Source organism: Neomonachus schauinslandi, chromosome 9 (genome assembly GCF_002201575.2).
Source record: "Neomonachus schauinslandi chromosome 9, ASM220157v2, whole genome shotgun sequence".
Taxonomy (NCBI): Eukaryota; Metazoa; Chordata; class Mammalia; order Carnivora; family Phocidae; genus Neomonachus; species Neomonachus schauinslandi.
In genome coordinates, this window is record NC_058411.1 from 140,170,868 (window position 1) to 140,242,956 (window position 72,089).

The 72,089-nt window shown below is 47.7% G+C and overlaps 1 protein-coding gene across 1 annotated transcript; it reads left to right on the forward strand.

The window, feature by feature from the left end:
* The first annotated feature begins 1,021 nt into the window (after positions 1 to 1,021).
* Positions 1,022 to 1,273, forward strand: LOC110572327 (40S ribosomal protein S27-like). Its single transcript, XM_021680591.1, has one exon. It carries the CDS (start codon positions 1,022 to 1,024, stop codon positions 1,271 to 1,273), a length of 252 nt encoding a protein of 83 aa, XP_021536266.1.
* Positions 1,274 to 72,089: the final 70,816 nt, after the last annotated feature.

Sequence of the window (72,089 nt, forward strand, 5' to 3'; positions counted from 1 at the left end):
TTTGGGCTTTCTTTTTTCATACTCCATCCCATCCCTTTGGGTTCACTTTTCTTCTTGCTGAATTAAGTCCTTTGGTAGTCTTTTCAGTGAGGATCTGTGAAGGGCAAGTGCCCTTTGACTTTGCAAATCTGAAAAAGCTTTTCTTTTGCTCTTACTTGTGAATGATACTTTAGAATTCTGAACAGATTCTTTTTTTCTTTTAGCACATCGACCACATTATTCCATTGTAAGTCTTCTGGCTTCTGATACTGCTCGTGAGTGGTCCACTCTTGGTCTAATACCCCGTTGCAGAATCTGTCTTGCCTCTAATGTCACTTTGATGTTTTTTTTTCCTTTTTATCCTTGATTTTTTGCAGCTTCATATGATGTATCTAGGAATGATTTACTTGCATGCTCTGTATTCGGTGTGTTTATTCTTTCACTGTGAGGAAAAAATCTCAGCCAACATTTTTCAACTGTTGTTCTCATCTTCACCATCCTCTTACTTCAGACTATTATTAGATCTATGCTAGAACTTGCTGGAACCTCTCTATCCATCCCCTGTGTTGTGAACTCTCTTTGTAATCTATCTTTATTGTGCTGGGTAAATTCCTGGTACTATCTCTCAATCTGCTACTTTTCTTTTTGTGTCCAATACAGAGGAATACTTTTTTTGCCTTAGTGAATATATTTTTCAGTTCTAAGATTTATTATACATTCTTTTTCATATTCTCCTGTTCTTGCTTTGTTTCTGCCCATTTTGTTTCATAGCTTTTTTATCCTTTTATGGATGTTATTCATTCACTTATCCCTCTGAAGACCCTAAAATTGTCATCTTATAGTCATTTTCAGGCAGCTGTATTCTTGTCATGTCAGCTGGAATGAATTCACCTACTCACTGTTGATTTAAAACTTAATGCAAGAGTCGTAATCAGATCTAGGATCACTATATACAATTGAGATTGAAGTGGGACTCCCTGACCCATTAAGGAAGCCTGGAAGAAAAATATGGCCTTTCTGGTAACGACCTCCCCACAAGACCATGCCCCTTGTGAAGGACCTCCTCCACCCATCCCTGGAAGAAAAGAGGAAGCCCAAGAAGAAGGGCCTGGTACAGAGCCCCAATTCCTACCTCATGGATGTGAAGTGCCCAGGATGCTATAAAATCATCACCATCTGTAGCCATGCACAAACAGCGGTTGTGTGGGTTGGCTGCCCCCCTGTCCTTTGCCAGCCTACAGGAGGGAAAGCAAGGCTTACAGAAGGGTGCTTCTTCGTAAGGAAGCAGCACTAAAAGCACCCCGAATCAAGGCGAGTGGGAAATCATTCCAATAATCACATTTTGGCTAAAAATATGCTAAGACTATCACCTGGACCTCTGGCTCTTAAGAAGCCACCTACCTAGGGATGTGGGAGAAGCTCCACCTGGTATCCTGGGCTGGAGAGAAGCCACCAGTGTTTGAATCTGGGCTGTTTTGTAACGATCCTGGCTTTGGTCTCCTGTCTCTCATGGGGTACTTTTGAACCCATCAACTTTGCTCACCACTTGTCAGCTAGTATTTCTGAATAATTTAGAGTCCTTGGAATTATTTGTTTTCTTTTTGAGCTTGGCTATGCATTTGTCGTGTTTCGTTTTTACATTTTATCTATCATTGTCACCTGTCGAGGTAAAGAGGAACTCAAAGTATGACCTTAACCCTATTTTGACTGGAGTCCTGCTTCTAAATGTATAATTTATATTGGAAGTTCAGTATCAATTCATGTCTTTGGTGTCTCTACATCTCAGTAAGGTGTTCTGAGTTCCCAGAGCAATTTTAAAGTTCACCTACAACAAGCAAGTGTCAGATATGGTTCTTTAATTTTGAATTTCTATGTTATCACCTATATTGAAAATTAGCATAATCATATTACACATAAGCATCCCAACCGCAGCTTTTATCTACACCTAAATGCCTTATGGATCTTTGAATTGTAGATGTATCTCAAGGGATGTGACTATTATGTTAACCAACTACCAGTGTTATTTCCAGCTCACAGTTCTTGTTTATACAGATTTGGTTGGTTTTCTCAGGCAGGGGTATTTATTAATGACTCTGTTCCCGGTCCAGTGCAGTCCTGGGGCCTGCGGGCAATCAAGGGCGCCAGACATAGGTCAACAGAGGACCTCGCTGCATCCATGGAGGCCCCGGACCTCAGTGCACACTTACATCATTCCACATCTGTGTAACAGCCAGAACAAAGGGAAAATATGGTGGAGGTGGTGGTGATGTCTCTGCCGATGGCTAGGGAAAAGATTTGAGGTGATGGTTACCCCCATATCCTCTCCTTACCATCCCAGTCACCAAGGTATGATTGCAACCTCTCCCCTTTGCTTCTGTGGCCCCAGGGTATGCGTGCATTTGTGTGTGTGTGTGTTTGTGTGTGTGTACATACACGTGTGTGTGTGTGTGTGTCCCTCCTTATACTTTGTGGCTGCAAGGTATAAACCTTTCAGACAACTGTCCAGCTCTTAAGGAAGGACTCCTGTCCAGGGTTTAATATGCGGTGCGAGGGGGCGCCTGGGTGGCTCAGTTGGTTAAGCGTCTGCCTTTGGCTCAGGTCATGATCCCAGGGTCCTGGGATCGAGCCCCGCATCGGGCTCCCTGCTCAGCGGGGAGTCTGCTTCTCCCTCTGACCCTCCCCCCTCTCATGTGCTTGCTCTCTCTCATTCTCTCTCTCTCAAAATAAATAAATAAAATCTTTAAAAAAAAAATATGCGGTGCGAGGAGCATAAAATGGAAGACGCCGAGAGGCAAAAGGCTCATGGCTCCTAAATTGGGCCTCCAGTGGCCAGGGAAGCTGAGTAGCAGAAGACTACATTCTGATTCGGTGAGCGCCTCTAGGATCACGCAGGTAGGAGGACTGGTTCCAGTCAGCCAGCCCATGCATATTGCCACACAGAGAGTGCCACAGGGTGGAAAATGCCTGCAAAAATGTGGCCCGGAGAAGTAGCACTTTGTCACTCCTCTTTTGCTCATTTTGGTGGTTTGAGATGAGAAAAGTCATCCATACCCCCCCTGCATGCTTGCGCTGTTACACAAGAGAGAGGAGGGAGTTTTCATGTTCCTAAATTTTGTTTCCCACCTTGCCAACCTTGTTATATAGGCGTTCTGATAAGGGGCTCTCAACTCAATACATACCCTTATTACAAGAATGCACTCTCCTATTTTTATTCTGTTCTGTTTTATTCTATCAGAGTCCATTTTATTTAAAAATAAAAAGTCTGCCAATTTTCATGAATGGGTGAATGGGTAAACAAAATATGATCTATCTATCTATCTATATCTATCTATCTATCGTGGATATTTACGGAATGGAATATTATTTCACCTTACAAAGGATGGAAATCCTGTCACATGCTATCATACGGATGAACCTTGAGGACATTACACTAAGTGAAGTAGCCAAACACTGGCTAGACTAAAAGACAAGTACTGTATGATTCCACTTGTTATATGAGGTACCTAAGGGTAGTTAAATTCACAGAGACAGAAAGCAGAAGGGTGGTGGCCAGGGGCTGGGGGAGAGGGAAAAGGGGAGCTGTAGATGGATACGGAATTTCAGTTTTGCAAGATAAATGAGTTCCTGAGATGGATGGTGGTGCTTCGTGCACAAAATGGTGATTTTACTTAACATGACTGAGCTGTATATTTAAATAGTGAAGATGGTAAATTTTATGTTAGGTGGTGTTTGTCGTTGTTGTTTTAACCACACACAAAACACAATGAGGTCATTGGGACAAAGCAAGGGGGCTTTGGGGAACCCTGCCTAAGGTGGGGTCAGTCAGGGAGGTCTCCCCAGAAGAAGTGGCATGTAAGCCAAGACCTGAGGGATGAATGAAGGTCACCATGGAAGGGTGTGGAGGCTCCGGGGTTGAAGAAGGCTCTCGACTGTGAACAGGTTAAGCAGGCCTTATCAAATCATGTGTGGGTTCCTATCATCAACCGGCTTCCTGCTCTCAGTCTCTTTCCACCTACACACTGATGCCAGATTAATTTTCTAGAACACCGCCTGGATCATGCCAGTCTCCCACCTTCCTGGCTAATCCTTCCAGAACATTTTTCTTTTTGCCTGCTGAATAACCCCTCTGCCTGGCACTCAAGACCCTCTTCTCCCAGACCCCTCACCGCCCCCCCCATATGCGAACCCTTGCACCAGACATCCCTCTGCCACAGTCCCTGAACACACCTCTGCTCTTCTGTCAGGTATGCTCTCCTTTCCAGCCCCCATGTCCCCGTTGCTTTTGTGCCTTTGGACACCCTCTCCACTCCCTTTCCGGATTCTGTAGCATGGAGTTTAGCGTTTGCTTTCCTATCTTTTAACTTGCCCCCCTCCTTCCCTGCCTCCACACACACACACATTCCCCGGGGAACGGAGCCTTCCTCGTGGTCGAGACCCTAGTGCTCAGCGCCACGTCCGGGAAAGCCTAACAACACTTCTCAGTACCTAACAGTCACGGTGATCCCGAGTCCTGAAGGTCAGCAGCAATCACCAGCCCAGGGTGCTGGCCGACCCGAGGCTGCGTGCACCAGGAAACAGCCTGTTTACCCTCGGCCCGAGCCGGGAGTCCGGCTCCGGCACCCTTCCATCTCCTCCTGACATTCTTGAGCTGAGCATCTCCTGACCAGGCCCTTCCAGATGCTTCGCAGGATTATCTGCCTGACAGCACAGCCCTCCCAGGCCAGTGACTGTGTCCAGGGAGAAGCCAGGGCAGTGACAAGCACAAAGGCACATTCTCCCAGAGGCCAGAGGACACGCTCTGGGGCTGGGGCAGGGGGTGATGGCCGGGGGGGAGGGGGGTGGAGGACTCAGGTGGCCGCCCCGCCTCGGGCCTGCTCTCCTAGAAGCCGAGCCAGAAGCCCGGGCTTGCACGGGGATCTCTGCAACCGGCAAAGGCCGAGGGGCTGTGGGTCGGAGAGGAGTGGTGGGGGCGGAGTGAGGAGGCGCGGGGGTTGGGAAATCCACCTGGATGCCATCAGTCTTGCCAGAGTAAACAGAGCTGACAGGAGTGCTTGCCGACAGCCTGGTACAGGTTAGGGGGGGTCAGCGGAGCGGCCTGGTGACCCGCCTGCCTGAAGGTAGAGACGCTCTGGAATCTGTCACAAAGGACAGAGCTGAAAGCTCATTCCTCGTGGAATGAACCCGTTTCCTGGCATTCCACACAACGGGGAGTGCGGACGCTTTTAAAAATGTCTTAAATGTAAATCTGAGCTGGGTTCAAATACACACATTTAAAGCAAAACAAACAAAAAAGATCCACCCTCACCAACCTCAAAGTAGGATCCGTAGTCTACATGTCACTAGGCATAAAAAAAAATACCTTTTTCAAAGCTCTTTCTCCATTTTCTTGAAGCTTGAGGGTTTAGAAAGTATAGCTGGACTTAGCAGGAGAACCTACCACTTAATTATCTAGAACTCTCCAAAACAACAGCAGAGCCTGCCTTGAGCGAAGGTCTTTTATTAATATCCTATAATATGGGGCATGGAAATCTCTGTCTGTCTCTTCCTAAGAGCAAAACCCTGCACTCACTCACTTCTGCTTAGTGTGATATGAAAGTAACAGTGGTGGCATATTTAGCATCCTTCGCAGGACTCTCCCATAAGCTAGACCAAGTGGGACAGAAATTGTGGAAAAAAAGAGTCTGAGTAACTCACAAGGCATTTTGAATCATCGGAAGCACCAGCAAGATGATTGTTAGTCTCTCCCTTCAGCAGGCACCGAGGGTCTGTTAAGTGCCTGGAACGTGCCGGAGTACCAGGTGGGGGGGGGCCACCCACACACTGAAAGCCATGGCCACGGTGACTTTAGCTCAAAAAGACACTCAAGTGGTTTCTTCAGGAGAAAACCAGTCACCACCTAAACCTGCCTGAGCCCTGCAAGATGTCCGGCTGATCTGTTTTGTGACCTTGGGCAAGTCACTTCACCAGCCTGGGTCTTGTTTCTTCACCTATAAAACAAAGATAGTAAAACCAGGGTAACTTCGGGGTATTCCTGGCACTAATGAAGGCTTGTAAAGCGCTTTGAGATCCTTAGAATGAAAGTCTCTCCAGAACAGTAAAGCCTGGTTATTACGCTTCGAACATGACATTCCCATGAAAACCCTGGCCAGGCTCTTACCCCACCTCTCCATGAAGATTTAATAGCAGAGAGTTGTAATAAGTTCGTAAAGGACAGAGACCTCCATTACTGATACAAAATACGCTATGGCGGACTAGTATATTAAGGGCTATTATCATGAATAATTAAGGCCAGGTTCTACTTACAGATTAATGAACCAAGTATATGTTGTGATGTAGTGGATTTTCATTGTGGCTTCCTCAACCAGCTCATGTCATGAAACTTATTTATCTTCCGCGGGTCCTCCAGCTTGCGTGGATTAGCAGGTTTACCCCACAAAGTAGATTGGCAAAGTATACTTCTGAAGGATGCTTTCATGCCTACTTTAAGAAATAAACCCAATTAGAGGTCTCTCAGTACAGATGAAGAAGGTTCATTAATGATAATGAAGGGCTGACCTACCCTAGGCCCCTAAGTTTGTAATTAAGCTTGCATATATTGAAGAATATCAAAGTCATGTACATTGCTCCGGGCTAACACACATGCACGTGGAAAGGAGAAGTGCAGGATCATGCACAGACATTTCGGCTGATCTCGGACAAGGCGATGCTACTTCTGAGGATGCATTCACTTAAGAAGGTGGAGCCATAATCAGATCAAATAAAAGCCTTTAGATAACTCACAGGGCTTGAATATAAAAATCCGTAATTTCTGAATTCAACAGCATTGAAAAAAATCTTTTTTTCCAGGGGAAGCGACAGAGTGTGGATTTTAAGAGACATGGACAAGAGGAATGACAGACATTCATGTGAGTGTATTGATCAGTGGAATGACTTAGGCTCTGTCCCAAGACGAGTTTAAGCAAATATCCCGAGTATTAGTGTTTACATTATGTGCTCCTTTTTCTGGGATTTCCATCTTTTTCCTGTGATTTTTTAAAAATTATGCTGCCATTGGAATTAGCCAACGTAAGGTAATTAGCAACGCCAGTGGGGCTAATTATGTGTGTGTGTGTGTACATATATATATATATATATATATATGTATACAGTGAGAGAGGAAAAGAGATTACTTTCTGCTGGAGATAAGGGTCCCTTTTAGATTTCTGGAATGCTATTTGAAAAGGAGGGGTGCTGGGTAACAGAAGAGAGATGCTGTGGCCGTGAGCTCCATCTTTGCAGCTGGGAAACTCATCTGCAACTCACCTCGATGGGCCACATACTGAAAAAAATTATCGAGGCCATTCAGAACCATTAGGTTTATAGGTAAGCAGGATAAAGTGACGTTCAAGGGAATCTGGGATTCTTTTCCTGACTCAAAGCCAAGTTTTCCAAACATGCTGGGCCGTGGGGCACCTCGATGCCTTTGCTTAGCAGGTTACCTCCACCCACTCTCCCCCTCCTCTGCCTGGGAAACTCCTACTCATCTTTCAAGATGCCGGTCTAAATATCTCTTGCTCTGTGAGCCTTCCTTGGTGTCTGCAGGTCGAAGTACATGCTGCCCTCTTGATGGTCTCACACACTCAGCTTACACCCTCTTCGATTGTGCAACATACCCCGTTGTGAGTGCGGCAGCATCCACTTCCCCCTCGAGGCATGAGCCTTGGAGCGTGGCGGCCGCACCTTGTTCACCTTTGTTGTGGATCTAGCAACAGCAGTGATCGGACAAAGTGCCTGGTGCCTAATATATGTCCGTTAATTCTAAGGGCGAACGTTTACCAACCAGTGTGGCACAGTCACTGACCCATCAGCGTACATTCTGGCTGTAAGCAATCGTTAGGGCTGTTCTGGAACAGAGCCCTCTGCAGACTGCATTAACAGACACTGAGTGTTTATTAAAATAAATTCAACTGCAGCCAGAGTTACCAAGTAGGGTTTTTATGGCCCCAGGGCTAGGTATCCCCATTTTCCCACCTGTAAAATGGGAGAGTAATACCTTCATGATGTTGTTATAGATCTAAGATGAGGAGTCAAATGAGAAAGTGCTTCATGCCTAATATAGGCTGATTGATTCTGAATGTGCCTGTGGTTAAAGTCACCAACTATTAAAAGCTCTAGAAAAGTGGCCCTAAAGTCATCATTTCAAAAGGGATCATTATCTTCCAAGGCATTAGGGATCCTCTGGGGAGTTTGGCCTGGACCCCTTTCAGAGAAGGTCAGATTCAAGGGTCTGGGTGAGGTGGTGCTTCTACGACCAGGTGGCGCAGCCTTAGGTCGAGAGAACTGGTCGATCCGGAGACAAGCAGTGCCTGATGGAAAGCAGCCTGGATCAGGGCTCTGTCAAGGGCGGTGGCTCCTCCAATTTTACTGCACATTAGAATAACCTGGGGAGAATTTAAGACTGCTGTCCAGGCTGTACTCCAGGTAGATTAAATCAGATTCTCTAGGGGTGAGACCCAGACACGGGTATTTTCTAAAGCTCCCTCGGAATATTCCAGCAGGCAGCCAGGGTTGAGAGTCCTGAGCACAGTGGTCACAGACCTGGATGCCCACAGAGGAGGCCCCCGCAGGTCACATGACCAGCCTGTTGTAAGACATTCGGGAGGAGTGAGGACTGCGGTTGCCTGGAAAGCACGTGTCCTATTAGCAGATTTTCAACTTTAAAAAAAGAACATGCCACTCGAGCCAAATGAAACACAGCTGTGAGCTGGATCTGGCCCATGGGGTATGGGTTTGCGAATGCTCCCGGAGAGGCCACGGAAGGTTCTGAGCATTGGTGAAAGCTGGGCCTCAGGAAGGGCCGCAAAAGCCATCAGCTGGGTGCTTCCCAAGGGCCCCCGCTCCATCTCCTTCTCCGCCCCACCCAGGGCTCTCTCCCCAGATGCGACTGTTAATTGGCTTTTATTTATTTTACATGCTTTGACATTTCAGGTGCCTCGAAAAATGTATTTTAACATGCCGTCCCAGCACAGTCCCGTGGAGGTTGAATTTCATCTTGGCAGGAAGTTCTTCGCACGGATTCCTGCTGACACCGCTCCGGTGGGAGCCACCACGCGGGTTCCTCTGCGCGGAGGGAAGGAAGCAGACCGGGCGGCCGGGCGCCCCTTCCGCAGACCTGTGCGGTGTTCTGCGGGACCCCTCCCCTTTGCAGACCGTCCTGGCGGCCGGGGGTGCTGCCGTCCTGGAAGAGGGATGGCTCGTGCTTTGCTGCAGAAGCGGGTTGGCAGTTTTATTTTGAAGCCCTAGGTCCAAGCTCCACTGTGTTCCTTTCCGTTCTCGGGGTTCAGAAGTCATTGACTAAACTGGGTGTGGCCCGGACAAGGCTGAACGCGTCCCGTCGCATTTCCCTCCCGGCTCCTCCCCACCCGTGGTTGGGAAGTCGCCCCTGTCCTTCACCGAGGCCCCAGCGAAGCCCTGATCAGCACCGGCCTCGGTGGGGCGGCCGGGACACAGACTGCAGGAACCGCGTCCGCTTCCCTCTGGCACGTCTGCATTTCCTTCCAGAAACGTCTGCACTTGGCCCTGAGTCGCTATTGCTCTATGAGCTTTGCCACTGAATGTCTTCCATAAATGAAATCCCTCAGATCAATGACAGTAAAGAGACGGAGCGCCTTACCGTAATGATCATTGCATAAGAATAAATAAACCAGCTTCCGTGGAATGAATGAATGGATAATGCCTCACCCTGGACCCTAGTAATCACCGACTGAGAGCGGACACGTTTCATGCGGGGAAAGATGGAGACAGCGTGGGATTCTGTTTTGGGGGTCACTGAACATTTTCTGAGCATCTGCTCGGTGTCAGTCCCCCCGGTTAGAACGTGGGGAACAAAGATGAACAAGTCAGTGCCTGCCCTCAGGGAGCTCCCTACAGAGTGGGGTGATCTGGGGGCTCCAGTGTGCCCAGTGCCCTAACAAAGGGGTGTACAAAAGAGTGCTGTGGAGCTGGAGAAGGAAGTGACTAACTTTGCCTTGGGGCACAGGGAATGTCTTGCAGAAGCTGGGATATCAGGGCTGGGTCTCCAAGGCACTCCCTGTCCCCAGCAGAAGGCTGACTCCAAGTTGGGGACAATGTCTGTCCTCAGGGCAGAGTCGGGAGTTGGGCCTCATGCCTGGTTTCCCAGCTCCTGTTTCCCAGACAGCCTTCACTGGGGAGGAGAGGTAGACATAGCATTTAAAGGCAAGTCCAACCCCTCCCTCCCTCCCATCACCCAGCTCCCTCACCCATCCTCCTCCCCCACCCCCTGGGGTACCAAGAACCCAGTGAGGGTTAATGACTCACAAATAAAATAGCAGACCCTAAGAAAAGCTACGAATGAAAGCTGTAGTATGCCAAGGTGTGTGTGTGGAGTGGGTGGGGGGGGTGGTGTCCGTGGGAGAGGTCCAGTCCACCAGATCGCGGTCTTTTATCACTGACATTGTTTAGAATGTTTGGTGCATGGAGATGATAAAAAACAGACTTTGTGGGGCGCCTGGGTGGCTCAGTTGTTAAGCGTCTGCCTTCGGCTCAGGTCATGATCCCGGCGTCCTGGGATCGAGCCCCGCATCAGGCTCCTGGCTCGGCGGGGAGTCTGCTTCTCCCTCTGACCCTATCCCCTCTCATGCTGTTTCTCTCTCTCTCTCTCTCTAATAAATAAAATCTTAAAAAAACACACAAAAAACCAGACTTTGTGTCAATTCAAAGGCAAACAAATAAGCAGATAGACCTAGTTTAGTTATTGTTTTAAAATTCTCTACAGACAACATGCTCCCTTTTTCCATGCATCCCAGGTGGACTCCTCCCCTGCTCCCTGCCCCATTTGTAACTAAATAACTTCCTGAAAATTCAAGAGCACTGTTCATGCCTCGGGGTTTCGAACAGGATCTGGATCTCCGTGTGCCCGGCGTGCTGCCGCCAGCATAAGGAACTGGGACATGACTTGCAAACCCTAACCCCCCTGAGGATATGGTGCTATGAGGATCCATCATGCCAACAACGCAGTGGTTGCCCACCCCTATCTTGCTCTCCAGATGTGAACTCAAGAGGCAATGGGGTTGGGAAACAGGGAAGCAGATCTAGGGGGTCCAAGGAACCCTGTGTCTTCAGGATCAGGAGTGGCAAGAAATCTCTAGGGCTACTCAGACCCTCTTGGGAAGAGTGATCATAGCCTGATGAGAAGGTAAAGAAACTTTCCCAAATGACAATAGCAAGATGTTTGTTCGGACCCAGAAGTATAAAGTTATTGTTAAAGAGACTCTAAAAAGTCTTATAGGACTTTATAGCCAGAGGGGCACCTGGGTCGCTCAGTGGGTTAAGTGTCTGCCTTTGGCTCAGATCATGATCTCAGGGTCCTGGGATGGAGCCCCACATCGGGCTCCCTGCTCAGTGGGGACTCTGCTTCTCCCTCTCCCTCTGCTCCTTGCTTGCATGCTCTCTCTCTCTCTCTCACTCAAATAAATACAATCTTAAAAAAAAGACTTCATAGCCAGAATGTTTAGATTTGAATATTGTGAGCTTGGGAAGTGGCTTAATCTCTCTGTGCCTCAGTTTCTCATTCTAAAGTGGGGATAATAATAGTACCTAGCATATTGGGTTGCCGTTAGGATTAAGTAAGTTAATACAGGGAACACACTTGGCGTGGAGCCTGCAGATAGCTATTCTTGCTAGTGAAGACGGCCCCCACTAAGGTGTTCAAGTCTGATGTCCTTACCTGCTCAGTGATGTGGGGTCTCTGAATTCTCTCCCAGATAAAATATTTAGGGAAATAAAAATTTCTCTAAGAACGTATGATGTTCTTCAAGAAGTACCTTCTCCTTGAAGTTACCGAGTTTCCTCAAGAGCAGAGTGCCTGTGGTTAGCAGAATCGTGTACTTTTACGGTATGAATGCAGCAGAGGGAATATTATTGCAAGAATATGGCAGAAAGAGTGGAGCCCCTAGGCATCTCTGCCTCATTCTGCAGTTTACGCTTTGCTCCTGGTTTCCATTTCCTGTACATCAGAGTGTCATCGCAGAAAATGGAGTGTCCCCTTGAATTTTACATTACATTCCTTTAGAAAGGTGCAAATTGTTTCCTTATTACAAAAGCACTGCATAGTACTTTCAGGAAAAAACAGCTTAAAAGAAAAAAACAACCCATCTTACTCTCATCACCCAGAGACATTCTGTAACCCCAGGTGTATGGCTTTCTGGATCTTTTATATCACAGACACAGCTTAAAAAAACACTTGGCTTACTAGATATATAATTTTGTAACCTGTGTTTTCCATTTGACTGTATATCATGAGCATCTTTCCATGGCAGTAAATATTAATTCTACAACATCATTTTTAATGGCTGAGGACCATTTCATCTGATAGTCGGACCATCTTTCAATACAACTCTCACTGTTTCACACACAGCTCCTTTCTGATGTCGGAAATCTTAAACGGGGTGTTGATCAACCACCTGAAGGAGAGTTGCTTGGATGCACTCTTAACTATTTCTTTCTTTCTTTTTTCTTTAGAGGGGCGTAGGGGCAGAGGGAGAGAGAGAATCTCAAGCAGGCTTCACGCTCAGTGCGGAGCCAACACAAGGCTCGATCTCACAATCCTGAGATCATGACCTGAGCCAAAATCAAGAGTCAGACGCTTAACTGAGACACCCAGGTGCCCCTTAACTATTTCTTTAGTATAAAATCATGTAAGTGATGTTGCAGGATCAAAAGATACATAAGGGGCGCCTGGGTGGCTCAGATGGTTAAGCATCTGCCTTTGGCTCAGGTCATGATCCCAGGGTCCTGGGATCGAGTCCCGCATCGGGCTCCCTGCTCCTTGGGAGCCTGCTTCTCCCTCTGCCCCTCTCTCTCTCTGTCTCTTATGAATAAATAAAATCTTAAAAAAAAAAAAAGATACATAAGGATACATACACTTTAAAGGTTTGAGATGCACATTGCCAGATTGCCCCTCTCCGCTCCAGGAAATCTGGACTCTCACCTACCAAAGATTGTTTTTTAAAATTCTTTGCCAATTTTTTAGGCAAAAGAAGTACCTTAGTGATCTTAGTGTAACTTCTATTTTTGATAGGTAATTAGATTGACTATTTTAAGTACATTTTCCAGCCATGTGTATTTCAGCTTTTAAGAACTACAAGTTCTTTAGTCCACTTTTCTGTAGATGTTTGTCTTTTTCTTTTGTAATAATTTGTGAAGTCTGAAAGAGTAAGGTTGTTGATGCTATCATAGTTGTTGCAAATAGTGTTTTGAAGTTTACTATTTATCTTCAAGTTTGTTTTTTTTTTTAGACACATGGAGTCAAATCTATGATCTTTTCATTTTTAGTGTCTATCTTTACCCCAAGAATATGTAGAGAGCCACTTATATTTTCTTTTGGTAAGCTTTCTGGTTACATTTAAAAATTGATATCTAGTTTGTATACCATATAATTTACCATTTTAAAATGTAGAATTCAGTGTTTTTCAGCAAATTCATAAGGTCGTGCAACCATCATCACCATCTAATTCCTAAACATTTTCATCACCCCCCATAGAAACCCCACACCATTACCATCCCTCTGCATTCCTCCTTATCCCAACCTTTGAAAATCACTCATCTGCTTTCTGTCTCTACGGATTTGCCTATTCTGGATCTTTCATATAAACGAAACCATACACTATGTGGCCTTTCACTTAGCATCATGTTCCCAACGTCATCCATGTTGCAGGATGGATCAATATGTTGTTCCTTTTTTATAGTTTCCATTGTATGGACATACATTTTCTTTATCCATTCATCAATCATAGTAATTTTATAATACACTTTCTAGTACGTCATTGGGTCTTAAAGTGGAGTCCTAAGACCTTCAACATCACCTGGGAACTTGTTCAAAATGCCAATTTTCAGGTCTCACCCAGACCCACTGAATTATAACCTCTTGGGGGGGGTGGAGCTTAGCAAACTGTGTTTTAACAGGTTTTCCAGGTCATTCTGATGCATACTTGTTTGAGAACTGCTAGTAACACTGTAACACTTTCTTGACTTTTCTAGGTGTATGAATTCCTAGTGTTTTGAAACATATATATCCAGGTTCTAATTTCATAAACTGTTAGTCTTCCAAAATCTTCTTTCATCCACACTTCTTCCATTGTTAGTGTTGATAGCTGATATTTAAATATTCCTCTCCTCTGTTTCTCTTGTTTATAGATTCAGTCTGGGGGTTTTAGATGCAGATTCTTGTTCTTGTTCTTCAAAATGTAGATTCTCTTCAAGAAAAAGATGTTCACATTTGTATTTAATTGTACTTTATTGAGAAGTTCATCTCTTTTAGCTGGTGTTGGGGCTCATCGTAATTTCCCTGTGCTTGGGCTAGTTTCTTTTATACTCCGAATTGCTGTAGAACACAAAAACTATAATTCCCAGCATGCCCTGCTACCGAGGTTCTTTTGTCTCTACTGCATCGCTTGTGGGGACCACATCTCAGGATATCCAGTATCTGTGACCATTTGCCTGACCTCCTTCTGCCAGGGTGGCCCTTCTCCGTGTAGAGATGGTCATACTGGCTGGGGTGGGTGGGGCAGGCATAGTGCCCAAAAGATAGAGGGCTAGCTGCCTGGGTTTCTGGTGATGATAAGGAAGCTACAGATCTCTCCCCTTCTTTTCTTCTGCTGGTCTCTGTTTTGAGACGTGAAACCAGATCATTCCCTGAGCTAAAAAATGACAGTAAGTTTATGAAATTTTTTCCCTGTCCACCTTATTGTTTAATATCGGTTTCTCTGAGATTTTGTCTTTTTCTTGGGGCAAGGGGTGTCTTAGTTTTCAGCAATGTGAATTAAAAAATATATATTCCCCTAAGTTTTCATGGGCATGTTAGTGGCAGGTTGAGAGATTGTTGGGTGTGGTGGCCACACACCAGTTTGAAATAGAGGACCACATTCACTTCAGAGCCTGTGTTTCAGGAGAGAGGCTGTGTACCCCAGGTTCACTTTGGTTTAAAAAAATCACATTTGAGGCAGGGCGCCTGGCTGGCTCGATCAGTAGGTAGAGCATGTGACTCTTGATTTCAGGGTCGTGAGTTCAAGCCCCACGTTGGGCATGGAGCCTACTTAAAAAAAAAAAAAAGACAGAAAAATCACATTTAGTCTGAAATGTAACGAGATAGTACAACATGAAAAGAGGTCTTTGGACTCCCAGAATTCCATTGGCAAGGAGCAAACAAAATCATGCAGCTGCAAACACAGGTCACCTTTTGTGGAAAAGGAAGACATACTCAGAGGTAGAACCAAGAGCCATGAGAATCACTCCCGAGCAGATACAGGACTGAATCCTAGCCAGGGAACTTCCAACATTTGCCCAGCTGCATTTCAGGACCACTACCGGCCAGTGGCTTTGGGTGCCTCCTCTTTTACCCCCTTTCGAACAGGTACATCTATATGGTGGTTGCCCCGTGCCTGTCCCATCACTGTATGTTGGGTGTGTGTGTTGTGGGGGGGGGGGATGCTGCAGATAACTGGTATCTTTAGCTTAGAGTGAGAGGAAGTGTATTCAAGGACTATACCCGAGGAGCTTCATCTGCCCTTCATCTGAACTTGATTCAGATAACGAAATTCTGGGATTTGAGCTGATGCTCACACGGGCAAGAATTTTGGTGGCCTTGGAAGGGGATGGCTGTCTTTTACATATGGGAAGAATGTAAACAATTTGTGTTTTGGACATGGACTTTGATGGTTTTAAAAATATATCCACAAATTCTTTGATATTTCTCCTTCAAGAAGAGGTGGACGTTAATTCCCCTCCCCTTGAGTGTGGGCTGGACTTCATGACTCGTTTCTGATGAATAGAATATGGTAGGAAAGATGAAGTGGGACTTCTGAGACTAAGTGATAAAAAACACCAAGGCTGTTCCTTGCACTCCTTCTCACTTGCTCTGGGGGTCCCAGCTGCCATACTGTGAGGACACTCAAGCAATCCTGCAGAGGGAGCCACATGGTGAGGAGCTGAGGCCTCCCTCCCACAGGCATGCCACTAAGTCATACTGGAAGTGGAGCCTACAGACCCAGGTAAGCCTTCAGGTGACTGCAGCCCCTGCTGACATCTTGCCTGCAACCTCATGAGAGAATCCGAGTCGGACTGCTTGGCTAAGTTGCTTCTGGATTCCTGACCTGCAGAAGCTCCAAGATGATAAACGGTTGCTCTTTTAAAACCACTATGTTTTAAGGGTAATTTGTTACACAGCAGTAGATAACTAACTGTTATCTACTGTACACTGTCATGGTGGCAGAGCTTGATGCCTGATACCTTTTGTTTCTTTATTTATATTTTTAGAGAGTGAGAGTTCATGAGCAGCAGAGGGAGGGGGAGAGAGGGAATCTCAAGCAGGCTCCACGCCCAGCGTGGACCCTGACACAAGGCTCAATCTCACGACGCTGAGATCATGACCTGAGTTGTATCAAGAGTTGTATGCTCAACTAACTGAGCCACCCGGGTGCCCCAATTCCTGATACCTTTGCATCCTTGACATGGAAAGAAGGATCCAGGCTGAAGTCTCTCCAGAGACAGTGCAGGTCGCAGAGATATGCCCAGAGAGAGGTATCTGTGTCACAGGTAAAACATGCCGTAAATCTTTACAGACTGAAAACTTACACAGTTAGCACCCAAATCAAGAAGTGGCTTACTATCGGCACCCCAGAACCTCCCCTCATGCTCCCCTCCAGTCCTTACGCTTCCAAGGGAAGTCACGATCTCGACCTCTAATAGCAAACACTAGTGTTGCCTCTCATTGTACTTTACCTAAATGAGATTATACTCTTTTGCGCCTGGCTTCTTTTACTCAACATTGTGTTAATGAGAGATATCCAAATTGTTGCCTACAGTGGTAGATTGCTCATTATAATTGCCCTGTAGTATTCTGTTGTGTGAAATCCTACAATTTATTATCCATTCTGCTAGTGATGGGCATCTAGATGGTTTCCAGCTTTGGGCTATTATAAATAGTCCAACTAGGAACCCGCAAAGGTAAGTTTTATGATATATATGCGTAAAGATTGACAAGTGAATGTGCAGATTACTTTCCATAGCTTAATTTTTGGACATGCAAAAGAGGAAATAGAAGGTGGTAATAATCGAAATCCGTGTTCCCAAAAGTCAATCTGAATCACTTCTGAATCACAAAAGGGTTCCCATTGGAACCTTTCATTCCTGCATATTCACTGACTGCCTACCATGTGCAAAGCTCTTGATGATGTTATATATCAATTATACCTTAATTAAAAAAAAAAAATCTCTCGGGGGAGAGCCTGGTCCTATTCTCCAGGAGTTTTTCCAAAGAGCACAGAGTAAGAGGGTTGGGCGAGGATCCACATGGCTGGAATGCAGGGCAGAACTCTGTAGAAGCCACAGAGACTTTAATGAAGGGAGTCAGGGACATTAAGGGGGGCTTCTTGGAATGTGGGTCTTGGATAATAGACATAATTAGATACTCAAAGTTGTGGATGGGGTGGATAAAAGGACATCTCAGGGGGGAGGAAATGGGAGGAGGAGAGTAACAGAAGTTGACATTATTTATAGATAACCCACCTCATTAAAAATGATTTGAAGAATCTCAGGGGTGGGAAACACATCTTCATTCCAGCATCCCCATTGTTAAAATGCATGCATGGCAATTTTTTTTTTTTCTCCTGTAAGGAAACCTCACTTCAGATGCAGCTTTCTTTTGAACCCAAGCTTATTTTATCAAAGATGAGTATGTTGGAAATAGAGACGTGGTTTAAGTTCAAAGATGCCAAGTTCATCCATTCATGCATGGACCATCTCTTGCACATACAAGTCACTGTCCCACACCCCCGGGGACGTGGGTGGGCGAGGGACAGCCCCAGACAGAGCATTTTAATAATACAGCCGTCCCCACTGTGTGGCTGTGAAATAGTTAAGCAGCAAATTCCTGGAAAGGCCTTGCCACAGGAAGCTCGCTGAAACTGATGATGTCTGCACAGTGGGGCCGACATTTAAAAAGTTGTTCTCAGCCTGGAAATTGTTCCCTTTACTGAAAAACCCCTCTTGGCCATGGCGGCGGTCAGGGAGGTGGGCTGCTGAAGGGAAAGAGTTTCTGGGCGAGGTGTGCATGGCACAACACAGGGGGCATGGGCGGAACTGTGTGTGCACGGTCTGTGCAGTAGCCAGTGGGACAGGGCTACCCAGTGCTACATGAATTGTGTTGATGACGATGTGCTTCCAGTGTAGACTCTGAGCACCTGCGGGTACAGAGATACAGCCATCATTATTGCTGACAACAACACAAACGGGGGGGGGGGGACCTCCCCATACAATCTGTGTCGAATATGGCACGACACAGGATCCAGAAAAGGACACCTGGGTGAAGTAAATCCAAGGCGAGGACAAAAGAAGACGAGGTTCAAACAGCACGTGCGAGACTTTTCTCTCCCCCGTAGAGCTGAGGGCCTCAGCGTGCAGAAGGGGACACGGACATCAAAACGCCCCATGTTGTCGAGCATTCGCATTATAGGAACACACACACGCGCGCGTGCGCACAGCTGGCTGATTCTTCCGGAAGCTGCGATGAATTCAATTCTCAGTAATAGGAGGTGCCTGGATGAGACCAGCCCCATCGAGAAAAAGACCAAACACAGTAATTCTTCCTACTACCTTGACAGTCTTGAAAAAGAGCCTTCTCAGAACATTTCTGGACAAGGGGGAGAGCAGCCCAGTGACCTGAGCCCATTGTGCTGACCGGATGCCTGCAAGGGCTGATCGGTCTGACAGGGCGGGCCCCACGATGAGGCAACAAAGAAGCCCCCCCCCGGGTGTTCTCTCCTGGAATGTGCTCTAGTTCTGCCAAAACACCAGCTCCCCAAACACCATGAGTCTCTGTGACGTCCCTGTGCTCACAGTCGGACTCCACAGACAGTGAACTTGGCCACGAAGAAGGAAAGTCCACCCTCCTCACCTGGAAAAGCATCTTACCTCCCTCCTAGCGGGGGTTTTCAACGTTATCTACTGAGTCCCACCGTGTCCACGTCCTCCTGTGAGTGCAGGTGCGGTGACCTGTCGGACGTGCCCTTTGCCCCGAGCGCTCACGGAAGGAACCTCTTCTCTAGGATAGCTGAGGGGCCTCCTGTCGTCAGCACGGCCAGACACACCCAGGGCCCTCGGGGGGAGCATGAGGAAGTTCAGCTCCTTGTGCTACAGTCAGAGAAGCTAGGAAAGCACTCATTCAAAAGCCCACATTCCCAGCAGGCCTCCCCCACCTCTGCTCTAAGCAAAACAGCTCTGCCTCTAGTCCTTTTTTTTTTAAATCAATGGCCGGCTTCGTGCAGATGGGGAACGGAGGGCGGAGATGCTGTGGCCCGTCCAGGCCCCACTGACGGTCGGTGTCGTACCCAGGCAAAAATGGCTCTTGTTCTGGACTCTTCCATTAGCTTTCTTGTGCCTAGCGCCCCCTTCTCCTGCCCCCCCAAACGTGACGGAAGATCCTTCCACGTGACGGCTATTCCTGAGAGAGGGCAGCTGACCGGGCAAAGTCTACCGAGGACAGTTGCAGAACGGAGATATGGGGCACTGGAATACTCAGAAGGGTTTAATCCTCTCTCCTGCGGCCCTTTCTCGTGGTATTTCCTGAGGACAGTGTGGGGCCTGCAGTGACTAGCGCTGGGTCTGACTAAGCGTTTTCTCCCCAGAGGAGCAAGCTCCAACGAGGGCCTCATTCCTGGACGGGAGGGAGGCAGACCCGGGAGGGGCGCTGCAAGGAGGAGAGCCGGGGCTCTGGGCCCGAGGCCTGGGTGTCCTTCAGAGCGGGGAGAGCCTGAAGGCATGTGGCCTTCCGTTCACAGGTGCCCGAGTTCAGCCACCGGGCCCCAGTGGGGCTTCAGACGCGAGAACAAGCCGAGAGAATTCTCCCCCATCGCCAGAGACAAAGTTTCCCTCCGGGACCATTTCCTCCTCGATTGTGAAACAGCAGCTCTGGGTGCCGGGGCGTGTAGGTGTCACAAAATCCCTTAATCTGAACCTTGACTCGGGTCCCGTGTGCAAATTTGTGGCAGTTTACAAAATTGCTGCTGTTTGTATATGGTGTGTGTTTGTGAAGCAGCAAGACCCCAAAATAAAAATGCCTTTCCGACTGTTCGACCGTGATCGAGAGACCGGGACGGTGGGGACGTGCACGGTGGGCTGTTGACAGGGAGGGGGAGACAGGGAGCCTTCTGGAGAGCTGGGAGAGTCCTAACCCCTTGGTCTGGGTGGTGGCACTGTGGGGTTTGTCCATGTGTAAAAACTAAACAGTCAGCAAGGCGCACACTCAAGATTCGTGCATTTTACTCGATGCAAGTTATGCCTTTTGACACGAAAGAAAAATGAAAATTTTAAATGCCCTTTTCATTGCTTTGAAAAACCAGTAGTTTGGGAAGGGGGACTTTTATTTCCAGAAGCTCCAACTTACATAAGTAACTTCCATATTTCAAGCCATCTCTGGGCCCTGCTCCTACAGTACCTTCTGTGCCCCAGAGCTCTTACCTCATAGAACATGACCGGCTTTCAAGGGTCAGAGATGATTTTTCTCCATCTGTCATTCTTGTCCGTGGCAAATGTGGACATGTCATTCGGAATGTAGCACGGAGGCCCTGATGAAATTGGAAAAGCATGTGGAGATAAAAATCATTCTGGGATGAATCCAGACACTTCCTGCCACTCTCCAGATGTCACGGGGCTGGCAGCTACCCTCCCGGGGGGAAGTGATTCAGCCGGCCTCAGCCAGATGTGTAGGAAGCCTCCTCGGACCCGCATGCGAACACTGTCCTGATTGTGCACAGCATATGCTTTCAGTCAAGAGTGAAAAATGCAGGCAGGGGCACATGCCAGGAGGCTCTCAAGCATGGCCCACCCGTCAGCTCACAGCGCGAGGCACTGAGCCGTCCAGTCAGCAGATGTGTGTCACCGAGACACAGGCCGAGGCTGGTTAGGCAGCCACAGAGCTCAGTGACCTCATGCACACACTCAGCCCTTCCTGAGAACCGCATGGCGCAGGTCATGCCGTGGGATGTGTGTCAGCTCTGTGCCGAGGCTGCCTGCGACATCTGAACTTGAACGGCTCCGAGGGACGGGAACTCCCCGTCCCCGCCCGTGCGCCCCGTGGGTGCGCGAGTGCGCACGTCGAGCTCCGCGTCATTTGAGTCATTTTGAATGCAGCTGCATGCAAGCCGTTTGGGGAACCACATCTCGTCCCCGGGTTCTCTCTCTCCTGGTCTGGCTTCCCAGGGGCCCAGGCAGCCTGCAGCAGCGCCCCTCCCCCCGCCCCGAGGGCTCCCACCTGCTCCCCTCCCCCCCATTTATAGAACACCCCGAGTGTGGATTTTCTCCAAATGTTCTAAACTCACTGAGAAAGCCTTTGCAGGAATCCTGCCTGCTCTAATGGAAGCCGAGGAATGGGCATGCGTACTTGCTCACAGCCACGTGTGATGTCACTTGGAAAGAGATGGACGTAAGGCAAGGACAGAGACACGGTAGAGGAAGCCCGAAGGCCTCGCAAGAAAGCGTCTGCGTGCCCACGATCCCTCATTTGGCCAACAGCAGCTAATGCTGTTCTGAAGCAGAAGTCCTGGTATGTAGTTCTCGTGGGCGACGGAGAAACATTTCTCAACAGTTGTTCCCACCGAGTGCTTAGAAACCAGGCCTTGGAGAACTCTGCCCCCCTCCCCCCACCCCAGTGCTTTTCCCTGCAGACCTCCCAGCCTCCGAGGAATTCACAGATGGCACAAAAGGACTCTGTCTCCCCGGGGCGCCCATAGAACTCCTAGGCTGTCATTTTTGGCAAAGGCATGCACCTGTTCTCTTTCCACGCAGACACCAGGAAAGCCAAAATGACTTCAATCATCACTCAGACTCATCAAAAAACGATTGCCTTCCTGTCCACACAGAGATCTCCCTTTATAATCATGGCTCTGGTTGCTTCAAACCTGATCCTCAGAATGGCAAGCCCAGAGGGACCGCCTCGTCTGTAACATCCCCCTTCCCTTAGGTGTGAGCAGTACACACTTGGACTGTGCAAATCGACCTCTCTGCCAGTCCCTATGTCAGTACCAAGCACTAAAAGCCGTTGCTAAAAAGTTGGCTGAACATCACATCTGGGGAGCGGATCCTCTCCCCTCGCAGAGAGAATTCTCAGGGGGAGCAACAGTCGTGATAATACATACCTGTGGCTCATCACCAGTCATCCACTTGGCTGTAGAATTTGTTTTTGTGCTTACGCTGGAATATGGGTCTGCCGAAGGCTGTGGGAATTCACAGCACTTTAGATAAAAACTCAGCGTTCTTCCCCTTAAAGACCTGACTCAGGCGGAAGTAGACGTGGGTTAGTCTCCTGTTCTGCCTCCCTGCTCAGACCCAGACATCAAGAAGGCCCCCGAGTCTTTCCTAGGGCAGGAGGTGACGACCCTTCCCTGTCATGTCACCTGTCCCACGTTGCTGCCTCCTCCTGACATCTGGTCTCCCAAACAGCTTTTTACTTACCAGCATGGACTTTCGGGGGCCCCCGAAAGGGCAAAAAGAGGTGCCTGCCATTTTACCTACGGCTACCCTGAGTATCTCTGCTTATGGGGTGGACACGGTTCAGATGGTTCATTGTCTTTAGGGAAAAGGACTAGAGAGGTGAACATAAAGCCGGAAATTATGGGGGAAGAGTCAGTACGTGAGAAAGAATACCGTCCCTAGAATGTGGGCATCCCAAGGGCAGGGGGTTTGTCTCTTTCTCCAGCACCTAAAACGGCACTGGTACATCACACGTCGTCGTCAACAAACATTTGTCAAATGAATGAGGTGAATCAAGGACTCTAGAAATTCTGCAATGTAGTTTATGTAGTTTTCTTAAAAACAACAAACAAATGAGCACATGCGCATGCACACAGACCCGGAAAAACCCTCAAAGCATTAACTTTTGATTTTCTGAGGAAATGGTAAAGAAGGTCTACTCGGGTTTATGTGTTCATTCAGTACACATTTCTCACACCCCAGTCCTGTGCCAAGCCCTGGGCCCAGGACGTGTGGGGCTGGAGCTAACAGAAGACCACGAGCCCCCTGCCCACCAGCCTGCAGACGGGGCCTGGGGATCATCCGCACCCTGTGCTGAGTGCTCCCCAGTGCTGGAGACGGGCTCAGGAGCCAGGGAGGGAGTGACTAACTTCTGACTTTGCCTGGGGGCCTTGGGGAAGGCTGGGACTTGAAGCCTCAACAGGAGTTCACATGCCTGGCAAGGGGCAGAGAGAGGGAAGGAGTCCAAATTCTCATCTTGGACCGTGGTTCCATCAGATTACACATTTACCAGAGTTGCTGACAAGGAGCCAAACGGACAAGCAAAAGTTGGCTCTTCTTGCCTGTTCTCTCTTCTCCCGAGAGAGATGCTAATGAACAGCAGTGGCCAAAAGGCAGGTGAGGGTCAGGAGGACACGGGAGAAAGGGCCGCCTGGAGAGCCAGCCCCTCCGGATCTGATGTCAGCGACGCAGAATGAGGTCTGAGAGCCACACGGCTTTCCCCATCAGGCTGCGCTCTCCGAGGTCCCAGCGGCGACGTCCACGTGCTTATCACCCTGCAGAGAGCCAGCCGCTGGGGGCTGCTGAACCACGGCGACGGCAGCTCGATAGACAGGCAGTCATGAGACAAAGCGTGCTCTTAACAGAGTGGGTGCTCCTGAAAACCTCCTGCCCGTTAATTGCCAGGGAGTGGAATATGCCAAGGTATCTTAATTCAAATCTTACCTCACCGTCCTAGGGACCTTTTGTTGCTGTAAGTAAGGATGGTCCTCGGTTCCAAGAAGAAAATTAAAGGCTGCTCCTGAGATGAGCACAGTCATTTGGATGAAAGAAAACACATGGTTGCGTTGAGAGATCAGATCTCGACAAGACGGGGCACCACCTCGCCCAGAGAGGATTGGGCCATGGGATACAAAACTGGAACTCATGCGAGAATCCTTTGCCCCTATTATAGCTCCTCTAGCTGGGGATCTTGACACCCATTTCAGGCGCTAATTAGGTCTTACAGCCACTGTTATGCATGCATAGGGTACATGCCCATTTTCCTGATGGGAAAACTGACAAAGAGCACATGGACAGGAGAGATGTTCTTGGAGGGCAATGATACTGTATCTGCTTAACCGTGTTTGCCCTTGTCCCGGGAGAGCTGTGCCTTGCTGCTTTTGCCCGGGGGCGCCGTTTGCTGCTGAGCCCAGAGGCTCTGCCCTCCAGGGTGTGGGTCCACCATCTGTCCCCGAATTTGGACTAAAAGTGGCAAAGGAGTAGGTTGGAAGCTCACTGCTCATCGGAGTGCTGCTTTTGAAGAATAATGCCTTGGGTTTGGGGCCTGACCCCTGGAGCCAGCCTCCGCGGGTTTGAACTCAGGCTCTAGTAATTTCCAGCTGTGTGACTTTGCTAAGTTTCTCCGGCAGGAAATTATGCCCCCGTTTCCTCAGCCGTGACGCAGCCTTGACGGCCACAATAATCCTTTTCTCATAGGATCCATGAGGCTTCCTGGAGTATCTGTGAAGCTTTTGAAACAATACCTGACCCACAGTAAAAGGTAAGCATTCGGTTGGCCCATACGGTGGCCAGCATTTGACTGCATTGCATCTACAAAAACGGTGACTTCATATGGCGGCTTGTTCTCATGTGTTTAATGATAAAGAAAGGGTTTTATTTAAAGATCATGTACAAAATTATTATATTTATCATATTTTCATATCTTCCTGTTATTCTATTAGTTATTGCCACTTAAGTTTATTACTTTATTACTGTATTTATAATACTGGTTTGTAATATGCTTGTTTTTTGTTCACTCGCTTATTCAAATACACATTAAAAGCAATGTGTAACTCCTCCCCCCTTTATTTAAAATTAATAATCATGTATCATAGGACAGTGTGAGGTATCATGTACCCGAATTAGTAAAGCGAAGGGTGCAGCTAAGAAAGGAGGGGGATCAAGGGGCCTGCCTTCTAGGTCGGAGAACCGTGGCCTAGGGCTGCTGGGGAAAGCACTTTGGCAGAAAGTGTGGGTGTTGGCCCCTCCTCCCCCAGCCCCAACCCCCCAACACTGGCTATAAGGCCTGGAGGAGCACAGACCTGGCCTGTCGGGAGAGTAGGAGGTGGGGGTGCTTCCCTCTTTGAAACCAAGGAAAGGGGCCTCAGGGGGAAACCCCTGTCGAATTGGTGGGTGGGGGTTCTCACGCACACCTGGCTCACGCAGGGACCCATAAGCCCCTTGACCAGCTTGTCACAGCAGTGGCCACAGTGTGGTAGAACAGCCCCGGGGTGAGCTGCTTGGTGGGAGCCGTGGGTAGAGAGGGGGCAGGACCCACCTCCCCATCCCTTGGCCCCTGGCCTGGAGTTTCTGTCCCAGCTGCAGCATAAGATTGATTCTGCATGTGCCCGCGGGTCTAAGAGTTGGCCTGCTGAAGGTAGGTGCATTTGAGAGCCAGGGACCACACTGAGTGGGGCGTCAGATATGCACCAGAATGCTGTGAGCTGGGCAGGAAGATACAGGCCCAGAGTCGAAAGGGACCATCGATGGGGATGGGAGATGCCCAGGAGGGAGCCCTCCTCTGGGGCCTCCTGAAGGTAGCCCTGCGGGCATCAAGGCCACGCAGGGCATGTGATTGCTGGGTCGGAGTGATGTCTCCCTTGCCGGGAGACGGCTGTCTTCCACGTCTTCCTCTAGGCCCCAGCGCTGGCCTCGTGGAAAGATGGAAGGAGAAGGAAGGAGGATGACAGAGACCACCAGAACTGCAAGCAGACAAAACCACAGGTCTAGCCTTGCCCCCGGGGAGAGCAGGAGAGGAACTCTGAACTGGGTATAATAATAGCAAAACTTATATAATGCTTACTTTGCGTGCTTGGCTCTCTCCTAGCGCTTTAATTGTAGCAACACTCCTGTGAGTAGGCACCATCATTATCCCCATTTAACAGATGACAAAACTAGGGGCACAGAGAGGTTAAGTAACTTGCCCCTGGCTCTCAGCTAGTGAGTGCAGAGCTGGAATTCCAACCCAGGCAGTTGGCTCCAGCATCTGTCATTTTTCAGTGAACAAAACGGAGTCTTAAAAAATTGAAATAAGATTGTTTGAAGCAACAACAATAACAACAACAACAACAAAGGATGAACCAAAGAAATAGCTGAGAAGTTATAGAACCAGAGGGACATCCCCTCAAGGGCGCTACTGTCCAGCAGGAAAACGGGGTTTGACAGAACATGCCTAATGGCAAGTTTTCGGTAAATAAAACAATTCCTTGTTTACCCACCCCAGGGAGTTGAGATCCCCTGATAAACGGCCTTCCCACAGTCTTCTTTGTTCCTTCCTGCAAGCCTGTGAGGTAGGCACCGTCAGTAGTCTCGTTTTACAGATAAGGAAACCAGGGTTCAGAGAGGTTCAGCGAGTTCCCAGGGTCACCCAGCTACAAGGCGGGTGTTTGAAACTAGTCCTCATTGGCTTTAGAACCTGGGCTTTGAATGCCTTTGGTGTTGCAGCGGACACTGACCTGAAGCCAACTCGGGTTTTACCACGTTTGGGGTCTAGTGATGGGAGGGAGAAAGCAGAACTTTCTACTAGAATGGGAGGGAGCAAGGTGGGAAGACCCAGGAGGTGGTGGGAATGCCACACGGGACGTTTCAGTTGGGCGGAGGGAAAAGAAACTCAAAGCGACACCTCCTCAAAGGACTTAGAAATGCCAGGACTAAGGACATTGCAGGACAACGACAGGGATGGCCGACATTTCGGGCCCTTTCACTATACCAGACACAAAGAGAGCTCCGTATTGCTTCACGGTAAACGGAGGAGAGAGGGGGCATTATCACCTCTGTTCTGTGCATGAAAACCCCAGGCTCTGTCACAGGGCTTGTAAAGAGGCAAGCTCAGATGTGAACCAGGCCTGTCTGCTTCCAAGTCTAAACCCTTCCGTCCAGCACGTGGTGGTCTTCAAAGCAGCACCACGATTCCCCTCGTTTGATTCTCCGCGGGGACTGGAGGCGGGGGAGACACGGTTATTCCCACTGTACAGAGCTAGCAGAAGCTCTGCCCAGACCTCTCTCTGCAGCTCGGACCCGCATGTGCAATGGCCCGAGGGACCGTCCTGCCCCTGACATCCCCCAGCGGCCTTCAGCCCACCACATCCAAGACCAAACGCATCATCTTGTCCTCCTCCCCAACTATTCTCATTTTCCCACTCACTCATTGATCGAGTCAATAAATACTTCCCAGGCTCAGGAGTGAACAGGGAACATCTCAGTAGCTACAGCAATGCTTCCCACCGAGTTGTCTCAGCCAAAAACCTGGAGACTTTCTTGCACACACCCCCCAACCGTCCATGGCCAATGATTCATGAATTCTTCTATTGCTCCTACTAGACATTTCTGAGATCCATGCCCACCTCCCCAGGCTGTTATCCCCTCTCTCCCGGGCGCTTCCCACTCCAGTTTTGCTGCCCTTGTTTGGCTTCTGGAACTTTGTCACAGCACTCTTGCCCCCAGGGTCTCACACATCCTGCACACCCCTCCACCGACCGCCCCCCCGCCTCCCCGGGCAGAACACTCCTCTGACTTCTTCACCTGGCTGATACCTGTGCGCTCATCTGATTTCGGTTTAAATACCTCCTTCTCAGGGAGTCTCCCTGGACCCCGTGGATTAGGTGTTTTGTTCCCCATCCCCATACCCTGTATATCTCCTAGCCTAGCAGCCATCACGCGCTAATGTGTTAGCTTATTTAGCACATCTTCTCTGTGAAGACCATGCTGTCCCGCCCACCAGGGGATCCTTAATGATAGAATGAACATATGAACAAATGGATTGACGAGTGGATGGATGGAGGCCCAGGGTTATTAAAGACGATGGCAAAGTCAGGAAAGAGGCAGTATCTCTGGGGTGGGGGGGGGCTCCAGCAGGGAATCTGGGGGGAGAGAGCAATGCCCGCTGAGGATGGGGAAGGAGGCAGGAGCTGGAATAGGATGGTCCTTGTGTGTCTGTCAGCGTTTGGACCTTATCTTGTAGGCAGTAGATCCTGTGCTTACTGGAATAGATGCTCCCTCTGGATACAGACCTGCCTTCCCTGGATGCAATACTTTTGCCAACACTACCATCCACGGACTCACAGGATGCCTTGTCCACCGTCATGGCATTTCACACTGCATTGTTTCTGATCGAGGAACTCACTTCATAGCAAATGAAGTGTGGCGATGGCCCATGCTCATGGGACTCACTGGTCCTACCGTGTTCCCCACCGTGCCAATGCAGTTGGCTTGGTAGACAGTGGAATGGCCTTTCAAAGACTCAGGTACAGTATCAGTGCAGCGAAGTCCTGGACAAGGGTCTCCAGAAGGCTATATATGCTCTGAATCAGTGTCCAGTGTAGGGTGCTGTTTCTCCCACAGCCAGGATTAATGGGTCCAGGAATCGAGGGATGGAAATGGGGGTGGCTCCATTCACTATTACCCCTAGCAGCTCACTAGCAAAATTTTTGCTTCCTGTCCCTGCGACCTTATGCTCTTTTGGCCTAGAGGTCTTGGTTGCAAAGGAAGAGATGCTTCCACCAAGAAGACACAACAAAGTTTCCATTGGAGTGGATATTAAAATTGCCACCTGGCCACTTTGGGCTCCTCATGCCTTTAAATCAACAGGTGAGGAAGGCAATTCCTTTGCTGGCTCGGGTGATTGATTCTGATCGCCAATGGGAAATCACCACTCCACAATGAAAGTAAGGAAGAGTGCGTCTAGAACACGGGAGATCTCCTAGCGCATCTCCTACTATTACCATGCCCTGTAATTAAGGTCAGTGGAAAACTACAACAAGACAACCCACGCAGGACTACTAATGGCCCAGCCCCTTCACGAATGAAGGTCTGGGTCTTCCCACCAGATAAAGAACCATGACAAACTGAGGTGCTGGCGGAGAGCAAAGGCATACGAAACGGGTAGAGGAGGAAGGTAGTTATAACTACAAGCTATGACCATGTAACCAGTTAGAGGAATGAGTATTTTTTTCTTATTTTGTTATGACTATGATTGTGGATGTGTATCATGTAATATAAGGTAGATGTAGTGACTTTTTGGGATAGTATTTAAGTATTAAATTTTGTTTCCCAGCCTTATTGAGACAAAGTTGACATATAACATGGTGTAAGTATTTCTAACTTTACATCACAGTATTTAAGATATGAGATATCAAGGACCAGAGTAAACATCATTTGAGGAGTTTGCACCCTCTTCTGGGGAAAGGTTTAGTGTGTTTTTGGTTGTGTGAAGGGTAGTTGTATCATGTGTCATCTCTTTATTCAGAGATGAAGTATGTTTTAATGAGATGTGTATGGGTGCCAGGTTGACAAGGGGTGGACTGGTGATGGTTAATTTCATGTGTCAATTAGATGGGCCATGGTGCCCTGGTATGTGGTCACATATTATTCTGGATGGTTCTGTGAGAATGTTTTTGGATGAGATTAACAGTTAAATAAATCAGTGGGCTTTGAGTAAAATGTTATTTCCCTCCATAATATGGGTGGACCTCATCTAATCAGTTGAAGGCCTCCATAGAACAGAGACCAGCCTCCCCTGAGCAAGAAGGAATTCTGCCAGCAGATGGACTTTTGAACTTGAACTACAGCTTTGGGTCTTCCTTGAGTTGGATTTTGAACTTGGCAGCCTCCATAATTGTGTGAGCCAATTCCCTAAAATCTCTCTCTCTCTCTCCACACACACACACACACACACACACACACACACACACACACACACCCCTTCTGTTTCTTTGGAGAACCCTGACTTATACAGCTACCCCTCAGACTATGGGGCAAACAGATCCTCTCCTCACCTACTGGACTCAGCATTCTCAAGTAGGTAAGTGGGGGCTGGTGGGGGCCTTTAGAGCGACCTGATGACATTCCTGTACAGCATGGTATATAAACACATTTAAACACAAGGAGGCAGGGCCTTGTTTCCACATCCCCCAATCTGTCCACCTAAGTCCCAACAAGGTACCTTTGGGTGCCCCTTCTCCCTGGGACCAGCCCTAGTGACTGAGTCCTTGCTGCTTCCTCCACGAACAGAGGATGTGCCCTGATGTTTAGCCCAGGTAGGCCCCTCCCTCAGAGATCACCTGGGCCTCCACTGTCAGTTCTCAGAGGTGGAAACTGAGGCCCAGAAGAAGAAGAGACTTACCCAAGGTCACAAGTCAATTACATGTAGAGTTCAGTGAATTACACACTAGAACTAAAACCTTGTGGCTGGGTTCTCGCTCTAGGGCACTCGACATGGATCCACCATACTGCTCACCTATTTTATCTCAGTTTCTATAGTTGTTTCCTGCAGAACAGGGCCCCTACAGAGAAAAGCACAGAGCTAGATGGGAGCCAGTCCAGCCCTTTGTGCTCAAAGGGGGTGAGATTTTAAAATATTCAAGGGATGGTTACTGATCTAAAACGCTTCACTGTCTCAGCAAGGTAAACACTTAGATTAACAGTGTGATAATGGGTTGTAATTCATAATGTCACAAAGTGGTTAATGAGAATTTGGAAACATAATCCATGACAAGTGCTCTTTAAATGGTTGTAAATCTAGGGGCACCTGGGTGGCTCAGTTGTTAAGCATCTGCCTTCAGCTCAGGTCATGATCCCAGGGTCCTGGGATCGAGCCCCACATCGGGCTCCCCGGTCCGCGGGAAGCCTGCATCTCCCCCTCCCACTCTCCCTGCTTGTGTTCCCTCTCTCGCTGTGTCTCTGTCTGTCAAATAAACAAAATCTTAAAAAAAAAAAAAAGGTTTAAATCTAAACTGGGTTTCCTTTTGTGTTCTAATTGCAGAGGTGTTCACAATTAGTCACATAGCACAGTAGAGATTTAATGCCATTTGGGCTATCACCAGAAATATATACAAAAAATTAAAAGGCCGTAGTGACAGTTTAATTGATGACTGTGGAAGTTTGGGGTTCTACCATCTCTTAAATATCTTTAGGCATAGCCACCTTAAAGGTGAGGTCCAGGTTAGAGAATCTTGAGCTTCTCAGGCTCCTGTATTGAAAAATTCTGGGGACTTCCTATTTTTCTTAAAATCTAACTGCTGAAATTCTAAGTTTACCAGACATTATATGCTGTGAGAATTGTATTGAGTATTTTATCAAGTCAAGGTCAATTAGATATAATTAAAACTTATATATGTCCTCTTAGAAGAGGACAAAAGCTGTTAAAATCTGCACGTAGTTCTACCATTTTTATTGCTATTAAAAATGTTTTAAAATTTGGCATTTTTATCATGTATCTTTATTTTTTTTATTGTTATGTTAGTCACCATACAGTAGTACATCATTAGTTTTTGATGTAGTGTTCCATGATTCATTGTTTCATATATCTTTAGATTGACATGTATCCTTGTTGAGAATTTTCATGCCCGTGGGAACTGTAGTGATGTATCCTTTATCATTCCTGATATTGGTTATTTGTGCCTTTTCTCTTTTCTTCCTGATTAATATTGCCAAGGTTTTATCAGTTTTATTGTTCTTTGTACAGACTCAATTTTGAGCTCTGCTGACCCTCTCAACTGTCCTTCAGCTCTTTATTTCACTAGTTTCTGCTCTTATCTGAATTCTTTCCTTAATTTGGTTCTTTCTCCAACTTCCCAAGATAAACACTCAAAAAAAAATGACCTCCTGCTCGCCTAATAATGCATTTAAAGCCATAAATTCCCTTCCAAACTAGCATTAGCTGCATCCCGTGCACTGTGATGTCAGATATCACTTAGCATATACTTCAAAATATTTTACAATTTCTGTTGTGATTTCTTCTTTTGCCTACAGGTTATTTAGAAGTATATTACTTAATTCCAAATGTTTGGGGGATTTTTTTAAAGTTATATATGTATTACTGCTCTGTCAGTAATTTACTGTGATCTCAGAACATATCCTGTATAATTTAAAAACTTTGAAATTTGTTGAGAGTTAACTTTTGACCCAACAGAATATGGTCAGTTTTGGTAAATGTTCCCATGTATGCTTAAAAAGAGCATGCCCTCTGCATGTATTAGGTAAACTATGTGTGTACGTTGTGTTGTGTGTAATGAGATCAACTTTGTCCAAATCTCTCTACATTATTACTTATCTTCTGTCCACTTATCATCAGTTACTACTACCAGAAGCATGTTAATATCTCTTACCACGAGGCAAAACTGGGCAGGCTTTAGCGTTGTTGAGTGCTGGTCTATCCCCAGCTCCAAATGAAAGCCAGGATGCTGACCACAGCCTGTCCTGCTTGGTGGTCCCTGAATATTCATTCCTGCCCATCCCTGTGAGGCTGCTGAAGGCTCTGTTCAGCTTCCCAGTCGCCCCTCTGCAGCTTTCTGCTCTGCTCACAGCTCCTTGGTGGCTGTCTTCCAGGTGACAGATGCCTTACTGGGAAAAGTGTGCCTCCCAGGCTCATCTCTCCCACCCTTCTCTTCTCGCCAGGATCTTGGCCCCTCAGTTCAGCTGTCTGCATAGCTCTTGGGTGCCTGCAAGAGGTTGTATCTTCTTAGTATTTATCCAGTTGATGTTGATAGGAAGATCAGCTGGCAATGAGCTAGTCTGCCATTGCTGGAAGTACAAATTTTTTTTCAGAGAATTTTTATCTCTTTGAAAAAATAGGAGGATATGAAATTCAAAAGACTAGGGGGAAGCTGACCCAGACGTGGAAAAAAGTACCGTCTTTACATCGTTCAACCAAGAGCCTAAATCACAGGTGTGGTTAACTGATAATGTGTTGGGTTCCTCCTCCCCAATTTTAGTCATTATATAACCAATAGTAATAAGGAAAAGCAATTAATTACGCACAATCTCATTCTTCCAACATACTCCTGTTTTAATTCTTATTTTTGAGGGTGTACCCTTACAATATGTCCTTTGTGCATAAATTCTACCTACAGTGTCATTATATATATATATATACATTTACTCAACACCACTTCATAACGATATTCAATCACCTTACGCAATCCTAACTGTAATAGCGATCTACCTAAGCTGAGTTGCTTTCCATACTTGTTCCAAAACGTTGTTTCCTATAAAAATTGCCAGTGTACCTACTTATTTGACAGAGGTCTGTATTTTCAAAATTGAGTCTATCATAAGTATTTTCAAATGGCTTTCTTTTAAAATCCATGCTCTTTTATTTCCCAAGGTTTTTTTTTTTTTCCCTCACATAGTTAAATCCGTCAAAATGCTTCCCTTGTGACCTCTTTGATTATAGAGAAACCAAACCCTAGCTGGCCCCTTGCATTTGCTGAGGATATATTTTAGAGTGCCCCCCCCCATATCAAGAAACACTATGAGTATAGCACCAGCCCACACCTAGTTTAATAAGGAAGAGGCAGGTGCACGGACGATACAAGAATGGAGACATGCTCTTGCCATGGAGAAGCTTGCCCTCTGGGCGGGGGGTGATAAGTGTTCTTTGCACACAGCTACTCATGTTAATGCAATTGTGATGAGGGGTGTAACAGAGGCATCAAGAAAGTGTCTGGGAAGCAGTAGGAAAAATTAGGGGAAAACAAGGTAAGTGTTCTGCTTCCTAATAGGGTCCTTCACACTTGGGGGAATCAGGGCAGACTTTGCTTAGAAGCTGAGTGAAGTAGGAAGGAGCAGTAGAGAAAGAATAGAAGGAATTCTAGGCCGAGGGAAGAGTATATGCCAAGACCTAGAAGCCTGGGAATGCATCAGGGAGCTGACATCGAGGTCTGGGGATGGTGAGTGAGGGGTGCTTTGAGTGTAGGGGCAATGCAGGAAAGGGGCGGCCAAGGGGGCCACAGAGGTAGGCTGAAGCCTCTCTTGCTTCTTCACCCAGTCAGAATTCCTCTCCTCCAGGTGCTGACATCAGCAAGGATTGACCGCACTAAGGTTTGACTCTAAGGGCTTTTGAATTGTCATCCAGGTTAATCTACCTGGTGTACGACAGATGGAACATGTTTTCTAGAACAGGGAACTTCCCGTACCCATCCAGACCACCATCTCCTGCTCTCTGGGGGAAAACCATCCCCATCCTTTCTTTTGCTGTTTGGACTCGGCAAAAATAACACATATTGCTTAAGTTGGCACCGAGAGCCATGAGCATTTTCATCAGCCAGTAAATGAGAATTTCTGAATAACTCTTTATTAAGAGAACCGGAATTCGATATTAGCTCAGGTCGGTGTTTTCGAGTTGCACGTGGCTGTTTCAAGAATTCAGATATCTGACTAGCTACACCGTGATGCTGGACGGCACGGTCGGAGAGAAGTCATGTGATTACTATTGTGAACTCTAAGAGTTACGAGAGTGGAATGCGCTTTGTTTATTTGTTCTTTATGGAGAAAAATGGAAAAGAATTAAACACCACATTTTTCATCACCCTAGTGATGAACTTTCGTCAAACACCACATCACCCTAGTGATGAACTTTCATCATTCTTCATTCTTGCTTCTTTCCTGTGGGCATTTCACCATGCCTGTCTCCACCCTCCCTTCCTGCGTCCTCGCAGATGTCACTGGTTGATCTGGAGAGCTTTCCAGTTGAGCCACAATATGGCCTCAGGCTCTTCACAACCTTGTCCCCAAACATCACAGTGGATGGATGGGAGGTGTTTGTGAGGCGAGACCTATGTACTACCCTAACATCATCTCTGGATTCTCTTTATCCTCTCTGACATGGGAAACATTATGCTTAGAACACGGGTCTCCAGCTCTGTGGCATGCCTACGTTACTCCCCGGGTCTGGCCCCATGTATGATGTCATTATCCTTTTCATTCTCTGATGACAGAAGAGTCTCCTAACATCCGCATAACAGAAACATCGATGGCAAAATAGCCAGGTTGGGGATTTCTCTACCAGCAAGGAATCAACTGCAGAGCAATCTTTTCCAAATCTGAGAATAATTCTAAAAAAGAACATGAAGAAACCAGCCCCCTTTCCCAAAATATTCCTAGCTGTGAGATTCTCTGAAAAGATTTAAAAAAAAATGTAAATGAGGGTAAAGAGATGGTCCTGAAACGGCCCCAGCTTCTGTTTGAACTCACACCAGACTATTTACATTACAAAAATAGCGCATATGTGTTTATTGTAAAAACAGCCACAAAATATAAAGTAAAAGGCAAAAGTCCCCACTCTCCTTTCCAATTCCCTAAGGGTGATTACTGTTAAAAGATCTTCAAGACAGTCTTCTTTTTTTTTTTTTTTTTTGTATTTAACAGTCATTTATTTTTCCAAGCAAACACCATTAAAAATTTCTATATGCATCATTAAATTATTTTTAAAATTTTTTTTATTCTTATGTTAATCCCCATACATTACATCATTAGTTTTAGATGAAGTGTTCCATGATTCATTGTTTGTGCATAACACCCAGTGCTCCATACAGAACGTGCCCTCCTCAGTACCCACCACCAGGCTAACCCATCCTCCCACCCCCCTCCCCTCTAGAACCCTCAGTTTGTTTTTCAGAGTCCATCGTCTCTCATGGTTCATCTCCCCCTCCAATTTCCCCCCCTTCATTCTTCCCCTCCTGCTACCTTCTTCTTCTTCTTCTTTATCTTTTTTTTAAAGATTTTATTTATTTATTTGACAGAGAGATAGAGAGCACAAGTAGGCAGAGAGGCAGGCAGAGGGAGAGGGAGAAGCAGACTCTCCACCAAGCAGGGAGCCCAACGTGGGGCTCGATCCCAGGACCCTGGGATCATGACCTGAGCCGAAGGCAGCCGCTTAACTGACTGAGCCACCCAGGTGCCCCCCTTTTTTTCCTTAACATATATTGCATTATTTGTTTCAGAGGTACAGATCTGAGATTCAACAGTCTTGCACAATTCACAGTGCTTACCAGAGCACATACCCTCCCCAGTGTCTATCACCCAGTCACCCCATCCCTCCCACCCCCCACTCCAGCAACCCTCAGTTTGTTTTTCAGAGTCCATCATCAAGACAGTCTTCTATGCAGATGCAAATATATATGTGTACTGAGAAGAGTTTTTGAACAAGAATGAGATCATACCACACGTATTATTCTGAAATTCGCTTTATTTCCTCCGTATGATCGGTACGTATGTATGTGTATGGGAACTTATCTCCCATGGTTAGTACTCACACGTCTTCCCTGTTCTCTTGGTAGCTGAGCACTTTTTCCTACATGCATGTGCCACAATTATTGAACTCTCCTATAATTACTAAATTTTTACACTGTTGCAAATAGTGCTATAAAAACCAGCCCTACGTACTTGAGCGTAAATAACTGTCTACTTATGTGATTGTTTTTATAAGACACATCAACCAGAAATGACATTTCTGGATCTGAGGATATATATGTTAGAAGATTTTATGAGAACGTGCCCTCCACTTTGACTAACACTAGATATTGTCAGTGTTTTTGATTTTTGCCCAAATCGTAATCTTTAAAGAAAAATCTTTACATTTCCCTGACCCCTAGCCGGGTTAAACATTTCTCTACACATTTAGTAGCCATCTGTACGTCTTCTATTTCTGCTTGTTTATATGCTTTGCCCATTTTTTAAAAAAGATTTTATTTATTTATTTGACAGAACGAGAAGAGCACAAGCAGGGGGAGCGGCAGAGGGAGAGGGAGAAGCAGGCTCCCCGCTGAGCAGGGAGCCCGACGTGGGACTCGATCCAGGACCCTGGGATCATGACCTGAGCCGAAGGCAGACGCTTCACTGACTGAGCCACCCAGGCACCCCTGCTTTGCCCATTTTTCTACGAGGTTGTCTTTTTATTGATTTGAATGTACTTCAGTGGGTTTACTCCTGTGGCATTCCGTACCCCTGGGACTTTTCCATCCACCTTGAGGAATATTCTGATTCTAGTGGGCTGTGGCGAAGTCCAGGCTTCCCAGCTGAGTCTGACGTGCAGTCAGGGCTGAGTGTCACTGCCCCAGGGTGTGGCCACGGCCCTGGGTGGTTTAGGCATGGAGGCCAAGGTCCCAGGAAACAAGAGGTCAAGAAGCCGAGAGGCCAGGATGCTGGAAGAATTGTGTGGTCGTTGGTAGTCTGCTCTGTGGTGGGCGACTTACACAGCGCTGGAGGCCAAAGTCTGACATTCACACTTCCGGAGGCTGAAGGTCTGGGAAGGCTCGGCGTCTCTTTCTGGCCTGCACATGGCTGCCTTCTGGTTGAGCCCACACGTGGTGGGGAGAGAGCTCTGGTGTCACCTCCCAAAGACCCCCCCCATTCCATCACACCGGAGGTTAGGGCTTCAGTGCACGACTTTGGGGGACACTCACATTCAGTCCCTCACAGGTCACGCGGTGTCCTTTAATGCATTACTCTTGTTATTTTGAGTTTACTATCTCTTGATTTTGAGACTCGTTTTCTATGTGAATCCTCTGGTCTTTGCACCCACTTGTTCCTTACGTCCACTGCGTTCACTTCTGTTCCCACAGTCACGCCGAAGACGAAGTTCAGAGGGTAGCCAGTTCGTAGGGTCTTTTTTTTTTTTTTTTAAATTTTTTTTTTTTTAAAGATTTTATTTATTTATTTGAGAGAGAGAGAATGAGAGAGAGCACATGAGAGGGGGGAGGGTCAGAGGGAGAAGCAGACTCCCTGCCGAGCAGGGAGCCTGATGCGGGACTCGATCCAGGGACTCCAGGATCATGACCTGAGCAGAAGGCAGTCGCTTAACCAACTGAGCCACCCAGGCGCCCTCGTAGGGTCTTATTGTTCTTCAGTGTTTACCCCTAAGTTAGGGTAAAGAAAACCAATGCTGGTCGTTGGAGATTAGTGGGTAAGAAATACTTTTGTACTGTTTATTCTCAGCCACCCTCCTTAGACCTGGACGGTATCCAGTTTTGAGGAGAGTTGGGGTGGGGGTCGAGTCAGGTGGGGGCAATCAGGTTTGGACTAGAGGTAGGTTCACATGCCTGGAGCCACGTGGAATCCTCAAACCCAACATGTGGTTTCAGAGTTTGATCAAAATGCCCTAGGCGGAAGGCATGAAGGCCAAGAGAAGTGAAATAAAAGGGAATGTCAGCAGGGGAGGTGTGATGCCCGCCCCACAGGAAGTCAGGAGGGTGGTCCCATACTGGCCCCGCCGCTTACTTCTCCCATTGCTGGCAGAAGGGGCTGGTGGGCTCTGCAAGGCCTCTTCCAGCCCCGCGTGCCTTTGGCCCAGAAAACCACATCCACCCCCAACTCAGCATTTGGAATCTAGTTGAGCAGCGGTGAAGGCTACAGTGAGATTTTGACAGTACCTTCTCCCCAGTTTATGGTTCTTTCTTTGAATTAAATCCTTCCATTGGGAGTAAAGAATTGGGACACCTGGATCTAAAGACACCTGAAGACATCTGTGCATCTGTCCGTGGTCCCAACCCTGCAGTGTTTGCCAAGCGTTGGCCACCTTGTATGAGGCCACTTTATCCCACCACGGTGTTCCAAGTGCAGAGCGGTGAATACTGAGACATTTATAATATGTACATGTGTGTCTATTTTTAGAAAATTTACAGGAAAGGAGGGTGTCATGGTACCAAAATTGATTCCTGATTTCCTTGCCCGCCTGCCTTCCATGCATGAACACATGGGTGCCCTCCGTGTTTGGGCAGCGTGACCAACCCTCTCAGGTTGCCCAGGACATTCCTGGAGTTAGCAATGCAAGTCCCACATCTCACGAACCCGCTTGTTCTCAAGCAAATGGGGACAGCTGGTCAGGCACTCTACAAGGCACTGAGTATATGGTGGTAAATGAATAAAAAAATTCTTTTTTTAAAGGTAGAGGTCAGTGATTCATCAGTCTTATATAATACCCAGTGCTCATTACATCACATGCCCTCCCCAATGTCCACCACCCAGTGACCCCATCCCTCCACCTGCCTCCCCTCCAGCAACCCTCAGTTTGTTTCCTATGATTAAGATTCTCTCATGGTTTGTCTCTCTCTCTGATATCATCTTGTTTTATTTTTTCCTCTCTTCCCCTATGATCCTGTTTTGTTTCTTAAATTCCACATGAGTGAGATCATATGATAACTATCTTTCTCTAACTTATTTTGCTTAGCATAATACCCTCTAGTTCCATCCATGTCATTGCAAATGGCAAGATTTCATTTTTTTGATGGCTGAGTAGTATCCCATTTTATATATATGCCACTTTTTCTTTATCCATTCATCTGTTGATGGATATCTGGGCTCTTTCCATAGTTTGGTTATTGTGGACATTGCGGCTATAAACATCGGGGTGCACGTGCCCCTTCGGATCCCCACATTTGTATCTTTGGGGTAAATACCCAGCAGTGCAATTGCTGGGTCGTAGGGTAGCTCTATTTTCAACTTCTTGAGCAACCTTCATACTGTTTTTCAGAGTGGCTGCACCAGCTTGCATTCCCACCAACAGTGTAGGAGGGTTTCCCTTTCTCCTCATCCTCGCCAACATTTGTTGTTTCCTGACTTGTTCATTTTAGCCATTCTGACTGGTGTGAGGTGGTGTGTCATTGCAGTTTTGATCTGTATTTCCCTAATGCCGAGTGATGTTGAGTATTTTTGATGTTGAGTATTTTTCCCTGTTGGCCATTTGGATGTCTTCTTTGGAGAAATGTCTGTTCATGTCTTCTGCCCATTGCTTGATTGGATTATTTGTTCTTTGGGTGTTGAGTTTGATAAGTTCTTTTTTAAAATTTTTATTTATTTGAGAGAGAGAGAGAGAGTGAGAGAGAGAGAGAGAGCACAAGCTGGGGGAGAGGCAGAGGGAGAGGGAGAAGCAGACTCTCCACCGAGCGGGGAGCCTGATGTGGGGCTTGATCCCAGGACCCTGGGATCATGACCTGAGTTGAAGGCAGACGCTTAATGGACTGAGCCACCCAGGTGCCCCGAGTTTAATAAGTTCTTTATAGATTTTGGATGTTAGCCCTTTATCTGATAAGACATTTGCAAATATCTTCTCCCATTCCGTCGGTTGTCTTTTGGTTTTGTTGACTGTTTCCTTGGTTGTGCTTTTTATCTTGATGAGGTCCCAATAGTTCATTTTCGCAACCCAAACAATTATAATAGCTCCTATATCCCAGTCATTATTTCAAAGATAAAATAAAATATGTATGAGTAAGAGAAATCACTTTCACTAGAGCACATACTTTCCCACAGAGAGCTCCTAAATTTTACTTCCAGTGCAAGTCTCCAGATTACCAAAAGGTGGATCTTTTGTATTTGACCACGGTAAAGCTAAAACACTGAGATTATGAAGTAATAATTAACCAAATGCGGAGTTGTCCCTAGGCACTGAAACGGTTAGGTCCCATATAAACTCAACATCTATTCAGGACTGTGTTAATGACTTACAGCCAACTTTAATGTGTTCTTTCATCTTTTCCCTCAATGACAGTTTAATAACAGTACAATTGGAAATGTCTGTACGAAGTGTTAACTTGCAAATAACTTTACTGCAGTTTGACAGATACACACATGCTGTACTGTGTGGCTCGGAGAATCTCCCACAGTGAACGCACTGGGTTGACCCTTTTATGTATTTTATTTTTTAAAAGACTTTATTCATTTATTTGAGAGAGAGAGTGTGTGTGTGCGCAATCAGGGGGAGGAGCGGAGGGAGAGGGAGACAATCTCCAGCAGACTCCACACTGAGCGCAGAGCCTGACACCGGGCTGGATCTCAGGACCCCAAGATCATGACCTGAGCCAGAACCAAGAGTCGGATGCTCAACGGTCGGATCCACCCCGGCGCCCCTGGGGTGACCATTTTAAAGCACCTGCACGTATACCAACTCATTGAACTTTCACAGCTGTCCTGGAGGTGGGCAAGACAGATACTATTATTTCTAGTCCAGCACTGAGCAAACTGAAGCTGCGGCAGGGTCTCTCTGCTGGAATTTGAACCCTGGTCTCCTGACTCTCACGGTCAACTGTGGTCTCCACCTTCTATGCTGGATAATATATACACAGCAGAAAGAATGAGAGAGAGGGAAGGTGGAAAGACCATACGAGATCACATTTCTGGGCGCTGGGGCACCAAGAAGAATAACTGCTTATGTGCTTTCAGTAAAGAAAAAGCTGAGGCTACTCAGCACAATCGGACTTAACATGAAGACCTCTTGCATTAAATCTCACCATGTTCTATAAACAGTAATTTGTCCTCAAATGTTCCCAGAGTGGAGCAGACGCATACGGAGTCTCTCTTCAGTGTGAAGATGACAGTGGACACAAAAAGATTAAGAATGCACGGGTATTCCCTGAGGACCCGGAAATCTGCAAGAGGGGATCATTTCAAGAGCGGCGTGGGCAGCCCTACGGAGGTGGGCTGACGTGTGGGCGGGGCCTGTGTGGCATTTAGTTTGAGAAGGGGGGAGAAATGGTTCAGGAGACAGGCCCTGGGTGGGTAAAGGTCAAGGACGAGCAGAGCAAAGGACGCTCGATATGGAACAGTGCTTCAGGGCAATGGGGACGCCGGGCTAAAGGGCGGCCATGCTTCGGTTCTCTAGCACATCCGATTGCTTCGCCCGGCTCTCGGGGGGAGCTGTCCGTACACACACCTTTGTTTATGCAATCTACCTTCTCCCAAGGAGCTACCTGAGGGAACCTGCGGAATTATATACCTGGCAGTTGGAGCACAAAGGTAAACAAAGGGCAGACACAGCCTGAGGTCACCGAGTGAGCTGGTAATAACATCACAAATTCCTAAAGGGAAGGGTAGTCTGGTTGCAGCTGCAAACGCCTCCAGGGAGGAGGTAGGCACTTGCTCGGGTTCCAACACACTCCACGGAATAGGCTTTTTCCGTCCGTAGCGGCAGATTTGGTGCACAGGTGAGTCCTTCCGCGCAGCCTGATCTGATGCGCTTCTCAGTCAAGAATCAAACCTCTCAGGGACACCTACGAATGGCCAGCCAATGTCATGGGCAAACAGGCTTCCTTCCCTGGCTTCCGAAGTCTTGAAATGGTGGCCAATTCCGGCTCGCTTTGGAAGATCACTCCCTGTCGGGACTACATTTGAGAGCATCTCCCAGGCGCGCAAGGGAGATGACATTGTCCGTGCCTCGCAGGCAATGTGCGTTTCGCTTTAAAAACAGAGACCAGTCCGGAACCCAGGATTCAGTAACGGGGCCCATAATAAAATGTTAACAAGTCCAAGCTTCAACGGAATCAGACACCAGATGCTGATAGCTTGTGTCTGGTGCTCACCATAGAAAATAAGCTTCATGGGAGCGTGGCCTTGAGAACCTGGTTCCTGCCGCATCTCCCACGCCTAGTCGAGCGTGTAGCCATGACCTGGGCTACCACTGACTCGTTCTGAGTAGTGGAAGTGACCGTGGGGCTCTAGTCCTTTCCTGACTGCTGAGCCTGCCTAGAAGTTTGCGCGTTCGCTCCGCACACATCCCCTTACCTCCCCACGCATGTTTTAACTCCGTGGTTCACAGGCTTTTCCCTGAGAAACTGGTGTTTTAGGAACAAGAGCATGTACACACACAGACACGCATTCACATCCCGGAAATGTTTCAGAGACTGGCATCATCTGGCAGTCGGCTTCCAGGTTTACATCCGATTCTCAGCTGCCCAGGGCGGGGGCAAGCTGCTTGGGATTCTTGCGGGCACCAGGTGCAGTCAGAGCCTGAACCCCCTCCCCCCCACCCCCCGGTGACAAAAGCTGAGTTCCTCTGGGCTCTATTCTGGGGCAGATAGGACCGAGGTGCTAATTCACACCTCATGACAGCCAGGTCCTCAGATGGGTCTCCCAGGCCCAAGAAGTGCCCTGCTTCCTACTTTACAATAGTCCAAAAAAAAAAAAAAAAAAATACACTTCTCATGGTATTTTCTTTCACATCATCCTGCAATTTGAGTGAGTGCACACAGCTCAGAATAATTAGATCCCAAGTCAGCCCCATTGCTGAGCCGTTCCCCCCTTCAGGAAGCTACAGACCTTCCCTGAGCGAGCGGTATGCAGGGGAAGGCTGAGGCAGCAATGTGGGAACGTGGAGGCTGCTTGGAGTCTCACAATCAGAGCGTGAACCTCCCCGCTTCCCCCCCCCCCCCACTCTCTTCTCTTGTTGGGGCTCTTAAAGCAGTCATGTCTTCTCTGAAAGGCAAGGCCTGTCCGGACACGAAGCAGCCACGGAAGGTCCTCCAGGCAAGGCTTCCCATAGACAATTTGGCCAAATTCATAAATTAAGTTGAAAATTTGATCCTGCTTGCTGCCAAGCGGGGCTAATTAATTTCTGTAGAGACTGATGAACAGGAAGCACACTATTCATATTATTTCATCAACAATTAATTCACTAAGCTCAGATTCATTAGTTTCCTGGCATTCGCCATCCTAAACAGTGTTGGAAGGTGTTTGTGGAGGGAGCCCGGCTATTTTAAGCCTTGTGGAGAACACCTGAGGCTTAGCTGCCTCCTTGCAGGTGACTTCACCCTCCCCTGGAGAGGACTCATTAGGGATTGTTTTGCAGCCCCGGGAGGCAGGCCTGGGTGGTGCTCCATTCCTTCCTGGGATGTTCTGGAACTTTGTGGCCTCCCTGGCAGGGGGAAGTCCTGCTCTGGGCCTCGTATTAATCGTGGCTGCACTAATGAGCTTCACAGATGCCCCAGGGTGCTCCCGAGGACAGGAAGCTGGGAGGAGGGGCACTCTAGCTCAGTCAGCTTCAGGTTGGTCTCCTCAGCCCCTCCTGCCCTCCTCAGACTCCCCCCCCACCCCGCCCAGAGCAGAGGCCCTGTGTTCTAGAGCAAAAGGTCCCCAAGTCAGAGCCATTCATCGGTCAGTCAATCAGTAAGCACCTAATGCATTCATGGGTGCAGACCGGGAAGACAGAGGAACAGTATAAATACTCCACAAGAATGGTAAGCTCCAAGGGTAGGGACCGTATCTATTTTACAGCTGTAAATCCAGCTCCTAGCTCGGGTCTGATAGTAGGTGCTCAATAAATGTGAGGGACAGGAAGAAAGGGAGGGAGGGAAGTAGGAAAGGAGGAAGGAAGGAAGGAAGGAAGGGAGGAAAGAGAAAGAAAGAAAGAAAGAGAGAAAGAAAGAAAGTAAATATAATGACTGAGCCAAAAGCTGAGATGACTATGAGCTACCCCCAGATAGAAATGGGGAGAGATGACAGTCAAAGCCATGCTACGCAGTTGTACAGGTTGCACACTGCACATTTCTGAGGGCACCATTCACACCTGTGTAAATAGATCTTAAATTATGCAGTCTACAACCTGCACAACTGTACACAGCATGGGGATAAACAGAACATTTCAGGCTGAGCGCACAGCATGTGCAAAGGCCTAGAAGTAAACAAGAAAAAACAAGAGCGCTGAGTAACTAAAAGAAGCTCAGATTAGCTAGAAATCACCTTGAGGGTGAAGATTGTATTTTCTACTTCTCTGTATCTTCCACGTGGTACCTCACACATAGTGGCAGGTGAGGGATGGTCCCTGAATTTACGTAAATTAAGTAAACTTCAGGTTTCCTCCCAGAACAAAGAGAACCCAGGACTCCATGCTGATGTTCAGCCCTGTGATCATGCCCAGCACCATAAAGGAGGTGCCCACTCCACCAGGGTCCTCACACAAGGGGGGAGAGATGTCTGTCACTTCCAGGCATTATGCTACGGCCCCAGGAGGAGAAAGACACCTTTCAATGGTGCTTCCTTTCCCTCTCTCCCTTTGGAACAGCGACTTTTAGGTAGCTGTGGTCTGAGTTTATGTTCACTGTGCTATCTCTTAGAGCCGTAAAGGGCTGTAGAAATTGTCTCGTCCAGTCCCCATTTCACTCTGGAGGAGACAATAGCCTGGAGGGGGCGAGAAAGCCACCCTGCTGGTTAACAAAGGAACCAGGGCTCCAGCCCTGTCTTTTGGTATATGTGCTGCCGAAGCGAGCACAAACAACCCTGTCTTTTGGAAGTTCCTGCCCATCACAGGCCTTGGCAAACATTGCCCTCCCCCCTTCCAGCCCCCACCTCCCCAGATAGTATGGCCAGCCTGAAGGTGGGCAAGGTATGTGCATCTGTCCTAATCTGCTCTGAATCGAAGTCAGGAGCAGCTGTCTGTTCTCGGGTCCTAAGGGATATTGTGAAGCTCCATCCTAGTCGTGTGGCTCCCTAGAACCTTCTCTAGCAAAGAGCATAGGCAAGGCAGGCTGGCTGGCTGGGAATTGTAGGAGGAAAGAAGGTGACATGGTTTGGGGAGAGCCCCGTGCAACCCCTCCCCCCAACCCCCACTCCCCAGGGAAGCTGCCAATGTGTGCCTGCACAGGACAGGCACTTTGCCTGCAGACCTGGCTTGGGAACAACGGGCATCCTCACTCCAGCCGAGGAGAAGCCATGGATGACCCTGCAAGGACGTGCTTCCGTCAGCCAGCCGTGGGCTTGCACACAGAGAGGTGGTCAGGTTGGTTTACCTGGTGGGGGTCCACCCTCGTGAATGAGGACAGGCCAAGGAGAAGCCTCAGAGAGAGCCAGGAGATTCTGGCTGTGCTTCTTGGTAGCAGCTATGCACTTGACATTCTCTCTGCTCATGAATTTCCTTTTTTGTCTGTGCATAGTAAACGGCTGGGACGCTTTGGCCCATGGGGCGGGCAAGTCAGAGCCCTTGATGGCAGCCTTGCTCAGAAGCCCTGGCGTGCTCAGACCCTGCATCACTGAGGAGAAACCACTCACTCGTTTCCCCAGGAGGGGTTTGCTCATCGCCGCTTTCCCCATTTCCCCCGCGTGGTGCCAGGACCAGGATTCTACTGAGGCTCCGATACTCGAAACGTTTTGCAAAAAATATGAAATAGTGCTCTCTTTCCAATCTCAAGCAGGGAGAGAGGCTGCGTTTCAAAGTTGCAGTACTTCACTTAAGAACGATTCCAGGTTGAAGGAGCAAAACACAGCACTCTCAGCTTTTCGGGTACCCAGGCCCCCTCTTCACAACTGTTACATTATGGAAGATCTGTAAAAATGGGGGAAGTCTGCATTCATGCTAGAAGCTGGGTAAGGGTGCCAAACGAATGTCAGAAAACTTCAAGGAGTTTCTTAGATTGAGAATAAATGGTACAAAATGAAAAAAATCCAACCTATAACCAACTGAGCTTCCCGAGAAAGGAGCCAAACCTCAGGGGAGACCTGGAGCAGATGCTGGACATCGTGAATGTCTTCTAGTTTAAAGAGGCAGAAGGTGGAGGGAAAGGAAGACGCAGGGCTGGGGCCCAGGCTTGGAAGCAGCACTAAGCTCAAGGCTTGATGGATGGGGGACGTGGGGAGGGAAGGTACCTTCTAAACAGCAAATGTCCCTGCAGCAGCCCCTGGAGGCAAATCAGGTAAATTTGAGGGCTGCTGAGCTGGAAGGTCTGCTGCAAAGGCGGCCTCATTCAGCCTCAGGCCCCTGGAGGCACCAATGTTGTGGGGTTGCAGGCCCAGGGTCGGGGTCCAGGGAGAGGCTCAGAGTGACAGCACAAGGGGAGGGCTGTTTATGCACCAAGACCAGGGCCCAGGTGGAAAATCTAGTAGTGGAAACATGCACTTTGCAAGAATCCCCACTCTCTCTCCATATCCCTGGGTGGCTGGGCCACTGACCGATCCCCTGTTTTAAGATCACATAGCAAACTAAACCAAATAACAATACCAAGGCCAAGGGGGCAGGAGGGCGGATTCAAGAAATGCTGAAACCCGGGTTTTGTTTTTGTTTCGTGAGGAGTGGGGATACAGGTCTCAAGGAAAGTCTGATGGTGCAAGGGTGAGAGATACCCAAAGGGGAGGAGAGTCTACGGACAGTCTATAAAATACTGATGACGATCATAACAATTAATCATCATAATTCTAGCAGCAGCAGCTAACATTTGTTGTAAGTGACTAAATGTCAGAGACAAAGTTCTAAGTGGTTTCGTCCTCACAAAAAAACCCCCAGGACACCTCTTAGTATCGCTATGCCCATTTTACGGATGTGCACATGGAGGCTCAGAGAGGCTGAGGAACTTGGAGGAGGTGGGAGGGCAAGAACACACTTCTGAAAAAATATTTACTGCAAAAAAAAAATACATCTCACATGGCATCCGCTTTATTCTCTCTATAAAATTCAGGAATGCTTTCAAGACACAAAACCTGAATTAAGATGAAAGAAACATAGGAAGGAAGTCGGATGACATAACAATAAAACGATGTGAATCTAAAATGTTATGGTGGAATTTGAAGCCTTAGAAGCAGGAAAGAACAGAATTTATCCCGGGGAAAATGAAAATAGAATCTGTTTCTTCCTCTGTGGATGGCCTGGCCAGAAGGAGGGTCCAGGGGTGATGGTAAGGTTTAGAATCATTAGAGGCTCGGGCCCACGACTTGATTCTTTCACTGGAAACATTTACACACTTTCATGGGCCTGGAAAGATCTGGATTTGATCCTGCCAAAAGAAAGACGATCAAACTAGATGACTTTGCTGGCTTTCCAGCCCCCTCTGCTCTACAAATTTTCCTTCTATCAAGTCACGTAAATGGGTCCTATCAAAAGTTAGGTTTGAGGGATAGTGATTCCTTTGGAGGGGGGGAGGGTGAGACTGTTAGGCCTATTTCCCTTTCTTGGATTAAATAAGAAGTCCAGTACCTTGCTCTTTCTATGGGCCCTCTGCCTCGCCTCCTCTCAGCCTTGGTGCTTTGGGCGGGCCTCCCTTCCCTCCCCAGCTCCCAGGGTCGGCACTGACCGTCTTCAGCTCTCTCTCCACCGTGGTGCATAAAACTGAGCTGCAGTAGCTTCTGACCCCGAGGGGAGATGTCTGAGAACAGAATCAGCACAGTTGCAAGAACAGAGCTGGGCTGAGTCAAACAGATCATTTAGACCCTGCCGGCATCAAGGTGTGCTGGCCACTTAGCCTGACTCCGCCAGGACTATCCAGAACATACGCCAACAGATTCCCTTTCTGCTCAAGCCAGCTTGTAACTGAAAGAGCTCCAACTGACTCGGGTGGGCAGAATAAATCAATAACGTGGTCTAAAGGTAACCTTACTTTTCTGAGAACCTGCGGGTGTTGAATAGAGCATTAATACTAGCCTCTGTGCTCATGAGAGCATTCTGTCTTCAGATACTTTTTACGAACAATCAACAGAAGGAAAATCAATAAGCTTTACATAAATGGCACAGCATATAAACAGAACTTCATTCATGTATGCTTTTAGTATTTTAATAGTCCTGAGGGCTGCCTTCCTCACCAGGTTACCGACCCTCAGGGCCTCAAAGACCAAAGGAAGGAAGAAGCAGCATGAATTAAAGGTGACATGACTTGTTTCCCGACCCCAATGCCAAGCCCACCCAGTCTGAAGACGAGCCTGTTAGGTTTCCAAATAGGCCAAGCCTCTCAGAAGACGTCTATGGCCGTGCCAAGGAAGAAAAGAGGAACAGAGGAGAAAATCTCTTTTGTTCATCTAACCAACATTCCCCCGCCCTCCCCCTATGCTCTGGCCTCAACAGCCTCCTTCCAGTTCCCTAAAAGGGCCTTGCTTCCCTCTGCTTTCTCCTTCTCTATGTGTTCCTTCACGGCACCTACCTACCGCTCTAGGAAATAAAATGCTTATTGATAGTTCTTTGTTGAACGTCAGACTCTTTCTCAACAGTAACGTCTGCAAGGCAGTAGCCACGCAGTTGTCGGCCTCTGCTCCAGACCCAGAGGCCAGGCAGCCTCACAGCAGAGTGTGTGCTGAATAAATGAATGTAGGAATGAGTGCTTGTTGCTTCTTTGGGGTTAAGAGGGATGAAGCAGTGAGTTTCTTCATACATTATTTTTGAACTGAGATTTTCTTCTCCTCAAGCTTTTTCTTTACTGAAAGGTTGCTATATTGACTTTGATCTTCTATTTCTTCAGAGGAGGGGGAAGAAGGTGGGCACGCTTGGAGCTCAGCGGAGGGAGGAAGGAGGGACTTGGTGCTCCCTAGAAACTGGTCCTGTGAGTTTATCTTTCTCGGGATGCTTATGTGGATTATTTAGTGGAGGGGATAAAAGCTATGTTGATTCTACTTCCAGAAGGGAGTCTAACCTCTGCAGCCAGAATTCAGGTGGTGGGTACTGGTTGATCGTTCAAATTCTGATTTGGAATAAAAGAACGTTAATACATCGCCCCTACTTAGAATTTTCCAATTTGCCCCTATCTGAAGACCCTTGAGAACTAGGAGGGGAATGTGAAGCTCAGAAAAACAACTTCTCTCTCTCCTTTTAAATTAAGTAAACGATGCCTCATCCATTGGGGGAATATTATGTATCCATTAAAATAGTGGATCCTGGGTGATGGACACTGGGGAGGGTATGTGCTATGGTGAGTGCTGTGAATTTGTAAGACTGATGAATCACAGACCTGTACCCCCGAAACAAATAATTCATTGTATGTTAATAAAAAAATAAAATAGTGGATAATAATGTGAAACATGATTATGCTACAGAATCAAGTCTGAAAACGAAATCAGAAACAGAAGCAGGATCCAGTCTTGTAGCTACAGAATAGAGACAGGCACCCTGCATGGCAGGGCCTGGCTTGCCTGCCCAGCAGCATCTTCCGTCACCCCCGCTCCTGGGGGCCCCTGCCCTCTGCCTGACAGCCATTCTACACCCACATTTCACTCACGCCTGCCCCCGCCCCAACGGCCACCCCTCCCCTCTCCTGCACAACTCCCCTTGATTCTTCCGGTCTCGCCTTAACATATCTCTTCTGCTGGAAATCCTTTGCTAAACCCAGGGTTGAGCAAGTGCCCCGAAGTCAGGCCCCTCCCACAGGTGCTCCCAGGACATCACACTCAGCGAGGGTCTCTCTCCCTCTTGGCTGTACGGAGACCTTCCTTGTCCCGGTATCCAGCACTCTGCCTGGCACAGGGTCTCAGTATTTGTGGAATACGGACTGGGGGGGAAACAGGCCAAAATGTTGCTAGTGGTTGCCTCTTTAGGGGGGCAACTCATGCTGATGGGTGTTCCTTCTTTCTCCTTTTCTGTATTTTCCAAAAGTTCTACAGTAAGCATGGATTACATTTATGATAGAAAACAATGGCCACTCTTGGATCACAACATATCTGGAGAGGGCGTGAATCGGGGCAATATCAACCGTGTTTTCTTTTCTCATAGAAGGACAGTGGGATTTCGGGTTTAGGTCCTTATCTGGGGGGAAAACATGTAAATCTGCGAGCAAATGTCATGAGGCTGGCGGGCTCTGTGATGATGTTCTCCCAGGGGGCTGTGGGCGCTGGCGGAGCCCACCCTGGCAGACACAGGCTTCTCCTCTATTTCCAGCACCCCACTCGGGGCCTGGACCGGTGCAGGCACTTACAAATGTTTGCTGAACTCCTTGGCATCCGTTTTAAGGATGAAACGAGACTAGATGATGCAAAGAAAGCACCCTGTGTTCTGTGCCATTGTTCTGGAAGTCTGGGGCACATGATAGGGGAAATTTCCCTCCGTCACAGAAATAGGAGCACTCTGGCAGGTGTGAAAATGCAGAGTTCCAGTCCACTCATCTAGAGGTAAGATTTAAGGGACTTCGATCGTCCAGACAACCACTAGAAACATAAACAAGCAAAAAAAGAAAGAAAAAGAAAAAGAGAAAAAGAAAACAGAAGGAAAAAAAAAACAGAAAAAGAAAAGAAAAAAACAAATCCCAAAGGATGATCCTATTAAGCTCATGAGGCCATGTTGTCTGGTTCATGCCCTGGAAACCCCCAAGAGCTTTGTGGGGCCTCCTCCTGAGACCGTGTGTGGGGCCCTGGGCCCCAGTGTGATGGCAGGAGTCCCACACTGTCACGGGCACGCCGCCTTCCACCGCCAAGGCACTCGGGACCATCTGACGGCACAACACGGAAGGTACGCTATCAGAACTAGAAAAGGCCCTTGAAGAACATCTCGTGACTTCTACCGCATCCTTTTACAAAGAAGCACAATTCGGGAGGTCAGATGACCTTCTTCAAATCACAGAGCAATAACCGTAAAACCATGGCATATGATAAATAGACCAAAAAAACCGTAGGCTCCTGGCTCCCTGTGCCAAGGTGACTAACTGAGGGTTGGCCTGACCCGATGAGATCAAGGACAGCAGGGGGGAGTGAGCCCTATGGTAATAAGGTGATTCCCAACCAACATTCTTTTCATAGTTTTTTAATTGGTTCTGAAGAGCGATTACCCTCAGTTGTTGGAACCACTGATTTCTGGGCAAAGTCCCACCGCCCAGTCTTGCCGGACAGAAAAAGTATTTAATAATTATTTTCCCCATGTATTGTTGCAAAGTGGGTTCAGAACAAGCCCTCCCCAGCAACACACACACACACACACACACACACATAGTTTTCCATGTTGCTCCCCTGGGCAGACTGGGTGCTTTCTGAAGGCAGGGTCCAACTTGTCCATTTCTGTGCAGTGCCTGGGGCCGTGCCTATTCTGGATGAGTGAACAAATGAATGAACAAGTGAATGAAGAGGGCAGACTTAGTAGTCAGGCTGTCCTACTTACGTGTCAGTGTAGTACACCCATGTCTCGAGGCGAGTTCTTACAACCCACTCTGCAGATGCATTTGGTATGACAGGAAGTAATTAAAACACACCATAAGCATTGAGGGAACGTTGTCAACGCTCATTCCTATAAGCAACAAACAATGTGGAAACTGCATTTCCCCCCCTGGAAATGGGGGCATGCTGACAAGTGGGAAAGGCAAAAATCTCCAACACAATATGTAAAATCTAGTCGGGAAGAAAGAAGCCACATGAAGGAGGCATCCTCCACATTTTTGATGCAAGATTTACACATATATAGTGTTTGGGGTTATTTTTTGGGGAGGGTGGCTTTGAGGCCCTTTATGACAGGACTTTTATTTTTGCCCCTCCAGTAATTGTTCTTTCTTTCCACGTAATTTTTCTCAGATACGAAAGGCATCCACTGCAACCATCTGCAACACATACACACACGTAATTTTGTGTTTCTTTTGCGAACTCACCCTTCCCTCCACGTGTAACTGTTAAAACCACTCTAGCGCTCAGGTCCCTTATTTAGTACCTCCTTAAAATTCAAGCTATTATTTCTCTTAATGAGCAAAATTTGGGGATATTATCCTACTCATCTGCACTTCTCGGAGACTACAAATTATCAGGAAGCAGCTCATGTCTAGACACCCACAGGTGTCATTTGAATCACCGATTTAAGCTGTTTACACCCCACATGGTTTTATTTATCCTTCAACATCAGATCTCTGTTTAATTAAACTTTACTCTGGTCCTCCTGGCAAACGCCGGCAGGATCTCCATCCCAGCACAGAGGCGGTTTCGCCCTTTTGAATTCCATCTTTGCCTCTGTCTGTTCCAGCACAAGAACACTCTGGCGGCCCCCATCTGACAGCCTGCTTTCCCCGGGTGCCCTGAGTCCTGAAAACCACAGGCAGTTGCCAAGGATGCCTCCCATTTACAAGCTGTTCTCCAGCTAACGCTGATCTTCCCCAGACGCTAAATCATAATCTTCATGTTTTTCGTATTTCACATTCTAGCCACAATTTCAACATCCCATCCCCGTGACATTAGGGAATGATAAATCAGCAGGCAGGACAGCTCCCCTGTACAGACTGGTACGGTCAGACTGGGCTCTGCCAACGCCCTCGCTCCCTCCAGATGTCAGCGCCCGCGGGGTTAACCCTTTCCCGCAGCTCTGCCCCCCACCCTCCCAGGGCCAGGAGCTTCCCCACGCCGCTATTTTTAACAACATAAAATAGCTCTTATTTCTTCTCTTTTTAAACTTTCCTCTTTTTTCTTTTTCTTTTCCTTCTTCTCCTGGCCTTGCGAGACCTAACAGTACTTTAAGGCAAATAAATATGCTCTCGAACCACATGCGGTGTAAACACATTTTTTTTTTTTCTTAAATGAGTCTGTATTAACATCATTTTGCTCTCTCCTCTTCACCGTATATTATTAGAGGGGGAGGAAGGTGGAAAAGCATATTTTCAGGTGGAGAAATACTGAATGCTAATGTTTTGTTGTTACTTTTTAAGGAGCTTTATTGAAGTATGACTTGCATACCATGGAATTCATCCATTTTACGGGACAATTCAATGGTGTGGGGTATATTTATAGAATTGTGCAACCATAGCCATAATCTAATTTTAGAACGTTTCTACCCCCCCAACACAAACTCCTCAGTGCGCATTTGCAGTTTCTGCCCCCCCCCCCACCAGCCCCAACCTCAGGTAACAGCTAATTTACCTTCCATCTCCATGGGCATTTCATACAAATGGAATCCTACAATAGGTGGTCTTTTGTGTCTGGCTTCTTTCACTTAGCCTAATGCTTTTGAAGTTCAGGGCTAATGGCTTTTATTAGTTGGCAAAGCTGTTTGGACTGGCCAAACTGTCCCAGAAGGCTACGTAATCTAATGTGTACATGCTAAGTGGGCTCTCAGAATGCGTGCTGCATAGACATGTCCCCTGCAATAGAGTGAGCAACTCACTTTTCTGTTTAGGGTCAAGTTCTAAGGTGTTGCAGGGGAGGAGGGCCAGCCGAGGGCCATTCGCAAATACAAAGCCTCTCAGTCACTAGTTGGTATTGGTTTTGAATTAGAGAGAGAAAAATCCAATCCATTCAATTCACCTGTCAGTTTAAATGACAGCTCAGGGCCAGCTAACTTATTAGATAAATTGAAGGGCCTTTAAACGTTCCCCCTTTCATGTTATCTAGTGAGATTATATGTTAAAGTACTTTGCATATGGAAAGGACATGCTCGTGGGGAGAGTCTTTTTCACGTTAGCTAATATAATATAGATCACTGAGGGAGTGAGAAAGAGAAAGTAAAGGCCAAACGGGAGGTCCGTCCGAGGCAAGCAGGAGGAAGAGAAGGGTGGGAAGGAGGCAGGTCGGTGGTAAGCAGGGCAAGCTGTTCCTGCCCCACCTCTTCTCAGCTGCTAGTGATGACCTTGGAGCTTTGGGGCCGTGTTTTCAAACTCTCCCCATGGCAGATTCCCAAGGGCAGCCCTGACAAGGGCCCTTCTCCCACCTAAAGGTTGTGGCTAGAGCCCAGGTTCATAACCACGGCTGCACATCAGAACCTGCTGTGGGGCTTTTAAATGACACCCAGGCCCAGGCGGATCCTAAATCAGTTAGATCCAAGTCTCTGGAGATGGGGCCTGGGCATAAGTATGTTTGAAAATCTCCCCCGGGTAATTCTAATTTAGGGGGAGGCCCGAGAGCCCGTGGGCTACAAAGAACAGCGCTTACCAAATTTAAACGGGTACGAATCACCCAAGGATCTTGTTAAATTGCAGATTCTGATTCAACAGGTCTGGGAGGTCTGTGGCTCCTGTTTTTAGAACAAGCTCCCAGGTGATGCTGATGCTATTGGTGGGCCCCAGACCACAGTCGGAAAGGTGAGGAGCTAGAGAAAAATCCAGGGTTTCTGGCCAGCACGGGGTGTTCTATCATCTACCTCTCTTCCCGACCAGCAGCATTAGCATCACCTGGGCTAGAAACGCACTTCCTTGGGCCTTACCCCAGATGTATTAAATCAGAAAATCTGAGGGCAGGGCCCAGCAACGAACATACTGTTTTCACAAGCTCTCCAGGTGATGCTGACGCACATTACAGTTTGAAAACCATGGATCTATTTGCATTTCCTAAACATGCAATGCCCCATACATGTATTCCTCCTGGCTAGATGACTTTTCTTCCTCTGACCCTCCCTCCACCAAACTCCTATTCATCCCTCAAAACACATCTCCTCTGTGGTATTTTCTATCCCACGTTGCACTGTTAACGACAGACTCCTCAGAACCTGCTTTTATAGTATTTGTCAATTTCAAGCTATCAGCGTGGAGATGCTGAAGTCAGAGCCGGGACGAGATGCATGTTTGCCAGCAAGACATGGGCTCCTGCCTGCCACCCCCTCTATCCTCTACGTCCTTAACCCGCTGCAGTAAGTATATGGCGGGCTGGCTGATTTCTTGCTAGGTGGTGAATTCTTTGAAGGCTGGTTCCATGTCTTTCCTCTGCCTCCCTCCAACATCTTCAAGTGGGGCCTGCATATAGAAAGTCCTTCTTGTATCTTTACCGAATTGACCCCGACCTCTGTTGTGACATCATATTCCCATACCCACACAGGTGACTGAAATTTTCAAAATGAAATCGGTTCATCAGTGAGATCCTTGCTTTAACGTAAAAAAAATAATTTTAGATGGAGCATAATGCCAGGTACCATCTATATTTTATTCCAGGCTTTGGGCACAGGCCATCAAGTTAATTATGACGGTATCCCCATTAGAAATAGCATGAGTTAGAAGCACGGCGTTTGTTCAGTGAAAACCTAGGCACGGAAGTGGAAGGCTGCAGAAGGTGGCCTCATGGAGGAGGACCTCGGGGCCGGGGGATGTGCTCCTGGCTCTGCCGCCGACCTGGTCTCAGGGCTCCCCACCCTGCACGCCCACCTGCGAAGGAAGGTGCTACGCTAGCTTCCCAGCTCTAAAGATCTATCTCTAGTTGGTAAATTCCAATTTAGGACTCCAAATGCTGTCTGCCCAGAGAAGAAAGCATGAATTCAGAAATGTTTTCTTCATTAAAAAAAAAAAAAAGCCTTTCTGTTTTATGGAAAGGGTTAAATATCTAATATGCCCTAAAGCATTAAGGGCTTGGCATCTTGTCCTCCTTCCTCCTGATGAATTGCCTGACACTTCCATGATCCTGCAGCTCCTTTCTTTAGAAAATAACATTTGGTTCTAGTCATGGCAGAAGCCTGGGCTTTGCTGATTTAAGGCTATGAAGGAATGTGACAGCAAATTTAAATACTTTCCTATCTATAAAAGCACCGGGTCCTGAAACACAAATGTTAACAGAAAACACTTCTTAGGTACAACAGAGTTATCGCTAATCATCAGTGGTTCGGTTAGTATTTGTTTATCTCTCATTCTCGTTAGCAACTGCAAAACTTGGATTCAGTTACAATTTTCTGTATCGCTAGACCATGTTAAGGCTGGACTGTAATTTCAAGGTTCAGATCTCCACGGATTAACTTTACAGTATGAACACTTAGAACACGCATTTTCTCTTTTTAAGATATAGGCTTACATCTCAGGGATCACAGCACTGATTCTGCAGAGAAAGGATTTATTGATAAGGTGTATTATGGTATTTGGAGATACAAATAGACAATGGTGCCAATAAAAGAGGCGATTTTCAAAAGACTCTCCAAGGAGGCTTAAATATTTTTGGCAAGTGGGAGTTCAGGGATAAACTATTCCCTTGGCAATTCAAAAACATAAATTAGGATAATTGTTTCAGAAAATGGTTGGGGAAGGAGATGTGCTGATAAGTTTGAGCTCCAATTAAGAAGTGTCTTTTTCAGCTCACGCTTCGACTCCAGATATGTCTCCCTTCTGTTCGTCAACACAGCCTCAGACCCATCTACTTCAAGATCATCTGTCTTATCCCTTCATTTGGGTTGACAACTTGGGTTTCAACATTAGGTAGAGGGAAACGAATAAAAGATCATTCCGAATTTAAACAGAGAATGAATTTCAGGAAATACCTCAGCAATGTTTTTATTCGTTTCCCACTGGGGGCTCCGTAACATGTCAAACTGAAGCTGTTAGCTCACCCACGAAAACCAGTTCGGGGCCCCTGCCGTTCGTTCCCCGGGATGTCATTCTCCCAGCTTGGCATTCTGTCCGGAATGGTCTTCTTTCTTCCCTCTCCTTCACATTCCATATCCAGACAATCACTAAATCCTGCCAACTATTGCTTGTAATGCGTCTAGAATACAGCCTCCGGTTTTTTGTTCCTTAACTTCAGAGTGCATAGTCATCACTGGGGAGCTTTGTAAAAATGTACAACTGCAGCACTCTTCCCCCAAGCTTCCGATTCAGGATGTCCACAGTGGGTCCCAAGAAGTCTGTAATTCTAACAATGCAGCCAGGGATCTGGGAGCCAGCGGGGATGAGCAATGGGAGCTAGAGTCGGAGGGAAGAAGCATGCTCCAGGCAGGGAGGCCGGGAGCTGAGATGCCCAGGCAGGAGGAAGCTAAGGAGGGACAGAAAGGACAGAGAGGCAGGGGGCAGACTGATGCTGAGCTGCAATGTGGGGGCCTCCCAGACCATGGGAAACAGGCCTGCTTTGGACAGGCGGGATCTGAGGTGCCTGTGAATCCCAGCCGGACATGTCAGTTGGAAGCAGGAAATGAGGATCGGTAGCTGGGGAGCGAGGTCTGGGCTGGACGTGATCATCTGCTCTCTGGAACAGAGCTTGCCAACTGCCATGAGAAGCCTGTCAAGATGGAAGCCCATTTAAACAGCGACTGGGGAAGATGAGCCAGCAGACAATATGGGAGGAAGAAAGAAAAGGACTGTGGAAAACCAGGAAATCAAAGAGGAAGTGGTTAGCTATGTAACAGTCACCCTAGTATTTTTGGTGCCCTGAACAGAGCAGGGATATAAAAAATGTTTTCCAATGGAATGGAGATGCTGCAGGTCACGGAAGGTAAGAACTATGGGGATTTGTCCCATGAAGCACTTAGAGGGTCCCTCTGGGACCTGGCAAGGGCAGCCTCAGTGGAAGGGGGGGTGGGCGGATCGCAGGTGGTTTTGGAGGAACTAAGCGGTGCAGTGTGTAGTTGGCAGGTGCTCAGAAAGCATCACTGAACAAGATGAGGAGAGGGGGGACAGCAGGTGGATGGGGCAGCAGGTGGGGGTGAGTTTGCTTCGAAGACAGAGAGTGGTAAGGAAGCAGAGAGCAAGGCTATTTGGTTTTTCCCTGGGTAGGTAATCCCCTTCCATTTGGGGTACATGGGCTTTTTTTTTTTTTTTTTTAAAGATTTTATATGTTTATTTGAGAGAGAGAGCATGAGGAGGGGCAGAGGGAAAGGGACAAGCAGATTCCCCACTGAGCAGAGAGCCCAACCCAGGGCTCTATCCCAGGACCCTGGGATCGTGACCTGAGCCAAAGGCAGACGCTTCTCCCGGGGGCTTTTAACACCCGAGCTGAGGAGAGACCTTCCCTTACAGGCCTCCCATCTTTGTGCTCATCTGGGTTGTTCAAAATGTGATGGTCAGGATTTCCTTTTTTGAAGAAACAGTTCCTTAAAAGGCCACTTAAAGCCACGTTTGGTCCACGTGTTTGGCACCTGCTCTCCCGGCCCAAGGGAACTGTGACCTAATGCCATCTGATCATGGCATGTGTTCCTGGGCCTGGCGCCTTGTGTGCATGCCCCACAGGGATCCCCCAAGGTGGGGACCTCCATCCACACTCCCGGGATGAGGAGGCTGACCAGCAGCCTCCCTCCTCCCCTGGGTGGTCAAGTCGGGATTCCAGCCTCGCTGCGCCTGACTCAGAGGCCCCAGGACTGCGCCCGGCCAGCCCTTGCCCCAGCTGTGTACATTCCAGGATGACATGACCGCGTCTCCCCCCAAGTTCCTGACCTTCTCACATTCCAGACCCTTCCCTCTAATTGAGGTGTGGTTTCTGCAGTCGCTGCTCGAGGCAAAGCCCTCACAGCTCTGTCCCCAGCCTCCCCGTCCGCCTCGCCCCTCCGCAAACCACACAGAGACCCGGAAGCGGGCACGAGCCGCTCACCTTCCAGAACCACACACTCGGCCCCACGGGTGTGCCAGCATGCCCGCGCCGGCCTCGTGGGTGGTCCGGCAGCTCCGCCCGAGCCCCTGCCGTCTCCGAAATCCCATCCACTTCGAGGCTTGTCGGAATGCCGGGCACTGTGGTCGGTGCCAGGTGGAGGGAATGCCACGTCACCCGCCCCCCGCCGCCAGCTCGGTGCTCCCTCGGGCACGTGACGCAACCGTCCCCCGGAGGAGTAACTACCACGGCCACCCCCTGGGGGGGCGGGGGGCGGTCAGAGCTGGCGCTCAGCCGGCCTTCCTGCATCCATCAGCATTACACAGCTCCTGGCACAGGATGGAGTCACAGCCCAGGAGCCTGCAGGCTCCGAGCTGGGCTGTTCCAGGAGGGACTCCAACAGGAAGACTTAGGCAAGATGACTGGGTAAGGCGATCAGTCGCTACGTTGCATGTTTGGGTGAGAATTTAATGGTTTAAGGGATGGATCCATTAAATCCAACCTGCCCAGCAGGATGCATCTCCACTTAGCTGTGTGTGTCTGTGTTCCTTCCATATTAGTGTTTAGCCAGTTAGGGAGTTCAAAAACCTCTGTTTCTTACTGGAGATGTTACAGGCGGCTTTCACTGCCAGACATGAAACCGTTGATCCAAAGACAAGGAGGTTTAGATTGAAGAGAGGACAGAAAAGAAACAAGCAGGAGGGCGGGGAGCAGAAATCTTCATGTCAACACTGATCTCCGGGGCCACCTTCAATCTGGTTCATTCTGGAATTAAAGTAGAGCTGCATGGTGCACAGCCTTGCAACAACCGGTGAAGGTGTGGCTTAGAGTGCCCACCTCCCCTTCTTCTGGAGGAGGGGAGGGCATGCCAGCGCATTTGGTCTCAGGAGTGTGAAGCCTCCAGCCGGTGGGCATCCTTCTGCCCAGGACCACCGCGCAGACTCCTGGCATCCTGGCCCACCAGGGAGCCCCCCTTCGGCCAGAAGAGCAGACACCATTCAAAGCATTCAGCATCCTGGCTGCTGGGGGCCCGAGGGAATCCTCCCTCATCTCCCCTCACCTTGCCAAGGAGATGGGGCCAGAGGAGGGATGAGCCAACTGGGAAGGAATTCCCAAACTTGCCCCTCCCATTGGGAACCCCTCTGGATTTTAAAGTGGAAAGCAGAGTAAGTTTGTGAATTTGATGGAGCTTTCCTAGTCTTTGTGTCAAGCAGTGAAGGGGTTCCTCAGGAGTCTCCCAGACAAGGTATAGTAAGATGTCCCCAAAGTAGCACCCGAGACACCCTCTTTCTTGAGTTCTTCTGGAGTCCTGGATCCTAGCTGACCATCTAGCCCCTGGTGTAGAGGTTCTAGATCTGAGATTCATGACACCCCGCCATGGGCTTCAGGAGCTCCTGGAACCCTCCTCGAGCATATGTAATATTTCATATGCTTTTTCCTCTGCAACTATGACCTGAGTCTCAAGGCACCTGTGGGCCAAGAGGCTAAGTGCCATTTGCCTTGTGTTTCTGAGCCAACGTTCAGTGGGGTTGTTTGGAGATGGGAAACAGAAGGCTTTCAAAAGACTTGGGTTTTGATACAAAGTATGGTATTTTGATGCTGTGTCTTCCCTCTGTTGGGAGGTCCTTGGGGTTGAAGAGGTTGTCCTGGGATGCTTTTTCAGGGTGCATTTAAAAAAATTCCAGTATAAATAACATACAGGGTTGTATTAGTTTCAGGTGTACAAAGATAGTGATTCAACAATTCTTTTACTCAGAGCTCATCATAAGTATACTCTGTAATCCCCATCACCTATTTCCCCCATCCCCCACCCACCTCCCCTCTGGTGACCAGGAGTTTGTTCTCTAGAGTTAAGAGTCTGTTTCTTGGTTTGTCTCTTTTTTTCTTTCCAAGTCTGTTTTGTTTCTTAAAGTCCACGTATGACTGAAATCATATAGTATTTGTCTTTCTCTGGCTGACTTATTTCACTTAGCTTTATACTCTCTAGATCCATCCATGTGGTTACAAATGGCAAAATTTCCTTTTTTATGACTGAGTAATATTCCATTACATACACACATACACACACATACACACACACACCATATCTTCTTTATCCATTCATCAGTTGATGGACTCTTGGTCTGTTTCCATAGTTTGTCTATTGTAGATAATGCTGCCCTAAACACTGTGGTGCATGTATCCCTTTGAAATAGTGTTTTTGTATTCTTTGGGTAAATACCTAGTAGTGCGACTGCTGGATTGTAGGGTAGTTCTATTTTTAACTTTTTGAGGAACCTCCATACTGTTTTCCACAAGAGCTGCACCAGTTTGCCTTCCCACCAACAGTGCACGAGGGATCCTTTTTCTCCATATCCTCGCCAACATTTGCTGTTTCTTCAGGGTGTGCCTGGATAAGCTGATTTTATTTCTGTTCTTTCAGGTACCAGGGAGGAGAAGGGAAGGGACAGTGGGTAGTAGAAAAATGCCCTGAGAGATACCGCTCTCTTCACGATGGAGCTTCTTCAAAGAACTGCCTGTCCTGGATTCTCTCCATTTCCGTTCTCACATATACCCCTTAAACCTCAGTGATTTGACTTCCTCTCACCTGTGTCCCGAATCGCCCACCTCAGGTCACCACTGACCTCCCACGTAACTGTCCTTAAGATGCTTTTCAATTCCTGCCCTACCTGACTTGCTTGCAGTTCTATAAGGACCTGAATAATGAATTTTTATCTATCTTTTTCAAAGCATGCACTACCTACAACACTATTAGCTATCGTTCACAAACTCTCTAGAAAAAACAAAGAATCTTAACTAAATTTAACCACCAGTTCTGGCCCTGCTAAATTAACTTGATATCAATATTCATACATTCCGGGGTGCCTGGGTGGCTCAGTTGGTTAAGTGACTGCCTTCGGCTCAGGTCATGATCCTGGAGTCCCAGGATCGAGTCCCGCATCGGGCTCCCTGCTCAGTGGGGAGTCTGCTTCTTCCTCTGACCCTCCTCCCTCTCATGCTGTCTCTCATTCTCTTTCTCTCAAATAAATAAATAAAATCTTAAAAAAAAATATTCATACATTCCTTAAATAATTGTCGAGGACCTACTGGGTGCCCTTCACTGTGCTGGGTCCTGCTGATGTAATGGTGGGCCAGCCCTGTGGTGGCAAAGTAGCTTTCTAGATGCTGCAGGAATGGAATGAGTTGGGTCTGGGTGCTCTTAGGAGAATCACTCTGGGGTTGGGATTTCAATTGTTCCTACTGGAACTGCATTACTCATCTAGGCTGCTCTAGGCTCCCTGGCGACCTTAGTCCTCACAAAGTTAAGACAATCACAAAGTACTTTTCCTTTATGCGTGCGTGCACACACACACACACACACACACACGAGTCAGCAATAGTTCCAAAATTGGGCGAAAGTGACCAACAGGGCATCAATTTTCTAAAGTACTCAAGGGACCCCAGATATATATATATATATGTATGTGTGTATATATATGTGTATGTGTGTATATATATACACACATACACATATATATATATATGAGAGAAATTTGGCCCTAAGGACTTAAAGACTCAGAAAATACTGTATAGTTGCACCTCCAACTTGCACGCTTTCCAATCTGGCAGAAAGAGGGGGCTGACCATGCAGCCCCATGGATCTGGATGCAGGTGGAGAGGATGACTAATCAGGCAGTAACAGGATGAGAGAGGGATTTTCCTGTTGCCTTGGAATTACAGTTAAGTCAGTAAGCCACTCAATCTAGAGAGGATCCAGGGTCTTCCAGTGAGAACAGCCACTATCAGCAAGGCTTGCTGGGAGGTAGAAGGACCAATCCCATTCCCAGAGAGCTGCCTACTTTCTCACTCACATTAGAAAGAGCCACGAGAAGGTTTCTGGCCTTAAAGGGTTGGTTATGCTTGGGCCATACTTCCCCTTCTTCATGTGCAAGGGGTGGGGGCAATAGAGGTACCCCCCTTAAAGCCAAGTGATGGCGACTCCAAGAGAGTCACCAGTGAGGACTGCAAGTTCTAGGCAAAGGGGGCTGGAGCGAGGGGGAGTAGATGACATCGGCTTGTGTTCCTGCTGGCTGAGCTGCAGAACCTGCAGGGGGTCAGTGGAGGAAAAAGCACAGGAGTGGAGGTGGGGAAAGTCCCTGGGGAAGAGTGTCCTGGGAACATGGCAGCTTCAAGTGTTGGCTTTTTGTCTTTTCAGGTCCTATCAACCCACTTTTCCAAAGCCTCAAGATCTCCAGACCCCTTCTCCGGGCTACCGGCCCCCTCCCCAGTTGACAAGAGGCCACGCTGCACAACTCCTGGGGCGCTTCCACTAGGCCACAGCGTGAATTGTTCAAATGGTGGCCCTGCCCACTTAGGATGCATTCAGCTGCAAGGAACAGTAAGCCACAAATGGTTTAATCCAAAATGGCATTTACTGGTCACTTAGCGAGAAGTCTGGAGCTAAGTAGTCCCAGGACCGGCGCAGCGGCTCAGCCATGCCATCGAAGACCCAGGCTCTGTTTTCATACTCTACCATCCTCAGCACGTTGGCGTTGTGTCCATTGCTTGTCTCCCTGGGGTTACAACAGGGCTGCTGTAGCTCCGGATATTGTATTCTGAGACGAGTGGCTCAAGGTGGAAGAAGAGGGGCAGAAACAGGAAGCTACTGACTGAGAAGGGCTATGGTCCAGAGTTCCTTTACGTCACACTGACCCAAACAGAAGAGAACAGGATTGCCAACCATGGTGCTTGCCCTGAGGTCAAGGACCCACCAGTGTCCTTTTATCAGTAGTAAATAGGCTGAGTACGTTGGTTGAAGAGGCAATGACAAGACCCTTGGATCTGCTTTCAAGTGTTTTCTTCACTAAGCTAGAACATAGGTTCATTTCATGTATTCCTTCCTTCACTCATGAATTTAGTGACCGTTTATGGGATAACGCCCACATGGCAGGCTCTATGCCAGGTCCTGGAATCATGGGTCATTCTCTTTAACAACACTCAGAAGTTTGCTCTCTTAGGTCTGTCCCCTCTCTACCACCTGATCAGCGCCAGTTCTAGTCCAGCCTGGTCATTTGCCTCCTTGGTTCTCACTCCTGGCTGGAATGTTGTTGATTGGCCCATTAAAATACCAGATATTCAGCCTCATAACTGGATTCTTGATAGATCCCATCGGTTCTTACACCCACCCCCAAGGTGGCTATTCCAAATGTCTCCCATTGCCCATCCAGCCCCACCTTATTCTTCTCATTAGATCTTTTCTATTTCCTTCCTGGGCAAGCAGAGGTCAAGAACATGTTCTCCCAGCTTTACTCTCCTGGATGGACATGCTTAGTTACCATAACTTCAGTCAGTATCACCTAGAGCTACTCTTTCTTTTCTTGTCCTCCTTTAAACCCCGGCTCAAAGGTCACCTCCTTTTTAAAACCTTAACAGTAATAATACCATCACCAGCACTTATTATGTATCTGGCCCTGGGCTGAGCATCTCACATGAATTATCCCAATTCTATCCTCACAAAGCTATGAGGAGGGCATCATGTCCACGTGGCAGACAAGAAACAGAAGCACAGGTTAAGTTCACTTGCCTGACGTTCTTCCAGGGTGGGGCCGGGATTCAAGCCTGGATCTGCCTGGGACTCGAAAAGTCCTGCTCCTCAGCACTGGGCGAAATCTCCTGGGGCTCACCCCACCCCTGTCACTTGTGCCTTCCCTGCTCATGCACACACATCCTCTCCCCAGACAATCACCCCACTGATGACATCTGTCTCTCTTCTTGTCGATTTCCTGCCCTGGACTGGGAGTGCCCAGAGGGCAGAGATCCTGCCTGATTCACAGTGTCCTCCTCAACACCTGCCACTCCCATTGTGTGGTAGCCAGCGGCAGAGTTGGAGTCATGAGTGAGGGTGACACTGGCAGAGGGCAGGGCCGAATCAGGACCAGTTCCCAGCAAAAGGGGTTGCTCGGCTATGAGGTACACACTGGCAGGCTTAGGGTTCACCTCCCTGCATCATTCATTCCCCAAGTATGTATGGGGTGTCCGCTACGTGCCAGGCACTATTTTAGTTGCTGGAGACATAAAAGCAGGTGAGAATCCCCGCCCTCCCCCAGGAAGCCGACACTCCAGGGGGTGCAAGCACATGTTTTCCCAGGCAACGTGCCTAGGTTTCTACCCCTCATCTCCCTGTTTTTCCTCAATGCTGGGACACTTACAGTGTTTGGTGTCAAACTGACTTGTATCTCCTAAGAGTTCTATCTCCTATGTTCATCACTCAGGCTAAAGAGCTGAAGAACCATAAATAAAAGCAAGTACCGAACAGACAAAATCTGAAGGCTTAAAAGTCACCTCCCCCTCTGCTGAACCGTCACCTGCGCAGGGCTCCTTGTCGGGTGTGAGACAAGGCTCCAACTCCCACTTTTCTGTGACTGTAAGTCCTCAACTGAGCTCCTTCTGAGGGCAAGCCAGAGTGCCTTCACCCTCCCCTGTCCCTCTAGAGGGCCAGAGCACCTTAGGTTTGGAGCTCACCCATTCTCCCCCTGTCCCATGCTGGGGGTGGGAGTTTGCCCTTTAGGACCAGATGAGACAGGAGGCTGCTTGCAGACCCCCCCAGACCTGGATAGAGGCAGCCCCCATTCCACCAATGCATCCGTCCATCGTCAGCCCTGACCATCAGGTGTATGCATGCCACACCTCAGGAGAGATCACGGATGAGGAATGCAGGTCCACACAGGGTATGTGACCTCCTAGGCTTGTCACTCTGGGTCACACCATCCAGGGCACCCAGCGCCGTGTCTGCCCCACCTGGGGGTACGGGGAGGGAGATGTGCACTGCAGCAGGCCTCTGCCCTTGAGCATTGAGGTCACCCACCTAGCCATGACCTGTGGAATAGAGAGCTGGAGGCAGGACCGATTGAGTTCAGACACTACGGCCTCTCCTAGGAGTCCCTAGCCTCGCCAAGGACAATTCCAGGGCCCAGAGCCCTGGGCTCCACTACCAATGGCATGTCTCCGGCTGAGCCACCTCGGCCTGGGGCATGCGACCCCACCCTTGGCCCTGGCCCAGGAGTCCCTGCCACGGTCTGCCCACTGCTCAGCCTGCTTGTTGAGGAAGGGACGTCCCTATGCTGGGCATGTCCTGATTGCTGATTCCAGAGTTACAGGTCCAGGGCAGGGCTGGGAGCGAGCTACGGCTACTGATATGTGCCCAGCATCACCCAGATGTCACCGAACAGGCATCTGTGCTTTCCCCAGCCCCCAAGTCCAGATCAGGCAGTCTCGGGCCTAATCTTCCTGCTGCCAGGCCACCCTTCCCGCCTCCCACCTCCATGCCCTGCATAGGGAGCCTGCCCTGCCTCCAACCCTTTTGTAACCCTGTCCATGGGGACGGGAGCATGCAGATCCTCTGAACCTAGGTCCAGGGGAAGGAGCTGGTTTTGCAGCCATGTGGGGGTGGGGGTCTGGGTTGCCCTGGGCACCATGGGAGGGGCCAGAAAACCTCACAGGAGGGGGTGCAGGAAGGGTTTGGATGGGCAGTGGCCTGCATGCCCGAGTCAGGCTCTGGGGTCTGCAAAGAGGTTAAGCCTCCAGGATGCCAAAGGGGCTGGCTGCATCCTCCTGGGAGGAACCCATGGGGCATGGCCTCGGTGCGTCCTGGGACAGGCCACTGTGCCTCTCCCAGACTAAGCCCCGGGCAGACGCTCCCTAGCCCCATCAGCATGAGGTCATCCTGCCAGTAGGAATTTCCTGTCCCTTAAACACTGAGTGGAGACGGTCCCGCCCACTGCCCCATCCGTGGGCTCCCGGATTCACCAAATACCTCAGGCATTCATTGCCAGGCAGTGCCGGGTCCTGGCCTCGGGGCCTTGTCATGGCTGGAGAGCGGGCGGGTTCCACCATCTGTGGCAGAAAGCAAGGCCAAGTGGGCGGGCCGGTTCCGTGCTGGTGTTCTCTGCACCGCCTTCCTGAGCGGCGGACCCACTGTGTCCCATCGAGCTTTCAGCCTCCCAGTGCTTGGCAGAGCGGGTGGTGTGGGAACCCGGATCTCTGGGGAAACGAAGACCCAAGCGACAAGGTGAATTATCAGGTGACTCAGGCTAAGAATGTGGGCATTAGCCCCCAAATCTGTCTCCTAGTCAGACGACGGGGACACAAACCCCTCCCTGCTGGGATGGGAGCCCAGGTGGAAGTTCCTGGGTGTGCGCTCATGTCCTTTGCCAACATGCTCCGTGCACAAGAGGAATGCACGAAACCTCTGTCTGCTGTTAAAGCTGTGAGGGGCTCATCAGGCGCCTTTCCCTGGGGCTGTGGCCTGTCATGTCTGGACACGGGAGGAAGGAGGGGTCTGAGCCAGTGTCCCGTGGGAGGGAGGATAAGACAGGCTCAGAAACGGCAGGCTGTGGTGGAGGGCCAGGGCCAGGACTCTGCGAGTTTCCGTAAAAGAAGAGCTGAAGGCAGAAGTGGAGAGGATGTTTGTGTATGTGTGTGTGGGCTAGAGATTCTGGGGGATAAGGGGACCCAACTGTCAAAATGCCACCAGAACGGGAAAGGGGGACCTCTCTTCGCTCTGGAAGGGGCTCGGCGTGTGAGGACCTCTCTTCGCTCTGGAAGGGGCTCGGCGTGTGAGGACACCTGGCACCCTGGGCCTCGCTCAGGCCTGCTGTTTGGAGATGCAGGATGCAGTGTCCTGGGGCAGGCGTCCTGTCCCGACAGGGCCCTTTGGTCCCAGAGCCACAGTCACGGGCGCCCTCAAGTGGCTTCACAGTGGAAAGAGGAGGACGGGGCTCAGGATGGTGAGCATCTGTGATACCTTTCCCTCCTCCCAGAAATAACCTAGCTGGGCTTCGAGGCAGCCAGGAAGACTGAATGGCTCAAGACAGGTCCAGAGATATTGAAACCAGAATGAGTTTTGAAGATGTGTCCCTATTTGTATCCACAAGCTGCAGAGATCTGAGAGAACCGGAATATTTAAGCATATGATAATTTATTCTTCCTATTTCTCATTTATCCCCCCAATAAAATACCGCTTACTGCGAGTCTTCTGATTACAACTCAGTATTTGTTTATTTAGAAAATGTGGACAATACAGAGAAACCACGGAGAGACTAACAAACATTACTTGTAAGCTGATCCCTACGGGTAACTACTCTGCATTCTGCATTACACACACTGCTTTGTAATTTACTTTATGCACTTCCAAGTATACCGTGGATCGCTTCACATGTCAATAAATGTTCTTTTACATTATTTTTTAATGGTAGTTTGGCATGCCTTTTTGTAAGCCTGCCAAAAATTATGTAACCAGTTCTTCTGTTGAACACGAAGGTGGCTTAAAACTGTTAGCCATAAAATAAAGTGGTGATGACCAGCCCGAGAAACAAATCTATGCACACATAGGAGATGAGTTTCTTAGGACGAATTCCGCGGAAGATACTTGCTGGTCCGGGGGTATGCACATTTTTAAGGCTTTGATACATGTTGGCAAGTTGTCTTCCAGAAAGGTTGTTTCAATTTACACTCACCTACAAAGTAGGAGAATGCCTGTCGCCCAACAACTTCACCCAAACTGGATATTATCCATCTTTTAAAATCTTTGTCAGCTTGCAAATGATCATCCTTAACTATTTAGATTCCCATTACTTTGATTTTTAGCAAGGGTCACCAAGGCATCTTTTCACTATTTTCAGTTCTTCTTGTGTACACTGCCTATTTGCATAATTTATTTTATTCCTGAAATCTTATGAAGTCCCAGACATGGAGCATTTTCTACTTGATGTGCTCAGCTTTTCCTCACTGACTTCTAGGAACTCTTTATATAATATTATTAGGCCCTTGCTTGTCATGTTATGAAGACTTCCTTCCTGTTTGTCTTTTAACTTCGAGCTTGTCTGTTTGGGCTTATATACATTTTAAATGTTCATGTAGTCCAAACTGTCAACCTTGGTGTTACAGCAAGAAAAGTTTTGTCTTTATCAAGAATATAAAAACAGAATTTTCTATACCCTCTTATTTATAATTTTCTCATTTACATTTCAATCTTTAATTCTTCTTGCATTTATTCTGATGTCCGAGTCAAACTGAGGATCTAATTAACTTTTTTTTTTCAAAGTTTGGCCAATTTTCCCAACATTCTTTTTTGCCCCCCGACCTTATTGGTTGAGCACTCTTATCTTTTTTCCAAAATTTAACATGTGATTGTTCTGATTAATACTTTGATTTTTCATAGGCTTATTAGACATTTGCATTTCTTCTTCTGTAAATGCCTACACATATGTCCTGTTTTCCTCAGCGCCTTCTTCTCTTGTGGATTGGAAAGTATACTTCATATATTGAAGACATACTCCTTTTTTTTGCTCATACTGCAAATGATATTGCAAATCCTTTCCCCAGTGTGAACTCAGAGAATTAATTTTCATAAAACATTTTGGCTTATAGAGTCTTTACATCCTCTTACTTTATTTTATTTATATTATTTATTATTTATTTATTTATTTATTTATTTGGCTTATAGAGTCTTTAGTCCTCTTATTTTATTTTATTTTTAAATTTTATTATGTTATGTTAGTCACCATACATCATTAGTTTTTGATGTTTTGATCCACGATCCATTGTTTTCATATAACACCCAGTGCTCCATGCAGTACGTGCCCTCCTTAATACCCATCACCGGGCTAACCCATCCCCCCTCCCCCCTCCCCTCTAGAACCCTGTTTGTTTCTTTTTTTATTGTTATGTTAATCCCCATACATTACATCATTAGTTTTAGATGAAGTGTTCCATGATTCATTGTTTGTGCATAACACCCAGTGCTCCATGCAGAACGTGCCCTCCTCAATACCCACCACCAGGCTAACCCATCCTCCCACCCCCCTCCCCTCTAGAACCCTGTTTGTTTTTCAGAGTCCATCGTCTCTCATGGTTCGTCTCCCCCTCCGATTCCCCCCCTTCATTCTTCCCCTCCCGCTATCTTCTTCTTCTTCTTCTTTTTTTCTTGACATATATTGCATTATTTGTTTCAGAGGTACAGATCTGAGATTCAACAGTCTTGCACAATTCACAGCATTACCAGAGCACATACCCTCCCCAGTGTCTATCACTCAGTCACCCCATCCTTCTCACCCCACCCCCCCACTCCAGCAACCCTCAGTTTGTTTCCTGAGATTAAGAATTCCTCATATCAGTGAGGTCATATGATACATGTCTTTCTCTGTTTGACTTACTTCGCTCAGCATAATACCCTCTAGTTCCATCCATGTCGTTGCAAATGCCAAGATCTCATTCATTTCGATGGCTGCATAATAGTCCATTGTATATATATATCACCTCTTCTTTATCCATTCATCTGTCGATGGACATCTTGGCTCTTTCCACAGTTTGGCTATTGTGGACATTGGTGCTATAAATATCAGGGTGCACGTACCCTTTCGGATCCCTACTTTTGTATCTTTGGGGTAAATACCCAGTAGTGCAATTGCTGGATCATATGGTAGCTCTATTTTCAACTTTTTGAGGAACCTCCATACTGTTTTCCAGAGTGGCTGCACTAGCTTGCATTCCCACTAACAGTGTAGGAGGGTTCCCCTTTCTCCGCATCCCCGCCAACATCTGTTGTTTCCTGACTTGTTAATTTTAGCCATTCTGACTGGTGTGAGGTGGTATCTCATTGAGGTTTTGATTTGGATTTCCCTGATGCCGAGCGATATTGAGCTCTTTTTCATGTGTCTGTTGGCCATTTGGATGTCTTCTTTCGAAAAATGTCTGTTCATGTCTTCTGCCCATTTCTTGACTGGATTCTTTGTTCTTTGGGTGTTGAGTTTGATGAGTTCTTTATAGATTTTGGATACTAGCCCTTTATCTGATATGTCATTTGCAAATATCTTCTCCCATTCTGTCGGTTGTCTTTTGGTTTTGTTGACTGTTTCCTTTGCTTTGCAAAAGCTTTTTATCTTGATGAAGTCCCAAGAGTTCATTTTTGCCCTTGCTTCCCTTGCCTTTGGCGATGTTTCTAGGAAGAAGTTGCTTCAGCTGAGGTCGAAGAGGTTGCTGCCTGTGCTCTCCTTTAGGATTTTGGACTCCTGTCTCACATTGAGGTCTTTCAACCATTTGGAGTCTATTTTTGTGTGTGGTGTAAGGAAATGGTCCAGTTTCATTCTTCTGCATGTGGCTATCCATTTTTCCCAACACCATTTGTTGAAGAGACTGTCTTTGTTCTATTGGACATTCTTTCCTGCTTTGTCAAAGATTAGTTGACCATAGAGTTGAGGGTCCATTTCTGGGCTCTTTATTCTGTTCCATTGATCTATGTGTCTGTTTTTGTGCCAGTACCATGCTGTCTTGATGATGACAGCTTTGTAATAGAGCTGGAAGTCCGGAATTGTGATGCCGCCGGCTTTGCTTTTCTTTTTCAACATTCCTCTGGCTATGCGGGGTCTTTTCTGGTTCCATACAAATTTTAGGATTATTTGTTCCATTTCTTTGAAAAAAGTGGATGGTATTTTGATGGGGATTGCATTGAATGTGTAGATTGCTCTAGATAGCATTGACATCTTCACAATATTTGTTCTTCCAATCCATGAGCATGGAACGTTTTTCCATTTCTGTGTCTTCCTCAATTTCTTTCATGAATATTTTATAGTTTTCTGAGTACAGATCCTTTGCCTCTTTGGTTAGATTTATGCCTAGGTATCTTATGGTTTTGGGTACAATTGTAAATGGGATCGACTCCTTAATTTCTCTTTCTTCTGTCTTGTTGTTGGTGTATAGGAATGCCACTGACTTCTGTGCATTGATTTTATATCCTGCCACTTGACTGAATTCCTGTATGAGTTCTAGCAGTTTTGGGGTGGAGTCTTTGGGGTTTTCCACATAAAGTATCATATCATCTGCAAAGAGTGAGAGTTTGACTTCTTCTTTGCTGATTTGGATGCCTTTTATTTCTTTTTGTTGTCTGATTGCTGTGGCTAGGACTTCTAATACTATGTTGAATAGCAGTGGTGATAGTGGACATCCCTGCTGCGTTCCTGACCTTAGGGGGAAAGCTCTCAGTTTTGCCCCATTGAGAATGATATTCGCTGTAGGTTTTTCATAGATGGCTTTTATGATATTGAGGTATGTACCCTCTATGCCTATACTCTGAAGAGTTTTGATCAAGAAAGGATGCTGTACTTTGTCAAATGCTTTTTCTGCATCTACTGAGAGGATCATATGATTCTTGTTCTTTCTTTTGTTAATGTATTGTATCACGTTGATTGATTTGCGGATGTTGAACCAACCTTGCAGCCCAGGGATAAATCCCACTTGGTCGTGGTGAATAATCCTTTTAATGTACTGTTGGATCCTATTGGCTAGTATTTTGGTGAGAATTTTTGCATCCATGTTCATCAGGGATATTGGTCTGTAGTTCTCCTTTTTGATGGGGTCTTTGTCTGGTTTTGGGATCAAGGTAATGGTGGCCTCATAAAATGAGTTTGGAAGTTTTCCTTCCATTTCTATTTTTTGGAACAGTTTCAGAAAAATAGGTATTAATTCTTCTTTAAATGTTTGGTAGAATTCCCCTGGGAAGCCATCTGGCCCTGGGCTTTTGTTTGTTGGGAGATTTTTGATGACTGCTTCAATTTCCTTAGTGGTTATAGGTCTGTTCAGGTTTTCTATTTCTTCCTGCTTCAGTTTTGGTAGTTGATACATCTCTA

Bases quoted from the DNA above. Each gene is read 5' to 3' on its own strand.
- LOC110572327 (XM_021680591.1), top strand. From the start codon at position 1,022: ATGCCCCTTGTGAAGGACCTCCTCCACCCATCCCTGGAAGAAAAGAGG.